Source organism: Streptopelia decaocto (genome assembly GCF_964273445.1).
Source record: "Streptopelia decaocto genome assembly, chromosome: 3".
Classification (NCBI taxonomy): Eukaryota; Metazoa; Chordata; class Aves; order Columbiformes; family Columbidae; genus Streptopelia; species Streptopelia decaocto.
Window position 1 is genome coordinate 43,077,126 of NC_138656.1, and position 72,089 is coordinate 43,149,214.

The window sequence follows — 72,089 nt, forward strand, 5'->3', positions numbered from 1 at the left end:
GGATTTACTGCAGGAATTATAAACAATGTAAGGACTTGGGTGAAGAGGACAGTATAACAAGATTAATTGATAGGGGTGTTACCAGCACATAGAGGTATCTCAAATTGGAAATTAGCCCATTTCTCTTCATGCCTACAGTGCAAGACAAGGACTGTGTTGTAAATGGATGACTGGATTCTTCCATAGGAAAAATTAGGTAGCCCCTGGAGCTAGTAAAACTATGAAATGTGATGGAAAATCAGCATGGGTAATTCACCTGTGGTCAAAGGTGGCAATCTGTTGCTGTGTGCTGAGATGTTGTCAAGGGCTGCTTGGAGGAGGGTGACCTGGGTGCACTGCAAAATGACATGCTGCTGCTCAGCCGCCTCCTTTCGACGGCTGGGGAAGATGTGACAGCAGATCCAGCGGGGTTCAGGTCAGCTATTATCCAGGATGGCAGGGAAGGTCCTGGAACAGGCCAAGGCACCACTACAGCCTCATTGAGATGTCAGTGTCCACTTCTCATCACTGAGCTTTCAAAAAGATGATTTTAAACAGACAAATGGGAAATGGCCACTCAAAAACAAGAGATGATTCTCACTGTTTCTTAAGGGCAGATTAAATAGCCTGTCTGGCATCACGGTGTTAACAGAAGACAGAGAGGGCTGGATTACAATTGAGCAATAAGTACAGCAATTCTTTCCATTCAGATAAAAGCTGCTGCAAGATCAAGCAGGTGTACACTGACCCTGAAAGAATTTGGGTTGAAAAGAAGAAGAAGATATTTAACTTGAAGAAATAAAGTGCTAGAGCAGCCTTTGAACAGGGATGCTGGGTGGAGGTAATGCGACTGTTACAAGATAATACCGGATTAGGTTACAGAAGAGACTGTGTGAACGCAAGGATGGTTCTCAGTTTTGGAAATGATAGTGTAAGATACAAGGTTTCAACTCCTTCAGTGTTATTCAGAGTTCCAGTGGAAAGTGGACTTACTCGTGTGTTTGTGACACTAGCTTTTGCCACTCAGTCCCATGCCACCTGGTTTCCTGGTTATCCCCAGGCTCCAGGACAGATTTTCTCTTTCTTGCCTGATGCTGTTCATTTGGTTTTGATTTTTACTCTTCTCCAGGGCACTACAGCTGTTGAAAGCAGCAACAGGGTGTTGGTCCAGGTGTGTGGATGCCTCAGTGGCACAGAGACCACTTTTAGGCACCTACCAGTTTGTGTGCCCCCGACCCCAGAGTGGTCCAGGTCAGCAGAGACAATTTTGCTTGCTCTTTTCCATAAAATTTGAAGTGGCATCAGATCCAATGGGGGAAGACTCTCATGTTTGGCAGCTGACAGAGCATGAAACTGAAGGAAAGAATATGATGAAGAGAGGCATTACCATCTGCAGTTGAGAAGTCCTTGCAACTGATGGACTTTTTCCCCTGACTTGGACTGAGTCCAGTCCTGCAAACATGTTCATATGTCAGTACATCTGGCTTGGGAGAGATCCTCTGATTTTGAGGGAAATAGACCTACAGAAACCATGAGTATATTTAAAGTGGGGCTTTCAGCCTGTACCCTTCCTCAGCTGAATGCTTGCCCAAGCTTTCTTGTTTTATTAGAACAAAAGAACCAAATCCTATTAAGTGACAACAAATAAAAACCATCGTGTATAAATACCCCAAGAGATAACAACGCATTTCAGCATAACAAAGGAGCTGGTATTTAAAATGTATATTTTTTACACAGGAACATTTCGCAGCTACTAATCTGCAGTGTAAATAGGCATGAAGTCTTTTTTTCCTCAGCAAACATGCTGTTTACCCAAAACCTCCTTCAAAACCAGTCTTGACCAGCCGTTAAACACACTGGATGTATTTAGACTCAACCATTTGACAGCAGCATTTCTCAGAGGACCGATAATGAGTAAGACTTAAGCCTGTTAAAAACACATAGAGTTCTGCCACGGCTTTAATACATAACTACAGCCAATTTGAAGCCTAAGTCTCTACTTGTTCTGAGTTTGTCCCTCTGGATGATAAATATTTATCCAGCACCTCCCAGCCTGTCACAAATATTTTCCTATAATCCATTTAGCTGGGCTTCAGATTAAGCAGTATCATATAGAAGAGCTGTTAGTGCTATTGCTTGTGAGCAGCATTCAAGTTTGGATGCGAAATAGGCCAAATTTGCGTTAAAATTGTTAAGCTCCCATGGGAGTGTGTACTGTAGCTGCTGCATGGGAACAAGAATATGAATTGAATTATAAGGAAGAGAGGAACAGAAATTCATATCCCAGCTCAATGCCTGTTCCTGCTTCCTCACAGTCCTTCAGAGACCAGTTTGTCATTGAGGAGCTGAGTTCGGGCTCTTGGGAATGTGAGAGAAGTTCCAGGTCTTGTACATGCTTCTGACTGTCGAATAAACTGTGTGTCAATACATTCGTTTCTGGTAAAACAGTAGCACAAATAGGAAGGGGAAAGAATCTGGCTGCATTTCTAGAGCATGATAGGGCCATGATCTATCAGCATCAGGATTTATAAAATCAATAAACGAGATAAACATTTCTTTTTGAGAAAGGTGCAATACTACTGGCTGAAAATTGAGCAGCAATTCCTTGTATTATTCAACGCGTGGGTTTTCTACTGATTTTGTATCTCACACCTCATGAGATGTGAGTTTGTTATTAAAATGCCAAATTGACCCCGTGGCCTCAGGAGCTGCCAGCATGGTGACGTTAGGACACCATCATCTTGCTGATGCAACACCTCTAAATAATTTCAAAATAAGCTTGGATTGCATTCAAGGACAGCGGAATCCCCTGAATTACAGGAGGACTGCAAAGTGTAACAGCAATAAAAAGGTAGAAAAGTAGTAGAAGTAAATGGTTATCCTGCTCAGCCTGTCTGGACCATACGCATCCTCTTTTTCTTGGGCTGCAGCAAACTGACCTTCCTGGGGTCTGGCTGGCCTGAGGCTGTGTGCTTTCCATGTATTCCTGCTTCTCTGCTCTGGCTGTCATCTCTAGGAGTTTCCCACAGCCTTAGATTTTACAGCTGAGGAAGAAATTCCTGGGTAACTATTTGCCCAGTGGATCTATTTTTATTCAAGCATTCAGCGTCAGTCTCCTGTCTGTGTACAGATCAATACATTTTTCTGTTTAGTCTCCAAACTCACATTTAAGGGCACTCAGGACCAAAACCATTGGAAAAACTATTGACGTTTTGAGATTAGTTTTTTGTTTCAATGCATAACATGCAAAGAAAAAATGTTAAACCTTATCAGCCTCCTTTGTGAGAAGATGAGATAGCAATACTTGCACCATCAAAATAACCCATAGCTTGCCAGATACGTACAGGGGTTTGGATTGTGTAGATGTGGGTCCTCAGTGCCCAACTCAAGACATGGCCTTACCCACCTCAGAATCCTGGCATTAAGGCTCTTGCCTCATCTGTAAAAGGAAATTGCAGCCTCAGCTGCATTTTACTCAAAGCCAGACCTCACTAGGGCAGTCACAGCACAAGTGTCCCCACTGTGCATCACAGGGGGATGGTACAGCCCTAAAGCAGCTCCAGGGAATGCAACAGATTAATTTTTCAGCTGTACCCCGAAGTTAATAAAAATACATCTCCCTTCTGTCTGCAATGCCCTCCCTGCAAGGTGCTTCACACCCTACCAGGGGTGCATTTATACTCTCAGATGTGTGCTCAGCACCTTGTTGATGCCCGAGGTGCTGCCAGGAGGGCAAGAGGATCAATGAGTTACCCCTATTGCCTAAAATTAGTGTTATGAGATTGCCTGAAGTAAATGTGTACTTCTTGCTTCCAGCAGGTCAGCTCATGTTTCCCTGAGCTCTGACAACCTCTTGCATGCTGAGGGTCAAGAAGACACAAATGGCTCCTCCCCAGCAGAGGCCTCTCATAAGGTGCAGCAGGTTGTGTTTAAAAACAATGTCTTTGTTTCGGGCTCTTAGGACTGTCTGGGGCAGAGAGGACTTGGTGCTGGCACAACCTGTCTACTGTCCCCATGCATCTCCCCCATGTTTAGTAGGGGTAAGGACACATACCTCCTGCGCTGCAACCCTGGCTGCAGCACCAGCTGTGCCCCATGGGGTCTGTGTGAGGGGGGGATGAAGGGAAACCTGGGATCCCAGGGAGACAGAAAGCAGAGTGGTGGGGGCATGGTGGCTAATGCCACCTCCCCTTTCTGCTCCACAGCCACAACCCAGCCCATCTGCAGAGGTACCACCCTGGGCACTGGCAGAGGCTTGGCATGTTGGTTTCAGTGTCTGTGCGGAAAAAAGCACGTTGAAAAACTGAAACAGTAGTGAGTTGAGCTTTTGACAAGATGTTTGTGTTCAGTGCCCAGAGCCAGCCTGCTTTAGCTATGCAAGAGGACACTGAAGGATGCTCATCTTCTCAGGGCAAGCTGATAGCTAATGGATTGTGGTCTGTCACCTAGCACACAAAAAACATAACAAAACCCTACATAAATGCTGCTTTTGGAACAATTCATTAGAATTTGTGCAGCCAGACAAAGGAAACAGGAAATTTTTAACAAAGAAGGTAATTAGCCTCTGGGACAGGGGATGAGAGCTGGAACAGAGTCTTTGTTGGACGTGGAAATCTGATCTGTCCTAATACAGCTACTGCTGACGTGTCTTGGGTCCTTTAAGAGTTCAGGGAAGAGCATCACAAGGGTCATTTCTACCTTTAAAAGACAGAAATGCATCTTTTCTCTCAACACCTTCTGATTTTTACAGATTCACTAGCTCCCACTTCTCTGTGTTTCTTTGCAGTACGCTTCAAAGCCCCCCACAACTCAGTGTGGAAGATTAATAGTTAAGTATCTTAAAAAAGCAACACCCCCTCCTCCTCCTTTGATAATCCTGATTTCAAACTGTTTCACTTCTTTCTTCACCCTGCAGCAGGCACAGGTCCTTCCCCAGGGGCTGCACCAGGCTGCTTGTCCCCATCCCCTTCAAGTCCCACCGTGTCCCCTCCTTTACTGTCCATCCTTGCTACTTAACTTTTGCCTCAAAGCAGCTGCGGTGACTCTTCTGCTCTCCCCTCGCTGCTCCCCTGGGGTGTCCCATCTCCTCAAGGCTGAGGATGTTGCTTGCAAGCCTTCCTGGGGCAGACACTGACTGTACCCCTGCTCTGCATGGGCCTGGACAGCTGGGGGTTGGTTTAGTGGTACCAGGTCAAGCTCCCTGGGAGGTGAGGTATGAAACAAGGTCATCTTCTTTTGTATTGATCTTCTCTTTCCTCTGAACATGCAGCAGGAATTTGAGTTAAATGGAGCGTGGATTTTAATCTTTGCATAATCAATTTCAAACAAGGCCTTATTACCCAATGCAAATAGGATTAATCTGAAAAGGCAGCTAACTAAACATTTGGGGGACTTAATCCTAAAGGTGGTATTGTACTTTAGTACTGGACATCAATATTTTTTGCGCCTCTGTTCAGAAAGCATGCCTCAAATCACAGTTGCCAATCACTAAACAACTTTAACAGATCTTTTGCTCATAATCAGGAAACCAGCCCAGGAATGCAAAATTAGGATTTGCTAATTCTCATTTAAACTGATATTACAGTTTGCTGCTTTCTGTTTATGCAAACACGCTAATTAATTTTTGCCCAGGCATGGCTGAAACAGAAGCTTTACAGTTGTAGAATAATGTGGGATTGCAGGACAGAATAAAATTAGAGTCTAAATAACACCCAGAAGCACAGCAACGATGCACTTAAAAAGCAAAATAAAATAATTTAATTCTTTTAGATGAGCTATTAGTTTTTATGGTTATTAGATTACTAGCAGCATGAACTTTGGCTGATGTACAGAGAGCACAGCTGGGTGAATTGTAGAGTTTTTAAATGCCAGAGGTTGGAGCAGGTTTTAGATATAAACTGGTGCAGCTGGTGGTGGCCGCAGCTGGAGTTAATGTACACTCATGGGCAGGGATGGGGCTTTCTCAGTGACCAGCTGTCTCCTCACCTGTTTCCACCCCCATTCCTCCTGAGGGCAGGTGGTACATGAGTCCCTTCTGTCTTCTTCATCTCACTTTGCCGCCTGCGGAAGAGGCCCAGCAAAGTACTGGTGAGCACTTAGGGATGGTCAATCACATTCTTAAATGGGAAAGATAAATTCAGAAGGTTGAGTGGGTTGACCAGTCCCAAAAATGAGGCATAGAGGAATTGAGTCCCAGTTCTATGTGCTACTCTGGATACTTGCACAAATACATTACATGCTCAAGACTACATGACCTCTGGGATCAGCACAAAATGGGTTTGGAGAGTTTTGAGCCTCTCAGGTGAGTGGGTTTCTCACTTTTTAAGGTAAAGGTTTCACTCTTCTCTTTCCAGACAGCCTGAGCTACATTAGTCCCTGAAGAGTTTGGGCAGTGATGCAGATTTACACTCCTGCTCATGGGTCTGAACACTTAGCGACTTTAATACAGAAAAACTTGTTAGGATAACAAGTGCAACTTGCTTCAGGAAGCAGAGGGACCATCTACACTGGGGAAATGCCAAACTGTTTTCCTGATTCATGGTACGTACAATGCAACTAAAGTATCAGAGAGCCACAGACTACAGACAAATTGTGAAAAAACATAATCCCATTATCTTCCTTTCAGGTGATTTTTGGCAATGATGTCCTTCTTCCTTCCCATGGAAGCATTTTCCTCTTACTCCTAGTAAAAGGCAATAAAGCCTGGTGAAAACTATGTGGTCACTTAGCAATCTGCCAGGATGATTTTGTCCTGACACTGGCTGTCAGCCCGTGCACCTGCTCCCAGCCACACTGTCCCTCCTCATTACCTCAATGCGTCATTTGGCCCCAAGTGCCACACGTGAGATCATCTTGTTGTCAGCTAAGGCAATGGCTCTGACAAACCGGTATCATCACCAGCAAAATAACTGCATCACAGCACTCACCATCGGTGGCAACACAATGGCCTTTGAAGATAATTGGGACAAGAAATCCATGGTAAAAAGCAAGCAGAATGGTAATTTAGGAAGTGATGAGACTAACACTGTAAGCATTAAAAGTGATACACATCAAGTGCCTAATATGCATTAGCGAGCATGTGAATTTGCAGAGCTAATCATAGTGATTTCAAAAATTACTGTTTCTGTTTGAAGTAAGCAACATGAAGATGGACACTTTTTTAGCTATGTAGTAGCTTCTTGATACCTATTATGACAAGGATGGTTACTAGTGGAACTCTCTGCAGAGAACAGGAACCGGTTCATTTGTACTGGTGCACACCTGGAGTAACACTACATCCAGCCATACTAACTGTCTTGCTTCAGTAAAAAGCAGAATCAAGAAGAATGAATAATAATGGAACAGAATTAGGGGAGCAATATTTTTAGCAACTTATGGTTCATTTCAGTACATTTCTGACTAGTATTTACAACGCAAATGGTAATGTGGAGTTGCAAGACATAGCATCAGCAAAGAGGTTCTGTGTATGCTCCTGTCACCCAGAGGGCAGCAATGGCCAAATAGCCACGTGTAAAAGGCCTGCTCTGCTTTTCTTCCCTTTCTCATCCTATGCAGTCACAGTGCTAGTGCTACCACACCTGGTTACTACAAAGCACTTAACTTGAAACTGCTCTGTGGGAAAGCCAGAGGTAATCTGCATTTGATCCTGTGTGGGACAGTCCCTTACAAACCAAAACAGCACGCACAGCAGGGTAGCAGGTCTTCTACACAGCACACCTACAGTGACTTTCCATACCTCCTAGATACAATCATAGATCCAGAGCTGCAAATTGGTGGGAGCTAGGAGAATATTCTGAGCAACTGTTGCTACATTCTTGTTGTCTCCTTACACAAGTTCACCTAGGTCTGCTCTTGGCCATTGCCGAAGGCAAAATACTGGGCTAAACAAACATTAAATGTAACCAAAAACTTCTGCCCTTGTGCAACTACTCTGACAGAAACACCCAACTAGGTAACTTTTGTAGTGCTGGCCTTAAAGCTGCAAACCACCTAGATCTCTGAAGCTACCTACTCACAAAATTACCCATTTCAACCTTCAGCAAGTCTTGTGTTCACCCACACTAGGTGCAACTGGTGAACCTTCAGAAGAAACTCTTAGGGAAGAGGACATGTTGTCAAAGAGACAAACATGACTGTTGCTCAGCTCCAAGATCAAAATTCATGTGGGTTCTTCCATTTTCTTCCCCCCAACACACTCAATGGCCTGCCAATTCTTTCACTTGAAATAAAAATAAAACACATTTATATTTAACAACTGAAAGACTAACAGAAGGTGGCATATGTCAGCTGTAGCGTGGGAACAAAGCTATTAATGGGATGTATGCCTGCATCAGCTGAATCCAGGAGAGTGAGGACAGGACCCAGGCACTTCTCTTCTGCATACAAGTCCTTTACTCACATTTTTAACTGCCGCTTGCAATTTTTGTTTCAGCACCATTGCTTTATGATCCACGCCCTCCATTTGGCTTTACATGCACCAACTTCACAGTTTGTCTCTGTGAAAGATATGCACTTTATACTAAGGATCATGCACGATAAACTTCCTCCTCCTGATCTAGATTCCAGATTTAACTAGTCTGATCTTGTGTGTTAGCTTCACATGAAGATGTAAAAGCTGTAGGAAATGAAAGCAGTTGTTTTCATCTGTGCTACTAATATCCTGCAATGACATTTTTTCAAGCTTCATCAAATGTTGGAGTAGTTAGGTTATAAAGACAAGATAAATGTTATGCCACTCTTTTTTATTTGCTATAATCAGTCAGCATCTGAAACAAAGCCAAACACACTTTGGAATTCTTTTTTTCTGTTGGAATAATCAACACAATACTAAGCTACAATTAATATCAAGGTCAGGTAACACTCTGGCATTAATGGTCCCTTCCTTGAGCTGAGGAAGGCTAACTCAAGGATGCACAATCTTGACAAACGCAGACAGAATTTTTGCACAGTATGTGCATGCACACACACCACTAAAGAAAATACTCCCCACTTCATAGTGCAAGCAGGCAAAAGCCAGACTTTTTATTTAAGTTTAAAATAACAAATACTCACCTACATCACAGTATACTGTTTAGTTTATCACTTCTGCTTTGAAATCTGTGCTTTCTTTTCATGTGTCTACATTTTGCAATTGTGGACACACTGCAAAATTAGCTTTGTATATTATTTAGCATCCGTGCATATCCTTTAGAGCTTAATGTTACACTGAAATTAAAAGTAGTCTTGAACTTTAAGGTACTGAAAACAATAAAATTCCACTAAAAAAAAAAAGTATAAATGTTTCTTGTTGTACAGTACTCTTAATTTTAGGTCAGTGTCATTTAAATGTTACAGTTTTGAATTATTCATTGTATAAAGAGAAGCCCAGGGAAAAAAAAATCTAAAATGCCATTCTTAAGTCTGCTAAATTCTGATGATTTATGATATAGGTACAGTATATAAATATTTGTATGTATATATGTACATATATATGGGTTAACATTCATTATAAGTAGAACCGTATTAACTTAGGCAGTATAAAAATAGCCACTTCTCTGGGAACATGCAAACACAGTATGCTCTCACCTAATCTATAAAACCCAAAACAACCAAAATCTTTCACTCTGTTTTTCTATAAATATAAATTTTAATTGAAGCCTTTCAGCTGATTTAACCATAAAGTAACTTTTTTTCCAGTAAAGATATAAAATCTGTTTGATGCTAGCTATAATTAAGCTCAAACACAGTATATTTTGGGTTATTTACTTTCAAGTATTTTTTCCACGTGCGCTAAATCTAGACACACTGCGTTTTCTTTTACAGTAAAATAGTATTCAGCTCTAAACTCTAAAAGCCAAATGACAGGCAATCTGGCATGCTTGCACTGCAGGGAAAAGGCTCTCCTCTACACTATTCCTATGTGGGAGGTTGTCCTAATATGGCTATTTGTGCTCCAGATCTTTTGTTCACTGCAAAGCATTGTCAAGATTCCCATATCATAGACTCTTACGGCCAGAAGAGAGAGTACTACAAGCACTTAAGTCTCATCTCCTGCCCACCAAAATTCACTCTGAGGTCCCTGCGTTCAGCACAGTGACTGGTAGCTGGACTAAAACACCTCTCCTGTTACAGCCAAAGAGGTTCCAGCTTCAGAAGTTGAGCAAGATCTTGACTTTAGTGACTTTTCCCAAGGGGAAAAAATTCCGGTTCCATCTGAACCAAATGTGACGTTTTTCCTTTTTCCTTGCCACATGAAAAACTGAAAAATTGTTTTGCCCTGAAACATGCCCTTCTCCTCCAAAGTGCTCTGAGTACTAGTTAGAAAAGCAAAAGACAAAGGGGCTGCGCTCAAAGGTGCCACTCTTTCTGTTCCTCCATTCACCTACCAGCTCAGCAGAGAGCACACGCTGGGTTAGACTGTGGAGGAAACAGCACCGAGTCCTTCTGACAAACAGATTTCAACCACCTACTAGGAGAATGCCATAAGAACTCTGCCAATCGTGGCCTATGCTGAATTTCAGTTCTCTTTTTCATTCTGTTCCACACAGCTAAAAATCCACTCCTACCCATTTCAGTGGACCAGAATGCAGCTGTCTCCCTTCCATAAACCCCATCTCAGCCAGCACTTAAAACTGGTCTCGCTACTTCTCAGACTTTACAAAAGTATTTCCTAAACAAAACAAAACACCAAAAAAACAGCATGGAAGACTCAAGGCACACTCTCTTCAGGACAACATTTTCCTTGTGATGGGGAGGATCTCTTAAGGAAGTGGTTAATTTGAATGTAAATGGCGTGGGCAAAAGAGGGACTGGAGCCTTGTTTTTTCATTCCTAGATTTAATATTTACACCTGCAAGTTACTGGGTAACAGAGGGATGATCTAGATACTCCCCACCCCAGCAGATCTATAGATATTGCTCTAGAAATGTTTTCTGGACTCAGATACTCGGTGTGTTTGGATTAAATCTTTGACTACACTTCTGACAATCAAAAGTGCACATCCCAAGATTTGCCATGCCACCCAGTTGAAAGATGGGACATCCAACCAAATGAGTTGGATGTCACTGAAGGCCTACTCTCCTAAAGATGTTGGATGAAGTTGTTTGTGCAAGCCTTTCTCTCTGGCACCTCTGAAAGCAGTACACCTAACTCCTTCTCCCTCAAGCAGAATGGCATAATGTTCCCAGCCACATCCTACATTTTTCCCCTATTCCCAGGGTGGCTCCCACATTTTTCCCAGAAGTCTTTTCTATGTCAGAAGTGATGAATCCTTGTTAAAGTAGCACAGTCTTCCAGCTTTTATATTTTCAGAAAAAAAAAAAAAAGGCATTCTATTTCTTATGGTAAGTAGCATAAATGCACCAAAACAATGGTATGGATACCCCTGTATTAATTGTTTAGAGAGCTGTCATTGGAAGTTGGGGACTGGGAAGTCACAAAAGGCTCATTTGCCTTCTGATCGTCCTTCATAGAGGCTGCTTGGTCTGAGATGGAAGAGAAGGAGAGCTGGTCATGTTCCATTATATGCACTTGGTCCTCTTCCTTGTCCTTCTTCACATAAAACAACTTCCTAAACTTTTTGAGTTCATGAAGTTCACAGAAAGTCTCGAGAACCACCAACATTGCGATAAGGCCCAGCAAGAGATAACCTGGGTACAAAACCAAACAAAACAGTGTTTCAATTATTAGCAAATTAAGTAGGGCTGAAACAGTTTTAACCCTGTAACTTTTCCCACCCTGTCATCTCTGAACAGTATGTTAATTTTCTGCATGACCCAGTTCCAGAGCTCTGTAACCCACTTTGGACTGTCAAATCCTTTTTGTCCTTTTTAATTCTGCAATCAACAAGACCCCGCACAATCAAATAAAGTAATGCTAGTGGCTTTAATTCTGTTACAATTGTACAAGAGAAAAATATGTAAAGGCATTACACGAAACAGAATACTACAATTTGCCACGTGCATGCTCCCCTACTTAAAACCTTTGTAAGTGCTCTTCAAAATATTTTTTCCTTTAATATTCCAACATGTTATAACATAAGTAAAAATATGGCAGCTAGTTATAGTTGTTGTTTGTACCAGTTTAGCAGTACAAATCACTTATAATTCATGAAAACTTTTGAATTACTTTAAAATTATGAAAATATATCCAACACCCTGAAATGAGTGGAAAAACAAAGCAACTAGAAACGTGTACAAAACCAATAAAATGAAAAATGACTGTAAAATTACTGCTGATATTTTAAAAAACATGACAAAGTTGCTCTATCTGGTGACACTTTGCAGATTATTTGGCATGTTTTACCAACATAAGTTATATAAACATGGAAGTGTTACTGAAATGATATTACTGATGACTTCAGTGGTACACTGACCCTGATTTTTAAAGGGAATAGTCAGCGCTCATATACTGAGACTTTTGAAAATGAAGCTTCATATGGTTAACAGCCCACTGTGCTGGGGGTTTTTTTGGTTTGGTTTGTTGTTTGTTTGCTTTTTTTCCCTCTCCAAATATATGCATCTAGAATTTGAGGGAAGGTGTTAAAATGAGCATTTCTTAATCTCCGTGTTTCACTACACCCCGGCCACTGATCATTACAGTTTAATAAGGAGCATGACTATTTGAATATTTCATCATTTCAATGAGGAAATCAAGGAGAAGCTAAGTGTGTAATGATTAGTACAAAATGCTCATCCAAAGGCTGAACATTACATGCGCTGAAAGATCAACACAGATTAAGTATTATAACATACATACGGTCACTATGTTACCTAAAGGCATAAATATTTCACCTACAGTTACAGATTATTCACTGGCAATAATTTATTTTTCCTTCCGGGAGCACCATTAAATCAATACCGCAATACCAGCTACAGATCTAAATCAGCGCTACAGCTAAAGTTCATTATTTTCTTTTAAGCTTTATCTCATGACACCAAATTTGAGCTATGTATCAACACAAGGAAGAAGTGACAAAGCTATGCCAATTGAAAGGCATCTATAAATCTGCACTGAGAATTTTGTAATTATCTCTGAAATTCAGTCCAACTGATCATCATTTGATTTAGAACAAGACTTGTGTTCTCCTAAAAATTCTTGAAAAGCATGTAGCACTCATTACACGTTTTCTTATGTAGAACTCCAAAACTTTTCTAGAAGAAAATTAGGTTCAGCAAAAGAAAACAGTCTATACATCTTGTTTGGCTCTTTGAATTGTTCACATGAAAGAAAAAGAATAATTTAAAAGTTAGGACCTTAAAAAGTGTTGAAATTAAACATTATAAGGTTACAACACTGCCTAAAAGCTACTTTTTCGTTTTAGTATTTCCTGTAATTTATTTCCCAAGTGTTGTAAGGTTTCAAAAAGGATAATCTGAGCCATAATGTTTTCTTCTGATTTTGAGGTTTGAGAATGGCTAGAAGTTCTACAAGGCCTTTACAAGCCATGACTTTTTCCATTCACTTCATCATTTGGCATCCTCCGATGAACTCTGCAGATCAGCAGGGTAATAATTAAAAGCTACTACTGGCAAGATAAACACAATGGGTAGAGGGGGAAATCTCCTGCAATGACAACAGGCCTGGCAGGAGAAACAAATAAAATGTTCTGTTGGCTGCTTTGAGGAATGAAAATTCAAGGCCCAATCGTTCTTCAGGTAAAACACAAATCCAAGTTAATGGACACTTCACCTACATTACAATTGCTGGATCATGCACAGGAGCACAGACAAATGTGTATCAGCCTAAGAAATGGGCCTGACAGGAAAGGTTTGGTTTGGCCATTCAGATCTTTTAACCAGTGCGTCTGATGACCCAGGACTGCACAGACTGAAGCTGTATCAGAAACTGGGATACTTCAAAACACTGTCACTGGCGAATACTGCCCTCAGTATACATTCACCCAGAGTGCCAACACAAAGATAATTTTCTTAGCTCTACTTTGATCGAATCGCTGATCTCTGTGATCAGTGACTGTGCCTCTCTTCTGTGTTAAACATAATAAAACTATTTTAAATTTAACATTCTTGGTCTTGCTTTGCCATCATCTCAATCTACTTGTCTCTCTTTGACAGCTGGTATGCACCAGTGCCAGCTTCAACTACCTTCTGTTACAACTGGGGTCAGAAACTTCGCTGTTCTGCCTCATTTCCCATTGCTCCTCGATTCCTCTCCATACACCTGTCATCTCACCTTAGAAGATGACCTTACGTTACAGGGATCATCCCCTTGGCTCTGTGATGCACTGAAATCTTAGCCTAAGATGCTCTTAAGCATTTTCATAACAGTAATGTGAGCATTTTTTTCTACTGTTAATATGACAGTACATAGCTATGGTTTGGCACAATGGAATTCTGGTTTTAGCTGCTTCTCTCTTAACTAAGTAGACTGATCTTATTTAAAGGTTTTCTCTTTGCACAGCTACCTACAATGCCCAGTTTTCTAGCTGACAGCTCAGAGAACAATCAGCATCCACAGAATGGAGAGGTAAAGTCTGATTTTATTTTTTTTTTTTAATATACAAAATGCCTTTTACTTGGCTGGTTAGTTTGACACTTACATGTAATTCCAATTTTATACAGCTCTCGGAATTTTTGATTGTAGCCTTCTCCTGGCACATAGTCTCCGAGGCCGATGGTGCTCAGGGAAATAAAACAAAAGTAAAAAGATTCCAAAAAATTCCAGTCATCTTCCAGAACAGAAAATATTGCTGCAGGGATTAAGAAGAAGCACGAGACTGTGATGAACCCAAGGAGCATAGCATGGATAATTGCAACAATCTGCTTGGAGAAGCCCCAGCGAATGTGGAAATACAGTACAGGCCTCCTGGTGACATATACAATGATGCGCTGTACCACTGCTGTCAGGAAAAGCAGCGTAAAGGGGATCCCAATGACTGAGTAGATGATGCAGAAGGCCTTTCCTCCATCAGATAAAGGCACTGTGTGTCCATAACCTGGAACAAAGCAGAGGAGACACAAGTTGAGCTAAAGCTGGGAGCTCATGTAGCAATTTGATTTTGGCTATATTGTGTAAGGAAAAAAATCTGCTTCAATATTGCTAATTCTGAATTCTATTCTTGACAAGTGCTGCCTAAAGGCAAACAAAGCCTAAGTACTATCAATAAGCAATATTTCAAAATCATGAACATAATTGTATAAACGCTTACTTCGGAGAAGGAAGTGGGAACTTATGCCAGGAAATCCGTGTTTTATTCTGGGTTTTCCTGCTAACCTTTTTGTTTAATTCTACAGAGTGATATAAGTTCTTTCACTCACCTTGTCAAATGGAATAATCCATACTTCAGAAAAATATTCCTAGATCTACTTCATAGTAAAGCACCAAGCCCTTTTGTGAAAATCATTTAAATTATACAGAAGTATTCTAATCAGCATTCCACACTATATACTTCTGTGCCTCCGGAAGGTGTTTAGTTGATAAAAGAAAACTAAAATCAGAACAAACATTTTCACATCAAATCCTGGGATCTAACCACTGTGGCTGGATTTTTGCCTGGAAATATCAATGCTGATCTGCTCAGAGTGCAGGAATGTATTCACTGTTGTACAGGCTGATCATGGCTAGCAATCTCAATTCCACAAATGTGTGCAGTTCCACTTGTACCCAGCGCAAGCAACTACGCTGCCAAAGCATACTCTGCCAGACAGCCTGGTTGTAAATGTAAATCATAGGCACAGAAAAAGAACAGTAAATCCAGCATAAACCTGGAATGCTTTCTTCTGTTTGCCAACTATAAAAAATGGAGTATTTTGTTTTCATTGCAGTAAGGAAGAGGAAATATCTTGAAATCTCATTTGGGTAGTCTTTACACCAATATCAAACCAAGCAAGAGCAGACACCCTAGTAATTCTGCAGCCCCACATATGCCAGCTCATTCGGGTTACGTTAGTGCTGTGTAACAAGGCACTTTCCAGAGGTACTGCAACTAGCTACCTTGAGGACCCCTGGCAGAAACCAGTGCATACAGCGTCATGCTGCTTCTGATCCCTGAACTGGGCTCACTCTGCACTCGCCCAGTCTGCCCAGTGCAGCACTGGACTGGCCAGACATGCCCCGAGGGGTTCTAGGAATCCCATACCTGCTTCCCCGTGAAACCAGCTGCTCTGCAAGCCCTTTCAGGTTTTATATGAACACAAGGTATTTCCCCTCTACATTAATGAATTTAACAGTAGAAGCACCAGCGGAGTAAGAAAAGGAAATGTTCATTTTATTTAAAATGCATAGAGACACTTCCAGAAAACAAAAGATGGGCGAAATGTCTTATTACAACAAAGTCGTAGAGAAGAAATTCATTAGATGTAGTTTCTCTGTGTTAGCTCACTTGACAGGAAACTTCAGTTGTATCTGAATTTTAATGACATTATGAATAATTTACCCAATCTCAGTCTTTTGAACCTCGGAAAATCATATTAATTAATGCCTTCTTTCCTTGCTCACCTTCTGTTTGCTTTATCTGTTTTGAGATAAGAGAACCAGAACTGCACAGAGCACACCAGACACAGCTGAATCAGACTCATGAAGCTGCAGGGAAGGTTTCCCACTTCGTGTTCTACTCCATCCCTAATCATGCTGGACATTTGATTGGCATTTGTGACTACCACTGAGCTGACACTTTCTTGGCCCTGTCTATCAGAACCCCAGGATCTTGCCCCTCAGAGGTACCGGGGGATTGACCAGTGCAGATACCATCACTTCATATGTGAAACAGTGGCTGTTTTTGCTGCGTGCATCACTTAATATGTTATCCACACTCATTTTCAAGTGCCATCTTATTGCCCAGTTGCCCTGCAGCTCTTCCATCACCCTTACTGACTTAAATAATTTTGTGTCTTTAGTAAGTTTTGTTTCCTCCCCCTTGCAGGTCATTTATCACTATGTTGACCAGCACAAGCCCCAACACAAGCGTCGAAGGAACAACCTTTGTGACACTCCCCTACTTCAAGAACTAACCATTTTCTCCTTCTCTGTTCTCTGTCTTTTCCCTATCTCACATCCAGCCCCAGTTGGTTAGTTTTCCTGAAAGCTTTTCAGGACAACCAATCAACTGTAAATTTGGAAGAAAAGAAAGATGTGTGCTTTGAACAGATCATGTGATATCTAAAACTGATGCATGTGACAAAAACACAAAAAAGGCAACTGCAATGCTCCACCACATCATGGTGTCTTCAATAAAGCACAACTAGAGGCGTGTTATTTAAGATGCAGATCAGACCTCATCTGGACTAATCCACTTCATTCATTTTATGGATGCTGCAATACCATGAGGTTATACGTGACAAGCAGGAATTGAGCTTGCAGGTCTAGAAAGTTCCTTGTAAGCTGCAGGATCCTAAATTTCACACATTTGCACTGTTCAATGAATCCATGCTTTCATTAATTTGAACCCAAACATCTGTATCATGCATATATTAAAACAAACAACAAACAAAAAAACCCCACCAAACACACCACCAAAAACCAGTCAAAAGAACCACCCAACCAACCCCTAACACTTTTGCCAGTTCATTATGCACAGAGCAGGCTGATGATGATTTAATTCTGGCCTCAGTGGGGACCCAGGCAGCAATCAGCTCATTTCTTGGTGAGGAGGGGTTCTGTTCCCTCTCCAATACTTCTCTAATAATTCCTTCTGAAGGACAGACATTATCCTTCCAGGTGCTACAGAGTGTGCACCCAGACTCAGAGGGAAGTGTAGAATGAGAAAGACTTTACTACAGCAAAGTTTGCAACAAGGTTATATTAAACCAGGTGCTCAGACTAGCCTGCCTGGTTAACCCTTTGAACATTTTCCCAATTCACAGAATTAGCTGAGATGCCTGAACCACATGCTACCTCCTAAGGTCTGCTCTGCCCTTCTGCTGAGGTTTAAACGTTGCTCAAGGGACAGCTGAGGGGACTGTGTATCTGCTCCTCAGCTACTAACAATTACAGGAACTATAATACTACAGAGCAGTAGTTTCAGATTGAGGAGAGAATATATGGTCCACTCAACCAGCAGCAGTAAGAAGATGTCATCTTCCAAAAGCAATGGATGAGTGATCAATGTTTGCTTGCTACACAGGATACAGAGTCACTGCCTGGGAATAATTGCATTGAAAAACTTGAGCTAAAACAGTCACAATGAGGCTATGGCAAGTGGGGAGGAAAAAGATCCGTTTTTACAGTATGAAATTACTTATGTGACTTTTCCTAACAATGCCTATAATCTTAGTCATCAGTGTACAAAAGTCATTAAAAAAAAACCAACACAGCCATACATTTAAAGAGAGGCAATTACAGATCCGAGGCAGGAGATAACTCTGAGTCTGCTTTCAGACACTTGCGTTCTATTGCCTTCCATCTCTGCTGCTGCACCTGTTTGTAGCTTCCTTTGTACTGTACTTCTTCAGGGAAATTCCCTTCTATAACCCCTCCATAAAGTACCTACCACATGCTAGTTCTACATAAATAATAGATAACAAAACATATGCCAAGTTGCCTTCTTCAGTGGAAACCAGCATGTTCAGAAGCATTTCAATTGCTATCCTAAGATATTCTTTTTGTTATGAGAAAAAGATGCTCACAAATATGAGACTACTTACAAAGACATTTCTGTATTCTATCAAGGAGACTTGCTATGGGTGACTAGAATGAAATTGTCCATGTACCATGTCTGATAACTGTGTTACTGATTATGAAGACGGCCAAGATTTACTGAATGCTGTATTTTCATATGTATAAAGTAAATATCCGATAACAATCACCTGTTTAAAAGCACTGACCTTCGAAAACCCAAGCCCTCAGATAACCTGCCCAAACTCAGAAGCAAAGTGACACCAGAGATAAAAGGATATTACATACAATCCCTTCTATTGTCTATTAGGCACTTAGAGGTATAATTCCTTCAAAAAAGCTCACAGAAAAAAATGTGTACAAGATCAGCAGGATTTGCCAAATTAAATAAGATCAATGCTGCATCTAGCTTGGTGTCTTGAGACAGATCATATTTGATTGATTATACAAAAAGCAAAACCCCACAAGATGCAGACAGTTGGCTTTCAGTTCTATTCACATGGGACTTTTTTCCTTCAAAGTCATTTATTGTCTTATGACTTGGAGCAGGACTTCTACTGCTATAAGATTATATAAATATTCAAGATGTCTTTATCTGTTCTGATGTAATTTTGAATGTCATCATAGTCTACAAAAATGCTTATGAAAAAAATCATTTAAAATGCTTAAATCTTTTACATTGATCTTAGTACTGTGAGTGAGGTCAATTATGTGTTCAATAAAATACTCTTCCATTTGCTGTCTTTCAAGTTAAGTCTTTTGCTCTTATATCTTTCTAAAAAGTCTTGGTCATGACTTTTCTATACTTTTCAGTGGTTTGTAACCCTCTTGTAAGTTCTTCTTTTAGTTATTTTCTCTTCTGTCTTACCTGTGTCGAATTGTTCCTGTTAGATCACTTTGTAGAGAAATATGCAGCATTGATCATCATATTACAGGTAAGATTAATTTTCTACCTCCACTTTTAAATACCATTAGACTTGGTTTACCAGACTCTCTAGGTAGCTTACAAGAATGTCCAACTCATAACAGCCCACGTCAAACCCAGTATTGTGTAGAAGCATGTCACACTGCTCTTCCACCCTGTGTTAGCTTGGCATCTGTTGGGACTGGGTGTTTTCTACTTTCATCCTTCTCAGATATTGCTTGGACCAATCTAAGCAGTTTTGTCTCTTCATAGTTCAGTCCCCCCTGTAGCTCACTAATTGGTCTTCTATCTGTTAAGAAACAGTCATCACCTTACAGGTCTTTCCAGACCCTGAATTGAGCATCTAGTGCCAGAGCGCAGAGGTGTCGCAATTCTGTGTTGTGATACCCCAGCCTGGACTTCCACACAGAAGTTGCCAGAGGTTGCCCTGAAGAGCTCATGTTGAAATGTCATAAATGGATCTGACATCAGATGAGGCAACCAACAGGCAGAGGTGCCACAGCCCTTGGGAAAGCTTCCCCCAAAAAGCCTCTCCCAGGCTATGGTGATGAAACCTGGAAGGTGTGCATGGTGGCTGCAACACTGGCTCTTTCTCTTGCCCCTTCCTCTTGCCCCTCTGGTACATCCCCAGGCATCAGTTGTCCACAATTGCTCTCATGAGCTGCTCTCATGAATAGGGACCACTGTCCACAGCATTAAAGTTCACTCCCCTCCCTTCATGACTTAAACAGTCAGTGGTTTTGTGTCATTTGTTGTCTTCTGCCAGGTGCTCTTCTTCCTCTTTCCTACCACTGGCTTTGTCAAGCCACTGCTAGCTCAGGTCCCCTTAGCCCCAGGTGACCTGTTACAACACCACTGAGCTTCTCAGGGCTGGGAGTGGGTTATCTTCAGCACAGTGTCCTCCCCGACACGCCCATTCCAATCGCAGAGTCCTAACACCCAACCCCAACACGGTGGCACAACATGACAGGCAAGCTCATCCCTTTCCTAATTTAAGTCAGGTCCCTGAAGATAAGTCAGCCCTTTATGTCTGCTCATCATCTCAAAATGCCCCAATAGATGAAGTGAATCATGTGCTATGTATTAAAGTTATGCAAAAATCTTTCATTCCTTCCAAGCATAACATGACTCACCGGAATATGATGATGAAGGTCAATGATAATATTTACATAATTTCTACACTTTTACTTTTATAAACCTTTGACATTTTCCACTGTGTTTAACAGTGAAATACATCCTTTTTCATAACTGGTCTATTATCTTCCATGGTAAAAAGGAAACGTCAGGTGACGATAGACCCATGAGGTAAGAGAGATCATAAGTGTCAAGCATTTTTTCTATTGCAAGAAAAAGCACAGCAGGAACCAAAGTGACCAGAAGCATGCCCTACAGAGTTCAAACCAACATCACGATTGAAGTAGCTGATTAGGAAGTTTATGTAAAGTACAGCAGCTGACTGGGTCATAAATTTGCAGTCAATTGTCACCTACCATCCAGAATGAAAGAAATTAGAAAAAGACGTGCTGTATTACACAGCATATCTACACGCACCAAGGTATCTGCTAAGAACCAAATTCTTTCAGAAAATGTATTTTGCTTTTTCTACTTCTACCAGGTGTGCACTGGGAAGGACCAGCTTTAAGGATGGCTGATAGGCAGGTAGTTAACCTGCCTTTTAGTACACCATTGCACATAAGCCTTTCTTCCCTGCAATACAGATAGAAAAAATAATTTAAAGGACTGTAAACAGACATGAAAACTGGCCCATAGCTAAAAATACGCAAAACAGTAGCATTGTGCTGCTGTGAAAAGATTTTTCAGAACTCTTAGAGGTTTGGGACAGAGCAATATCACTAAAACAAGACATTAAAACAGAGTTATATGTTAAAAAGAGGTAAAAATTAAAAGTTCCCAACAGTTTTGTTATACAAACTTGAGAACTTTGATTTCTAGCCAGGTTGAGATAAGCTACCCTACGTGGCAGAAAGAAGGATGAAAAATGCCACTATGATGGGCACTTTTAAGCAGAAGAAATCCATTTGGATATTATGTTTTGTTGCCTCCTCAGCTGAACTAATGGAACTGGTTTTGGGTGCATTGGAGGAGGGAGGAAGAGAAGGTGCTGTAAAATGAGTTGATGAAATTATCTGGATTAAAAAAAAAAAAAAAAGGAAAGTGGGGAAGATATTAGTTTGAAACCCAGTTCATTTCACTAATCAAAGCTTACAGTGAAGTCCTCAGGAGTTGCACTGGCATAATTAGGGAGGTGATGAAGGGTGTGGCAAAAACCTCTTAAACCAGTTTTGCCACCAAAGAAAACACTCATTAGGTTCCTCCTCACACAAGACCAGCAAGGGTGATTTAAACTTCTAGTTGAGGAGATATGGTGCTATTCCAGCTTCCTTCAATAATAATATATCCCTCAAACCTTACTAGAATGGAAGTGGTACATTCAGATTTAAACAATTAAATTAACCATGAGCATTTGATCTTCTCCAAAATGACAAGTCCACCACACTGATTTGCATGTATTTACTAACAGTACACTGTTTCAGTTGCTTCTGAGACTGTCCTTTGCTGCCACCAGTTATCGAAGCCGAAGACTGCGAACTGTCTGGGTTTGGAGTTGCCTCAGAAAGAATCAGTTCATATAAGAGGCTCACAATGTAACCTGCTGCACCAAGAAAGGCTGAAATGGTTTTGAACATAGTTTTATAATAAGGTTGTATGAGTAGTCTGGTTGGCTGTCAGCAAAATCCAAACCCAAGAAACCAAGCCAATGGCATGGATATATTGGCTTCTGTGTTCAAATGCCGTTTCAAAACAATTTCTGCCAGAACAGCTGTATGTCAGAACATTTATATCTTGCAAAGCATACAAAGTCTGCCACATCTGTTCCCGCACAGGAGGCAACATTTCAGCTGCCCAAAGAAATCACGCTGGAAGCTGCATCCAGAGATGCTGGAAAAAGGGGACGCTGAGAAATGGAACTGGGGAAAATGTTTGAATGAGGACAAGGAATACTTCCACACTGTTTATCTGAATACATTGAGATAAACAGCTTGCTTTATGGTCTTATATTTGGTATTGTTTAAAACTGTCCAAGGATTTGTGTCAGTGCTGGCAAAACACTGATGTTCAGTTCCTGTTCTGACGAATATGATCTGGGTCAGCCTAAATAACCAGCGTGACAGGGGATATAGCTACATATTCACATGTAACACATCCACGTTCAGAAAGTGTGGCAAAGGCTAATAGTAAATAAATAAACATACCCAAGATCTTATGCAAGGAGCAGAAAGGGTAATGATTTCAGTTTCCTACTAAGCATGTTCTTAGCTCTCTGAAAAGGTATCCCCTTTCCTGCAGTAAGCCCAATCCGAACTCCATGTGTTCTCTGGGAGTCCCACATGAAGGGACTGCAAAAGCTCTGACTGACCAGCGCACCTACACACAGGGTGGCCCTTATGGTGGAAAATTATTTCTATATAGATAAAATAAATAACTACCCATATAGAAATACACTTAAAAAAATCAGTAATAACATTTTAAAATAAATTTAATAAGCATTAAGAATTAATTAATTAATATTTAAAGCTAAACTAAAACTGGTATGAAATTATTTCATATATCCCACAATAAATGTCACTACCATTGATATGCTTTTCAGTTATTGTATATTTATTGTATTACCAAAACAGAATAAAAATATTTTCTTGCCCTCAAAACATAAAAATATGAGGCAACCAGTGGACACAAAAAGAACGAGATGGTACTGGGCACTGTGCAACACAACAGCATCTATATGCCATCATCACTACTTGACCTACCTGTTCAGGTATTTACATACACTCATGAGCTTCCCCTGACCCTTCTCTCCTCCAGGCTGAACAGTCCCAGTCTCTCCCATCACTCACAGGACAGATGCTCCAGTCCCTTCAACATCTTTGTGGCCCTTCACTGTACTCGCTCCAGTAGTTCCATATCTTTTTTTGTACAGGGAAGCCCAGAACTGGACCCGGCACTCCAGATGTGGCCTCACCAGTACTGAGTAGGAGGGAAGGATCAGCTCCCTCAACCTGCTGGCAACGCTCCTAATGCAGCCCAAGATACCATTAGCCCTCTTTGCCACTGGGGTGTGTTGCTGGTGTGCCTTTCAGTTTTCCTTGCATAAATTATGGTGAAAGTACTTTACGTCTTTCCAGATGAGCTTAACCATCAAGATCAGAATAAATACATACATTATGTACATACCTATTATCTTCACTATAGGAAAACTACAGTAGTTTGTTTGTAACAAGAACTCTTGTATCTTTTTTTGCTATTTTAAGTGCACTTAAAATTTTCTAGAGCAACACATGCTGTCCCCTTCTGCAGCTTAGCAGTCCTGGGAACTCTCATGTTCCAAAAACTTCTATAATTCCAAAATTACGGCACAGAAATCCTTACATTATTCATGTTCACCATTAACCCATTTCTATGATCTCCAAGGAATATTCATTTTATTTCCAGCTAGGAAATGCATTAAGACAGTTGTTGCCTTTGTTCCAACCTAGCTGCCGATGCTGGAGAATTGTCTGTATGTGGAGAAGTTTCTGTACCCTGTACAATACTAAGGTTGCTGTGCACCTTTATATCTAAACGTGAGATATAGGAGGTGGGAATATTGACATTGTGGCCTGGGCATTTCTTTCCAATTCAATTTTTTTCTGTACCAATTATGCAGCATGAGGAACTGTTGTCACTTTGAATATTCAGGATAAACGACAATAAAGCACAAATAACCTTTTATTTCTTTCTTCAAATTCTGACATACCTTCATATGAATTATAAATATATTCTCTCATGTAGAGATGAAAATATAGACATGGCTTTTCACACTAGGAAAAAAACATGTTCTTGAAGACTGATAAAAATAGCTTTGCTCTGCTCCACCTGTGAGTTAGCTGCCCTTGTGAGCCACAAACAGTAATATCAAAATGCATGTTAAGAACATTTTCCAATCAAGTTTGAGTGACAAAACATAAAGCAGTACAAGTATCCTGTTGTCATTTCAATCAGTAAGAGAAAAGCTGTAGTCAGTGCAGGTGGATCCACGGAAATTATATATTTATAGATGGTAATTTTCCATTTTTAAAGTTGTGATCATTTTTTTATACTGTTCACGTCTCAGAGACAGAAGGAGAAATTACAAGATGTCATGATGAAGAAAATGGTTTTGTGTTGTTGGGCTTGTCAGCAAAACTTGTTCTTTAAAACATGAAAGTAGTTTGGTTGCAACAGGAGCTGAGATCTTACTCTAAAAGTCTCATCTGAATGTAATGAAAAAAAGCAACATTTGATCATATTACTTAAAAGATGAAGTATCTGCTAATTCCTACCCATGACCAATTATTTTGGCTACTAGAATGTAAGTATAGCAACAGGGGAAAAAAACCCAACCAAAACCAACAAAACACACACACACGCATACAAAAAGTCACCTTGTTTACATTAGTATTATTACAGCACAGTAAATGTAGGTCTGTCGAGTGGAATATGTGGTAATATGGACCTAAATTCATCATTATATTTAGGGAAGCCAGGGTTTACTTCAGATTTGTTCTACTCTGTTCACAAAGACTAGATGTGCAGTAACAGCTGAGGTGTGCTTCACTGCTCTCCAAGAGTGTGTGCTTCAGGTTGTTCAATCAAAAAGAAATCTACTCTGCACACTCCAAAATTGCTCTACAAGTATGAACCAGAAGTGTGAAGTGGGCTTTCGCATTTCTGATGGGCTCCAGATGTTTTGTAGGAAAGACTTTCACCTATAGTTTCTGAATTGCCATCATCAATCAATAATACGAACACCACCATGCAAGACAATTCACACCAGACAAAAAGACTACAACCTGCTGGGCATACTGAATGGCTAGCAAGCAGTAACATGTTGACCACTTAGACAACTGATGGTTTAGCCAGTATTTACCCATAGTTCCTATTTAGTGAAGTGAAAAACATTACAACCATATAGCAGTGATGGTAATGATGAAGTCATTCCCATAGCAGCAGTTAAGATCCATATGGGGGAGTTGTATAGAAGTGCTCAGTGAAGATACCACACAACAGAGGGATATGTTGTGCTAGATCAGCACAGCAGTAGTGGAATCCACTGCACAGGGACCAAGTGCAGACAAAAGAGTAGGTACAGAAATTAGTATGTCCCTTCCACATCCGAGATGATTATTAGCTAGTGTTTGGTGCAATATTACCTCTTTTCAATAAAAGTATCGGAGAGAAACACAACTCAAAAGATAATTACTTTAAGTGGAAAATGATAGCATTCTTTCCTGCCAAGGCCTGACACTGGATCTTGCTAATCCCACCTGGCTACATTATGTATGAGCAAAGTAGACACCATCAACCCAAGGGAACTGTTAGGCCCCTCCTGCACAGTCTGCAAAAGCACCCAATGCTTGACACCAACAAGGGACCTACCATGTGCGAGACAAGGGTGTCAGTACTCCAGGTGAGGCACATATTATCCTCCATGTGTGCACAGATCCACATTGTGCTCAAGGCAGGAGCAAAGACTAAAATACGCAAGTGCATTCAGCACACCGAGACCTGCTAAACATCTGTGGCAAAGCATTCAGGCTTTATTTCTATCACAGATGATAGCCAAGAGATACATATGCATTTCTGAGTTTGCTGTTTGGGGTTTTTGTTGTTGTTTTTAAAGTTAACAGTATTTTTAAAACAAACAAAACAAAAGAAAAACACGAACAAACAAAAACCCAACCAACGCAAAACAAAAAAAACCCCGCACAATCTTAAATCTATATTAGACTTTGGTTTCTTACAGTATTATCCTGGATTTAAGACCCTATAAGGGTTAAACTGCAATCAAACCGGGATTCATTTGGTGCTGGGATTTCCCTCCCCATCCCCAGACTTCTCAATAACAGCACATCTCTGGAAATACCTACCCAAAATGCAAACATCACATCTTAACACCTGCTTCTACTGAAGATTTAGCAAAGTAAAGAAACATGTACCTTGTTTCAACAGTTATTTTCACTGTAATCTCAGATTCATTTTCCAATGGAGAAAAAAATATATTGAAAATTATAAAAGCCTGCTAAATAAAATCCAACCAACAGGCCAAAAGCAAGGTGAGACTTTCTGAGGGCTGCTCTGAGAATTCCATCAGGAAAATTCCAATTATTCTTCTATGGGTTTACCTGCCCATGAGGCAACAGATGGTCAAAAATCTGTATCAAAGTAGGGGTCCCACCAACAGACTGCTTTATTATGAATCTTTCCTGATAGAACAAACTCTAAGTCTCAAACTTAAATTTGATAAAAGATAAATATGAATGAGCTTTATTAGGAAAGCTTTACTTGTAGTCCTCTGAAATGTTAGAAAACAAGACTAGGTTTTGTGCTGGTCTTGAGGGTTTTTGCACCATGATGTTTAGCAATTCATGTGCAGCAGCATTTCCACAATAACAGATTTTTGAAGCCACTGATCACCAAGATCAACGTGCAGTCAGTGAAACAGGTCATTAACAACCTTCTTAAGAACTTCGACATCAACTTCAAGGTATTGAAAGAGGTGGGGTACCAGCCTTTCTACAGTTCTTCCTGGGATTCACAGCCTTAAATATTCAATGTAGGAAAAATCTTAACATGGAAAATGATTTGGCAGAGAGATTAGGAAAGAAAATTCACATTATTAACTAGATTTAGTCCATAGTTTGTCCATGATAGTGATCTTCTCATTTTTCTTGTTAATTTGGTAAAGAGCAAGATGAGACTTTCAGCTTGACTGCAGCATAGAGATGATACATCTTACATAACAGTAATGCTTTCAGATTTCATCTTTAGATATGGCAGCCTGCACCTATGGAAAAGTTCATTTAGCAGGTAAGATGCATTTAGCATCTAATTAGCAGTGAAGCTGAAGAGACTGGTAGAGGTGGAGCTTCTTCCTTCCAGAAAATGTCTGGAACCACAGCTTCATTTCATGCCACAACTTTTTATCTCCCCACATCTTCACATTTTCCTGTAACGGGTTTTAAAGTTCTATGAATTACTTCAGCCTCTCACCACTTGAAGGACCTTGTTTATCCACAGTGCACCACAGGGATGTGCCAGCTGCCACTGCTGAGCCCAGCACCTGTGCAGTATGGTACTCAGCTTGAAGTCTGGTGCAGTTTACTAGGAAGAGGTTTCTAAAAATTGATAATTTGCATCTGTTACCATCTCAAATGCAGCTTGGGATGTGTCAAAAGCTTTGAATGTGTTGCAGTGGCACTTACTGCAGTGCTTTAATCATGTGTTCAATTAGTAAAGAATACCTATCTAGTCTAATTTATCATTTCTTGCACTGAAATGAGTTACAGTTGTTCTTCCTACCATCTGGGAATAAAAAGAAACAACCAGCTGCAAATTAGTATGCTTCCCACCTCCGCTTCTGAAACAAAAATTGCTTTATTGCACCATCAGAAAGAACGGAGCACGAAAACAGTGAATGAAACTGGTATTGTGGGCAGTAAGGAATTATCACACAACATTAAAAAACTAGGCCATTTCATGCTGTGGAGTTAAAATCAAATCTGTAAGCAACCTCTTCATTAAAATGCAACCTCACATGGAAGTATTTGTTATCTACAAGATACAGCAGGGGAATAGGAATTTATACTTCTAATCATGTTACCGATTTAGCATGTGGAACTTGGGGAAATTACTAGCATCAGCTCCCTTGGCTGGCTGAGGAAGACACACAGTCCTTACCTGTCTTTGATTTACATATGAGATACTGAAGTATCTTACAATCAGATATCATAATGCATTCTAGGCAAGAAATTCTATTTCTGTCTTTTGTTTTGACAACTGTTTCTCAGAAACAAGAATTCAACAGCACATGAAGCAAAATAGAAGCAAATAAATTTAACACAAATAATAAAAATTGCTAAAGCAACTAATAAAAACACACAGAACTGAAGTGCATCGGTCTCCACTTTTCCTTCTGGAATATTTATTTCTAACTTAATCATAATTAAGAGGCCATATTTACACAAAGGCCAAAGTGAGACACTTTTTAGATAAAATGGCTTATTCTAAAGTCTAAATCAGTGTCCTACATATGATGCTTGATGGTAGTCTGCCATCTGAATATACTCACAGTTTTATGCTCAAAATAGAACATTAATTTGCAAGGCCCAATGGGGAAATAATTCAGCTGTTGTGAAAACTAGCTTACTGAACCTCAAGTGAATTTTACAGATAAGCTAGTCCTATTGAATCATTTGTATGTTTAGGACATCCCGCATAGCAAACACTAATTGTGGGGACCATAAATGGTATTAGTTACACTGGAATCTGGATACTCAGGATAATCACAACTGCATGTTCTATTAGTAAAGGAAAGGAAGAGCATTGTAGTTGCACATACTATTTCTGTTCACAAGAGAATCATGTAGATGTTTTTCACTATCTAGAAGGGGTTATTAAGAAATACTGATGTAGCATTTAGAAAGGCAAACTACAGATAAAAGATGTTTAGCCAGAAATGTAAGGATACAGACAGAGCAACTTAAATGCTGTGTCATATTCAAACCCTATATTGCCTGGTTAGATCAATGGCAATTTATTTTAAAGCTGTGAACATCTCTTCAGTTTGTTAGAGAAATGTCTCTTGGTGGGATATTAGATGTTTCCAGAATTCTTACAACTATAGGATGATTTTCCTAGTGAAAAATATATCATTCTAACTTCAAGGACAGAACAAGATAGCCCTGCATATAATGAGAGTGGGCAACACTTAATCAGTAGGATGATTCACCAAAAATGTCCAAGTGCCCAATCACAATTCTGGACCCATCATGTCAGTCAAAGACCGTCAATACTGACCAACGTATTTGAGTTCCATTTCCTTAAATCCCATTATGTTAAGGTAGCACACATATCAGAAACACTTAGCAATCATCCAGGCTGAAGACTGAATCATACAAAGGTTTCCCTTGCTCAGCACCTTCCTGTCAGTGTTTGCATTTTCAGACCGTGACAAACATGAAAAAAGCTGGACTGATTCAACCTGTGACTAAGGAAAGCGAGATGCTGTCAGTGGCATCTCTCAGACCTCAATATAAAAGGAGATGGAATGTAAAATGGTTGGTAATTCCAAAATAAAGGCCTAGCACTGAAGAGCCTGGACCACCAACGTGTAAATTGATAGTTAACACATCTTTTCAAGGGAGGAATTTATTTTTAAGTATCTGACCCTATGCACACATTCGATTTCTTCTAATTGTCAATTATCATAATTTGTAAACTAGTTACAGAAACTAAACACAACAGTATGACTGTGTCACTTCCTTACTGGTTTCAAAGATTATGCAATTTATCACCTAACACTACTTACCCAGTGGCTAAAAATAAAGTTCCCCTTGACACGTGTACCTCAGGTATACCGGAAAGAACTATCTTAGTGGTGGCATCTGTATTAACAAAGGGTAGTCCTGTTAAGTTCTTTCAGCTGTCCTAGCTGTCATTTTAATGTTGCTTGAAGTAATCCTCCTCTACAAGGGGCAGCTAGCAACTGTCAGATACATTATCATTACAGGAAACATGTTCTTAGGTTGCCAGCTCCCAGCTCCTTTCTTGCATCTGTTGTTGATTTGGCCATGCATTTTTGATTCTTTCAGTGCTTTCACCAAGTTGTTAGGTAAATGCCTAATCTAATCCCAGAGTTACTGCTGAGAAAGAAGATCCTTTTCTCTTTGTGGGTCTACCCCCTCTTGCATTGGTTTTAGTTTACCTGACTGCAATAACTCAGAGCAAATCAATCCAGCAGAAAGTGAAAACTTTTCTTCTAGTCTGAAAAACTGAATTGGCTTACTGTTGTGTGCAGCAGGCAACAGCCCCAGCTCAGGGAATAAGGTTGGACCACAAGGTTGGAATCAGGAGTCCAAGACATCTTCCTTCCACTGACGGAGCTGTTAGGTAGGCTCAGCCTGTGTAGTTTTTCATCAACCTGAGCAAACATTTTACTAGACATAGGGAAAGCCAATCAGCATGCTACAGCAGTGCAAACACTGCCTTCTTCCCACAAAGACTACCCACGCATTTGGTAGATTATGTGTGCTGCACTAACTCAAGTTTAGTTTGTTTTCTGCATAAAGTACACAACCAAGCAATTTCTTAGAAGGGAGCGGCAATACTTCTGGAGCCTCCTCTGAAGGAAAGATACAGAAACATGTATTGCACACTTCAATATGGCCTCTGTAAATCCCTATTCAAGTAGCTGCAATTTCCTCTAATACTATTGAGCAGAAAAGCTATTACTAAAGGAAAAAAGAAAAGAATATGCAATGCAAGAAAGTGAAAGCATGCTGAAGTGCATCCACAGGATGGGAAATCAGCTTACTGTACAGGAACACAGCCTAGCAGCAGGAGCAGAGAACTGCAAAACATAATTCACAGGCTCCTATTCTCAGCCATACTAATGGCTCCTACATGACCTTTCACAACTGTTTTTGTCTTAGTTCATCCTTTTACAAAATACATACGGAAGTATCATTCTAATCTCGCAAAATGCAGAACACAATAAAAGGGCTCTAATCAGTAAAGAAGTACATGCTTCAGGATCTACTGATAAAAGGTGGTTCAGAAATGTGAAAGATAATCACCATCTCCCTCATGGCATTTAAGGACAAGGTATAATGCAAGGCTAAAACCTGGATCTCAAACTTTTGCTTTAGGTGTGGAGAGAGTTTCTGTCTTTTGCTTTGGTTGAGATTCATAGCTAATAATAACTTCTAGTGTAAATGACATTTTCCTCAAAGCAGCACATGAAACTTCGTCAGGTGGCAATTACCCCCAGAAAGCATGACCTGAACATTCAGCTGGCTTCACTTAGTACAAATAGCTGCACTAAAAGATATGACTGGAGATAAATCTTTAATTTATCTTTGTACTATAGATAGGATGTAAAAGCATAATAACTCCAATAATGAACCACGGCAGGAGTTTGCCCGTAGATATACTCTTTTCTCATCAGCACAGATTGTTGATTCATGCAGCGCAACATCATGTAGCGTTCACAGTTCTTCACTTGCCCAACTGGAGATGCAGCAGTGATCCAGAAGCCAGGTTGGCAGCCTGGACTTCTCAACAGACATGCAAATGCACATAGGTAAATTATTTAATCTCTTACCCTCACACAAGAGCACTTCATACCATTCAAACGATTTAAAACATTTTGCATTCATTTCTGTGTATCACTTACAGTTTACAGTAGCTAGGCCTTCCTTTCAAATAGTAACACAATGACACATTTTTGAGCCCTAGGCATTTCTGCTATACTGCTGAGCCAGCATTCCAACACTAAATAAATATATAGCCATGAAAATAAGTAACAAGACATGCTGTGAAGTGTTTAAAATTTAATTGCCCATTAGTAAATCATACAGCCTAGAGCTTCCAAAACTCTAGAAGAAATGGAAGTTCGCCGTTTCGCTCTAGGGTTTTCTCATTTCCTTTAGGCTGTAGGCTTCAAAGGAAAAGGTCTATGCCATTCTTGCACAGCACATAGTTGGGTAAATAGCTAATAAAATAATATACAGAGTAGAGATTTCATGGCCTTCTCACATTAATCTTACACAAAACAAGTGATTTTTGGGGCTCTTTTTCCCCTTTTATGAAGTAAGATTTATAGGACTGTACAATGAATTCTCCAAGAGTTAAACATCCAAGCTACTTAATTTTTGAGATCTCTGAGCACAAGGTTTTTTTTCCCACTATAGCTGTCTTTAAAATCATGCGCAGCAGGGGTATATACACAGGAGTGCTTACATTTATACAGTCCTAAAATTACATTCAGCCCTTTGAAGGCAACTGCAAGGCTGATGTGGCCACCAATTAAAATGAGTTTGACACCCCTGGTGTATAGTATGATCTCAGCCTATGGGTGAGGAGGTGAAATTGGAATCTTTTGCCTTTTGCTTTGCCTTTGCATTTGGTGTCTCTGGAATAACAAACCCATTTCAAACTTCTAAACAAAGGAGGATACCTACTCTAGCCTGCCTCTGGACTTTGGCACTAGTTATCGCCTGTTTCAATGTCTAAGACTGCCAATCACAATTTAAAAGCTCATTCAAGCAAAATATGTGTTCGGAGTGTGCCATGAAGGTTTAAAAGGACAGAGAAAGTAAAAGATCAAGTGTCACATAAGAGACCGTTCAGTTCAGGCTTTAAGGTAAAGACATGCCAGTGCTGCCATCATGGATGATAGCAAAATTAGCCAATGAGATGTTACTACTGCAACTTGTAACCAATAGCGAAAAGACACATGAGCTGGTAGAGACTATATAAAAAGGTGTTTGTGGCAATAAATGGAGACTGCTGTTTGTACTTAAGAACTTGGTCCATGTCGTTTGTCCGTCTCAACCACGACAGTAAATAATAGTACAATGTACGTCTTAACCCTATCATTTCAATATCTAATCCTGGTTGATTCCCCACACCCTTAAACCAACTCATATTTCTACTCTTAGAAGCCATTTGTGAAGCAGCTACTGTTAAAGAATTTAAGGTTATTTAGCTGATTCAATTTTAACAGTCTTTAAATAATTGAAAGCTAAAGGAGGTACTCAGACACTACATGCAGGATGAAATTCAGAGGTACATTTTAGCCTTCCCATTTCAGCTTCTGGAGTTATTTTTAACATCTTCAGAAAATACATTCAGTGTGTGGAACACGAAATGCATAAGGAGCAAAAGACATGACAAAACCCCATACTCATGGTACCATACCATGGTAACAGTTCTCTCAAAAGCTGCATTTGCAAAGGTATTAAATTATGCTTGAAAACATTCTGCATAGAAATTCTGGTTACTCCAGAAGTTTTCACTTTGCAGTAGAGGTCAGTAAAAAGACGCAGAAAGCTTTTACTCCCTGTTAGCATTACAACAGTCTGGACTCACCATTTTCAGGAGAAACATGGAAAACTTCTGTTAAAGTTTCTGCTGGTAAATGGTATACCCATTTGTCAGAGGGCACAGCCCCACTTTCTCACACACAAGCAGAGCAATGCTCAGCAAACTACTGGGTTGGCTTGTTCCACTGGCAAAACCTGTTTCCCAGCCCATCTGCCTCTCTCAGCTGCCTAAGCAATCTCCTTGCTTCAGCATCTCCATTCCCCCAGTTCCTCAAAGATACTGTGATAGCTTAAACAGCTTCAGAAGGTATGGCACTGAATCAGTTTAGAGTACAGACTAGGGTAATGCCCAGGAAGCATCAGTTAGTAAATGTTTGGGATCTGGTGACAGCTGGTGTACCACTTCTATGCATATGTGCTTTTCCTGCAAGGAAGTTTCATACTCTGTTTATAAGAGTTGAATGTCTATATTTTTCTTTCCAGGGGAGAGAAAATCTGTATGCTCTTGCAAAAGTCACTCTGACACTTTTCTAAAGCACAACCTCTTGAAAAGCTTTGCTTCATTCATTCCTTTCAGTCCTGGTCTTAACCACATCACTGTTTTGTACGCATAAGAAGCACAATCTGTTTATGGTTTCAGCTAGGTTCTTCACTTAAAAAAGCAACTGGACACATTTCTCTTAAGGTCTCCTGAGTCATCAGCAGTAACTACTCTAGGACTTCAGTTGGATTTTGTACAAATACCATAACCTTCAAGCAGCTGAGGTCAGATCCAGAAAGACAGCAGAAATTTAGGTAGCTAATTCCCAAGAAACTTTTTATTGCTATTTTTTAATCCTGAAGGCATCAAAACTCTTGTAGGTATACTCATTTTTCTCAAATTGCTAGAATTCCACTTCTGCACATGCCAAGAAATATCCTGGTCTTCATATGGTTTAGCAGTTTGTTACCTACTTTAAAATTAACTTGGAGCTGTGGCTAAAGTAGACACTTCTCCATAGATTATTATATTCTTCTATCCAAAAAAACATAGACTGTTAAAACAATGACGCAGTGGGCCAAAGTGAAATAAAGAACAAAAGACAGCTAAACAAACAAACAGGAGAAACTACACATTTGAAAGTGAAACGACTTCTAAATTACATTTACTTAAAGGAGAAAATCCTACTCAGCAACGGTCAGTAACTGCAGGATTTGATTGATAAGTTTTAGAAGTTTTGCTCTGAGAGTGTACATAACTTTGAGCTTAGGATTTGATTTGGAGATGTCAGTAGAATGGTAATAAAAATTCCAGCTTTACAAAAGGCTTTTGAGAGATTACTCTCTTCCTTTCAATACAAATGTAAATATCACAAAACAAAATAAAGCCTGAGTAGTAATTAGAAATAATAACAGAGTAACAGGAGGACATGTAATCTGTGTACGACAAACAGCAAATAATTTTAACATTGCTAAATTAGGAAAAAAAAAGGGAAACAGCAAAGCTAACATTTACAACTATTAGTCAGTTAATAAGCCTAGGGCAGAATACTATTAACCAAGCCCTGAGCCCAGTTACACTCTGTCTATCATACTAAGTTAAATGGACTGGTTTTGCAATTTTTTGTTTTGTCTGTGTATATTTCAGCAGAGAAAGAACGACCCTATAACTGACACAGAAGGACTACAGAGGCAGCAGTTGCAGTCCCTCAGCTCTGGAGAGCTGCTGGGCTGGCTCTTCATCACGGGGAATTTAGCAAAGCAGGTAAACCAGGAGGACACAGCAGTTAGGAGAACGCATGCAAGAGACACTCCATCTGTCAGCAGCCAGCACTGCTCCAAACAATAATTCAGTCATGCTACTCCATGGCTTCTCTGATTTCTGCCAGGACATGGTTTTTACTACTCATTGGCCTGTTAACCATAAACATTGGATTAGAGCTACTCATGCCACCTTTGTTTCAGCAAGCACAAGCAGGAGTTTGGCACAGCTGATTGCTGTGCTCACATAAGAAACCAGGAACTGCCACCCTGCCTGGAACACAGGACAGGACAGAACCAGGTTTCCTCTCTGCTACCACCTGCTTCAGCAGAGAAAACAAGAACTTTGTCCCTTTGTCCTGGACATGCAAGAGATAATGTGCCCAGTCTGTCAGCTGTGACTTTCATCTCTGGTAACTAAAGAGTGGTTTCTGTCTTGAAGCACAGAGCCTAATACATTTCCCCAAAAGTTTATTAGCATTAATTTTGGACAAATATGGGTATTTTTTGCAACATTCATACAAAAGATTTGTGGTTTGTGTTTTTGGCAGGTTTGTTTTTTAGGTTTTGGGTTGTTTTTGGTTGGTTGGTTTGTTTGGGTGGGGGGGAGGGGAGTGTTTTGTTTGGTTTGGTTTTTTGTTGTTGTTTTGTTTGGGTTTTTTTCACTTAAGGCCCTTCTTTTTTGGTCTTAAATTTCATGGTAGTCTTTGTGCCTCCTCCTCCTCAACACAGCTAGAAAACCTTAGTTCAAATCTTTATCTTGAGAATGGCATTAAACAGAACTCAACTGAAACCTCCCACATCCCAGGAGACACATTTTAACCCTGGGGCCAGATGAGAATATGACAGCAGCAAGTCTGGAGCTGTTCTAAAGTATATAAAATACAGGAACTTTCCCTGAGAAGAAAGCAGACACACAGGCAGACAGAATGACTCTTTCACTTAGTGTTTATACAACTTAATCAGAGAAGTGGGACGCCTGGTTCCAGGACAGTCTATTGATCTATCCTGAAGGGGACAGCAGCTATGACTAACCTGTCCCAAAACACCCTGTAGCATTCAACTACTCTCCTTGGGCACAGGTTCAAATTCCTCCAAGCAAAGCAGGGGAAAAAAAATGTGGGTTTTCATGTGCTAAGTCAGTGCCCAAACAGTTGATCTATTGAGTGTAATCCTTCTCCTCTGGCATCTTTCTCAACCTACCTCTTTTCTTAGAAGCACTCCAGTATAAGAGCCACTCTGTTCTAGAGCCCCACACAATCTCACTCTGTCTCCTAGATCATCCCCAGCAAATTACCTTTTCCAGCGGATGTGGTTGCTAAGTAACAATCAACTCTGGAAAGAGAAACAAAGTTCCTTCCCAAAGTTCTGCATCCCCACCCTGATGAATAGGTGCGATTTGTCACACGTATTTAAATGATCCGTGAGTGTTGTAGTACAATGAAGCTTAGTTTTCTGCTGGAGTCAGAGGTGGCTACTAGTGAGACTGATCCAAATTTAAACCATCACAAAGTTTGTTCATTTTCATTCAAGGGGCAACAGAGAATCTTACGACAGATCTCTAGACATACATTAGGTATGAATTATGAAATATATTTATTTGGTGTCTATTAATGAGCTAATACAGACATCCCCATGGACACAAGCTGCATATTCTCCTGCCAGCAAAATAAAATATGCGTTTTACATTAAATTCAAGTATGGGACAAAAAAATCTGCTTTTCTTTAAGCCTTTGTGAACTATCCTCTTTCTAATAAAGTTAAATTCACATTCTTCCATAAGATGTACAAGACCCAAGTAGCCTCTTCCACCCCAAGGCTCTATTGTAAGAACATATGAATCTCAGACTGGAGCATAACAAAGACATCATGATGCTTTCACAGCATTCCCTTATCTTCCACAGGTTTGTTAAGATCTGTACTCCACATTAAATATGCACTGGATGTGGGGCCTTTTCCTGTGAGGAAGAAGAAAAGCTAGAAAGACCACTTCTTGACAGAAGAGCTTGGAGAAAATGATGGAGACTGACATGTTTCTCTCTCCATGGCCTTCATATGGACTGCACCTTCTTTTGCAGTACATTCACCAACTCCAACACAATCTCCCAGCCTGTTAACCTTCATGAAGGCAGAGTTTAGCTTCTCTTGCAAATTATCAGTAGCAATGCTTATAAGAATTACACCTAACAGAGAACATCCTTATGAATAAAATTATATACACATTTATATTAATTCCTCATTGGGCTTGCCAGTAAGATCCATATAACCTACATAACTTGAATGCAAAACTTCCCCTGAAAGCCATATTGTTTCTTTACTAGTCCTTCAACAAAGCAGTTTCAAGGTAACACCCACTGTCAGCTTTTAGCTACAATGGCTGCATAGATGTTCCTTATTCTCTTCAGAATACAGCAAGGAGAAACACTAATTCAGTACATCATGGATCTTGAGTGTCACTCCTTGCAACACAGCATCACAACACAACCTTGCAACCTCAGCATCAACACTTAAACAGGTACAGGCTAAGTTCTGGAAAAGATGCTGACACTCACTAACCAGCTTGCAGATAACCACACTATGGGTTTCAGAAACAGTTGAACACTATCAGCCCTCTCCACCCTTCTCTTACTGTCTTGACTCCTGTGACTCAGTTAAGAGTCCAGCCTGACCTCAACCAAAAAATTAAAAATGTACATTGCCATCATAAAAGATGCAACTTCTCCTCACTCTTCCTCTGCAAATCCCAAGATCAGGACAAGGCTATGCTAGCTTCCTTGTAACGTGTATCTTGTTAACTCTGTCATGACTGAGAAGGATCCAAAGCAGCTGTTTCTCAGCATCCCTCTGGTATCCAAATGTTAAAAGAAACCTACAGTCATGTTTGTGATGGAGGCAAAAAATACAGCTGAAGAGTCAGAATAAGACTTATGATCCTTTTGCATAAAAGGCCATGGGATATCCTTACACTGAGAAGACCCATTCCAAAAATAAACTTAAAAATACAGGCCCCAAGTTCCTAAATTGGCATCTCCTTTCCTTCAAACAACAGAAGCCACTTTAACCTTTGTATCTTGCAACACAACCAATATAAGTTTCTCTTTTTTTACTTCATTCTGCTTACAACTCATGTAGTGCAGTATTCCCATATTGCACCAATATGGGATAAGATCTTATAGCCTAACAGCATGCCAAGAACAGTGAAACACACTACCTGAGAGAGCAACCACAAAAAATTATTTCATTTTTTAATTGTCAGAAATAAACCACATACAGATGGCCCCACAACAAAGCCAACCAGAAACAACTGCTTCAGCAAGATCATTCACAACATCTAGCACTGAGATAAGCAATGACCACAGTGTGTAAGGTCATAATTACAGAGTTACCAATACAGATGCTATTTAAATGCACACAAATGTATATTCTTAGTGTTTATGTTGTCAATGATTAATGACCAAATGCTTCCCCTTATACCCTGCTCATATGGCAATCTGCATGACTGCTTAAATTGCACAGGGAGGAATAAAGTTGTTAGAAAAGAAACCTGCAGCCAGTCACTGCCATAATCTGCTGAAGCCTCATCCCCAGTCCATGTCACTGCCCTTGTTTGCCCGTCCTTGAAGCAGCCTGTAACAGTCCTGTGACAGTCTATGTATGTAGCAATATAAATTGCCTTCAAAAAAAATTTGCCTGTGTTTATTCTGCAAACTCCATTTAAGAATATTTCCAAATTCTTAACTGGCTTTATCATTTTCTTCAAAGACTTTCTCTAGTTGGTAAGATGCCAAAGAATATAATAAGGATTGGAGGGAACAAGAAGTGAAGTTAGGGATGCTAAAATTAAATACTTTTCCTATGTGCTTTATATAGAAAACAAAACAACTGTGAAATAAGCCTTGTCCTCTGCACACGGGGTAGGTGTGCATTTATTTACATGATGAATGACAAATTAGTCAGCTGAACATAAGGTACACCCAAGAACTCCCTGCAATTTCATTTCACTTCTCCTAGCACAGAAACAACCCTCAACTGCTACCAACAGTACCAGGGTTCTCTTTTTTGCTTTTGTCCTTGCCTTACTTAGCAAAGAGAAGGAGTTTCAGGTGTACAGTTTGTAACAATGCAGCATTTTCCGAATGTTCAAACACTTCCAAACAGCTGTTTGAGATGACCGGGCATAGGTTCAGCTTCTTGCTTGTCTTTCATTTCCATGATCATTTCAAAAGACTTGAAAGACTTCTTGCACAGTTGCAGAGTAAATTAGGGGGAACATCATGTACCTCACCAGAAATCCATGTGCTCTGAGAAGTTCTTCTTGAGCAAGTGTTGGACATAGTATACTAGTCTGGATTTATACTTGTCTACTTGTACAAGTTTTTATTTATATTAAAAAGGAAACAAGTAAAACTAAAAGGCACTGCACAAACCAAGAAACAGATGGATTTTGTTAAAAGGAGCCCAACCCAAAGGCCTATTGGACATAGAAGGACATACCACCATCTGATGCCTGGTCTATTACATCCGTGATGACTAGATAAACTTCAGTTTCTGAAATCCACAGAAATAATGATAACACATGTTTCAGACTTCTGTGCTTTTTAAGTATATGCCATTTAAGTGGAGTTTTCTAAAATGTTTTCAATTTGGACAATAGTACCTTGTGTTTTCAGTACTTTCCTTGTAGGGCCTCTATGATCAAATCAGCTAAACATGCAGGGCCAGGTTACGCCCTGCCCTTCAGCATATGTGCAGTGGGGAAGAGTTATCTCTGCCGGAACTGTAACACCAAACCCAAACATCCTGTACCTATGTCTGAGCAGGCAGTGTTAAAGTGTTACCGACACAGTTCCATCCCCACTTCCCAATGGTGAACCTTTTTTTTTTATTGATTCATATCTGAAATCAATATTGCCAGATGCAAAAATAATAAACTGCAGGGATTGTGGATTAGAATTTTGTTGGGCCAATAAAATTAAGTTACATACATGACACTGGATAAAAAATAAAGAGAAAAGCAAGAGCTTTTTTAACATCCTCTTTTTTTAAAAAATGTGAGTTATTATTCTCTAGAAAAAATAACTTTAATACAAAAATAGCTCCTGAACAAAATAATATACATTTTACGGTACCACAAAACGTGATTGATTAGGAATGGAAACAGGCATCGTAAGACTAGTTCAGCACCTTAAGTCTAAAGTGCTTTATTGTTTTACTGAAACAAAAAGAAAAAAAGAAAAAAGAAAAAAATCTAAGTGCTGAAGTACTATCACAATTCCATGCTTTTCTCACCTTTCTCACCAATATTATTACTATACATTGATGAAAGTTTGGAAATTTATTCACTGAAAGTGCTTAACTGTCACAAGCATGCCACTTTCTTCTTACAACTCTAGTTATTAAGATGAGGGGGAGAGGTGATACGAGGACATCCATAACCCTATTTTACTTTTTAAAAACACCATCCTCCTTTTAACAAGCACACAACCTGATCTGTATACTCAATGACAACTATTTTTAGGACAAGCATTGTCTGTTTGAAATCAGTCAGGAAGCACCAAAATAAGATCAAGTAAATTATTAAGTGTCATTATTGATATCAGCTGATTATATTTCCCTTAATAGAAAGAATGCTCTTTTAGGGAAGGAAAAAAAAAAAAAGGCACAAAGCATTGCATCTTTTATAGTAGTCTCAATGCACTGCCAAGACTCAAAGCCCTCTAGTTGGACTAATTTTAGGGTGATTCTTTTTAAAGCTTTTCTTATTCGGGAAACCTTTTGTTATTCATTTCAGTGGGGCGCATTCAGATCACCACATCCCAGCTTCTCAGCACAAATGCCTGCACCCATCCTTTACCAGAAGGCTGCCCACCACAATCTTATGTGAAAAGCAAGTGCTGTAAAAATAAGTCCTTATAAAAACTACGGCCAAAGGAATGCTTCCTCGAGCTTTTCAAAATACCAGTTAAAATTGCTATTCGGAAGCAAGTAAGCGTTATTCTTTTAGTCTTTCACGTGCAAACGTTAAACCGAAATTGACGGTAAAATATGAAACTGAAATTTAACTTCGCTATTATACCCAGATTAGCAGTGCGTTCCCTCCACCCCCATTCGGCCTGAAAGAAACGCAAAGGAGACCAAAAAAAAAAAAGCTTAAGACAACCCCTAAAAGCATTTAAAAGTTCGTAGAAAGAGATGGATTTTCAAACGCACCAACATTTTCAAATTACTCCGGAGCACAACCGCCGCCGCCCCCCCCCTCACGCCCAGGGCCGAGGGGCTGGTGCGGGGCCGGCCGGCCCCGCACCAGCCCCTCGGCCCTGGGCGTGAGGGGGGGGGGCGGCAGGCCCCGTCCCCCAAGTCTGGCCGCCCCCACATCAACCCCTCAACCACCCGGGCCTCCCCGGAAGGCCTCCTGGCCCGCGGTTCCCTTACCCGTGGTGGAGAGGACGGTGCTGGCGAAGAAAAGAGAGGAGGTGAAGTCCCAGTTCCAGTTTCCCGAGGCGTTGCTGAGCACCGAGACGCCGTAGTTGCTGGCCTCCAGCACCCGCATCAAGAACTGCTCCAGCTGCTGCTCCGACAGGCAGGCGTGCTCCTCCAGGAAGCGCTGCTTCAGCTTGCCCAGCTCCTGGCGCAGCAGGTCCTCGTAGGGCAGCTCCACCGAGGAGAACACCACGGCGCCGAACACCAGGTAGAGCAGGTAACCCAGCACCAGCAGGGCGAAGCACCAAGCCGAGCGGTGCTGCTCCACCAGCCGCACGCAGGAGCTGCCCGCCAGCGACTGCAGCATCTTTCCCGAGCCGGGGCCGGCTGAGCCCCGGGCCGGGCCGCCGAGGGGGAGCGGGGTTTGGGCAGGGAGGGATGCGACCGCCGCCTGCCCTCTCTGTGGCCGCTGGCTTTGAAGGCGCGGAGCGGCGGTGATGTGGCGCTCACGTGGCCGAGCGGCGCAGGTACCGCGGCTGAGGGACGGGCCTGACGCCGCCAGCCGCCCGGCCCCGCCGCCGCCTCCTCACGCCTCCGCCGCCTCCTCACGCCTCCGCCGCCGGCTCAAGCGCCGGCTTCTCCCTTTCTCTTTCTGTTCCTTGTCACCCAGTAACGCGCGCCAGAACAAGGGGCCCCAGCGGACGTTCGGTGCTGCCCGCCGAGAGCCCCCCCCTTCTCTGTGGCGGGGCGGCGTGCGGCCGGACGCCTCGCAGAGATGTCTTCCCCCTTCTCACACACAAGTGTCTGCAGATTCCCTCGCCTCGCTGGCCCCCCCCGGCCCCAGTGAGAAACCCCCAAAACAGCCATTCCTACTACTGTTTTGGTTTTCTTTGTGTTTTATCTTTTGTGTGTGGTGGTTTTGGTTTTTTGGTTGGGGTGGCAGGAGTTTGTTGTTTTTTGGGGTTTTTTTGTTGTTTTTTTTTCTTTCGTATTTCAAAAGTAACTGGACAAAGCAGACGAAGGTAACGCCGGAAACGGAGCAGTGTGAAGCAGGAGTCTGAATTTTGGTTCAGTAACGTGACGTGTTCAAGGGAGAACCCTGATGGGCTGGCCTTAGCGTCCCCCCTCAGGTCCCCTGGGACATAACTTCAAAACGGTGCTAGCGAGTGTGCAGTTTGAACCAGGTGACCTCCAGGAGCCACATCTAAGCTAAATGAGTCTTTACTTCTGTGTTGCGCTCCTGACAATACTCGCTTTTTAATGTCACGAAGTACCTGGCTAGTGCCCAGAGTGGCGTCCACAATGAAGCCAGCACTCTGTGTGGTCCAAATCTGCAATCTTCTCAAGTTTCACTTAAAACACGTCTTTCTTTGTCCATCTCTAACTCTGGTCAGCAGTCACACAGTTAACCTGCCAGGAGGTTCCCCACCACATGAAAAGGAGCAGTGAACACTGTAGATTCTCAAAGTGTTCCTTAAGGTGACTAAAGGCAGCTTCTGTAAAATGAGAGAGGAGATTCCCTAGTCGCATCCAGAAGGGCTCTGCCACTTCCCTCTCATGTCTCATCTGATGGCAACTTGTACAGTCACAGAAATAGAGTAGTAGCTTGTAAAAGTAGCTTGTAAAATCATCAGTCTTTGAAGAAACTTACTGGGGCTGAGCCAGTGAGTTCAGAGTATATTGAATCTGGCAATATATCTTAATCCATGGGGTGCCCCTCTAAGCTGTAAGGACTAAAATGGGAAAAGAATAGAAAAACAAAAGGCACAAAACAATTTTTCATTCTAGAAATGTAAAATGATGTGTCAACAATTCTTTTTATATAAAAGCTACACTGGGCTGTGGGATGAATCCGGCCTGGCAGAACACAGAACCAGTTCCCCTCTGCCAGTTACAGCTGAGTTGTGCCAGGGGCTTAACTCCCCACTCTCTCTTGTTGGATGATCAAAATCTACATGTGTTCCTGCATGTGGAAAGCAGCTGCTTGAATGCATGGTGAAGTGTCACACTTGGGGGATGTGATAGGTACGTACCTGATGGGCCTAGCAAGCAGACTCTTGATGCTATGCCTACAAATGTATGTTTGTTGTGTGTGCCTGTGCAGCTTTTGCATGCACATCTGACCGTACAACTGGGGAAGGGGCACCATGGGCACTTGGGCATTTTGGTCAGATGATAAACTTTACCTCCATGGCTGGAGTCCTAAACTGTTGCACGGTAAATGGTTCTAAAGTGCCTTCTTCATATGTATAAATTGTAGCACTGGGCAGAGGTGCAGCACAGTTAAATTAGGGGAGGGGTTTGGAATGAGCAACTGAAGAAAATCTATGCTATATATCCAGAAGTTAATTGACAGAAGGACAGACAAAGGCAGAGATGTCATGTCCTTACACCACCACTTCAGCACCTTCCATCAGCATAAGCGTATCTTTAAAATGTATGTTTTTGCTGTAAACCAGTGATGTGTAGGAAAAAAGACGATTCAGTCAATAGCAATGACAATTAATAATGGCTACTGTCTGAAATAACATAATGCAGACAAGCTTTTGAAGGGAATATTCCAAACAAATGTTTTATTGCATTGCACTAAGACAGCATGCATTTAAGCATTGTTACAGAAAAAGAGGTTGAGGAACCTCATTGACCAATTTAGTATGCTTGGCTAACTCCATCCAATTACTTAATCACTCATCCCCTCAAATTCCAAATGACTGAGTATCTCCATCTATAATAAAAAAGCCATTTAAAACAATATATGTGACATACTGGGCTCCATTTTGATCAAGTGTACTTGGTTTGCCAGGTCCAATAGGTTTTGTAATACAATTTAATTTATGGCAACATCTAGTAGGTACAGTTGCATTCGTGATAACAAATGGGCATATCTTCACTAGAAAACAGTATTTTCCCAACCTTCAAGCCAAATATTTATTTAAAGGTTTGAAAATGTTTGCTTAAGAACACACCTCTCTTTCAGTGGTGATAGGAAACTGTGGCTGGGTAGCTGAACAGTTTTATTTACTGGCCTCCTTCAGTTTTCCATTTTTAAGAACCACTCATTCTCCATTTTTAGAAGTCTCTCACACTTGGAGGTTTGCTGGGTTAGAGAGAAAAGGAGGACTCTGCTGAACAGAACCCACACCACTCTTATAACTTGTTTTTTCCCCACAGGTTTCCAGAGGCATCGGCTGGGGGGAACAACAGCAGAGCAGCACAGCTGTGTCACCGAAGTGTTCACGTTCTTGTTTCCAAAGCAAATGTCTGGACAGTTTGAGTTTTAGCTACCACCGTTTATGTTCGTGTTTTAACTCAAAGCCCTTAGCATACCTGATAATTTAATTACAGAATTCATTGAGATAGATGTGTAGACAGGTGTCATAATGTTCAGTTTTCTGACTTCAAGTGATCATATTTACCATGACAATATTACATGTTAATGCAATTGTGTCATTCCAGTTTCCTTCTAGAATATGCTGTGTCCATTTTCACATTGTTTTGCTAGTCAAGTATCAAGCCACTCACGGACTGTTTGTACTCAATTAAGTGTTATATACTGTATAACAGAAAGCCACAACATGCTTCCACAAGGAGTGACTGAAATTCTGAAGCAGGCTGTAACAAGAACAGTCTTTTTCCAGCAGAAGTTTCACTCTGCTGTGATCATCCCTCTTAATAAAACATGAATCCAGTAAATAAAGCGTACCACATTATCACATCACTCATTCAGCAGCTACACTCCGTGGTGACCGGGCTCCTTGCTGCCAAAGAATTCCAGCTGCTAGTGGGGAGAAGAAACCCACTCCTGGTAGATACTGGTGCTCCCTGTTGCACCAAACTCCCCTCTGAGGTACAAAAAATGCAAGTACAAGCTGGCTACCTACAAGGATAGAAGAAAAGACCAACACTCTAATTCACACATAGAACTGAGGTAGAGATTGGTTTTGTGTCCTGGGGTGCCAGAAAACCATAGAGAAAGTTAGTAGTCTCTCTAACTCTGCTGCGTGGGGAGACAAGACAAATCCCCCATCACATCCCTGGTTAGCAGCTTCTCTAGTGTTGTCCAGAGGCTGAGAAAATCCTGTCTCAGACATAAGAAATGCAAGGCCCTCTCAAAGCTGTGTGAATCACATTTTCTATTAGGAGAGGTCAAACAAATAAAAAGGTTTTGTGTTAATGGCAGCCTATTTTTATCTGAGCTTTTTGGTTAACTACAAAAATCTTTTATTACTCACGCATTTCCAGTGAAATGCTGAAGTGTTCCAAACCCTGGAAGACAAGGCTGGAGGGGGATAACAACCTGGCAGCAGACAGTGACCAGAGAGAGGGACAACTGTGCTCTAGTCTTTAGTGCAGTTAATGTAAATTATATTAGATGAAAATACTAGTTTAGTGAAAAGCAAGAATAGTTCCCAATAATGCTCTAGTTCCCGGAGACTGGCATGTGCTGAATGGCATACGGCAAAGAGGAGATTTGATGCTCTGCTGCTCTGGTCACTGAGCTCTATGCCCTGAGGGGAGTGAGTCTGGGGGAAGGGAAGCACCCACATTTGGTGCTGTTACTAATATAAAGTCTATAAAATATTTTCATCACCAAAAAGAAATAACTGAAAGTAACTCAAGTACACAGAGTTTCAAGTTGATTGAAAAGTATTTTTTATTCAAAATAGCTAGTCTTATGGCAAAATCACACACACACAAAAAATCATCAGTCTTAGAAGAAAATGTCCTTCCTCTCAAAAAAAGTATAAATAATTACCCTGAAGAACCTTAAGTCCTGGAAAGCAGTATAAATAAAATCAGTAACTAGGCAATACTCGTCCTGCCAAACCTGTTCTACTCTGGTGTACCTATAGCATAACCTTGCCATACACTGAGCAGAGGAGTTGGTGGTGGTGAGGAATAGTGGGACGAACAGTGTGGGAGCCTGTAAACAGTTATGTGCAGAGAACTTGAAGTACTATCAAAGCTGTGTCACCCTGACAGCTGAATACTGAATAGCAATAGGGAACTAATTTGTCCTTCGGGGTTTTTATTCAAATTTGGTGTGAGTATAAATTCAGTGGTTATAGCAAGTCTAAAGCCTGATTGATCTGTCCTAAATTATGTGTATGTGAAGAAAGATTCTCTAAATTCACTTTCATTAAGGATTCTGCCACATTTATGTGTTCCCATGAATTTTTTTTAATGAAACAGAGAAGTAAAATCCTGCATAACTTGCTGTATCTGTTAAATGAAGCCTGGAACGTAATACATTTCCTGTTGTAGAAGAAAATATATCTGAACAATTGTCTCTGAACACACAATTTATGGGCTTTTGCAAAAGTTAATATAAGGTTGTCTAGTGGCTCTGACTGAATGTCATGTCCCTGTGGGCAGGCAGGAGGTGCAGTTAAAAGAATCACATCCTCAGGAGGCACCAACACAAACATAGTTTGTGAGAAGCAGTCAGATGGGTCACCATGTGTTCTGGTTTGCATGGGTAAGGTATTCTATTTTGGCTAAAGAGAATCATCTAGATTTGGGTCAAATAACATGAATCCTATAAAAATTTAATCAACACAGCCTGACTTTATAGGAAAAATTAATCTGGGATTCATTCCCGTCTTCATGTGGCAGGAGGATGGAGATGTGATAGGAGAGTACAGACATATTTAGGTCTTTAAAATTTATCACCAAGTGAGCTGGTGACAGTAGAAATATTGCTGTGGAAGAAAAAGAGTCAGCAAAGTCTGTGTCCATGCCGTTTCCAATATCCTGCCTGGCTGCATTCTACTTGAGAGGGAGGGGAGATTTAGTGGCTTCCTCAAAAAATCATTTTATGCCGTTAGCTTAATGGTGCAACACTGTCCACAAAGAGCACTGATCTGTGAGAGCAAAGGAATGAATGTACCTGGTTTGGGGGCTATATTTAGGAGAAGGTTTACGTCATGGAGTAGTAGTAGTTAGAATTAAGAAAGTTTATATGCATGGTCAGGCACAATTTATTTCTCGAGTGAGTCATGCCTTGTTCAGCGTAAATGTAATGTTCCTTAGAGCTGCAATAAGTATTCATATTCGGCCAATGATCTTGTTGTCCAAATGGAATAACTGAGAGATAACAATTTTAAGAAGATAAGCATTTTATGTCATGGAAAAAGTAATTTCATGTGTTCTTGCTATCAGGTTTACCCAATGGCATTATCCAAAGAGGAAATTGGTCACTCTAAGAGGTGTAGGTCCACTGGGGATGAAGGTTGCGTAAATGTACATAAATACATACATTGATGTATATACATATATGTTTGTATATAATTATATAGTGTGCTTCCTCAAACTCTTCACTGTTATATTCTAAGTTCTGCCATATCGTGGTAGAAACATAATTACCCATGATTTGTAGGATTGTGTTAGCGCTGAAGGAATGTAATAGCTCAGAGAATTCAGGATGTCAACATGACCTTATTACAGCATTACATTAAATAAAATTCAATATTTTAAATAAAGTGACCTTGCCCTATGAAGTCCTGTGGCAGTCAGCCAACAGAATCAGTCTTTTAAACCTCTTGGTCGAGGTGCTGAAAAGAGGAAAACCAGGCACTTAATGGTTTGTACTGAAAATAAGGGTTCACAAAATATTTTATTTCCCTTCCTCCTAGAATTTTTAGTACTTCTTCCTCCTTATCGGCAGCCTGGTGTTACAGATGGTTATGGAGGGAAATAAAAGAATGCAGTAGCTGAGGTGGACTTGAACAGCTGTGTGTGTCCAAGCCTCCCTCCTGATCTTACTACCTCCAGGACTGATCTTGGTTTTGTCTCAGAGACGTTGTGCTGGTTCTTGGGCACCCAGGAGGTGATGGCACCAGCAAAGCCCACCACCTTCCTCTGGGTCACTTTCAAAACACCCAGCCCCAGAGAAGGTTATGCACTAAATGACTTAATTGTGATTATGTTTTTCAGTAGATAGACTGTATTTCCATGATTTCTGTTTTTTGTTTAATTGAACCCCAGTCCCAGTCTCTTAGTTTAGTGCTGCCATTGGGGAACATTGGTAGATCCTTTTGCCTGTTTTAATTCCGCCTGCATTGCCTTAGAGTTTGTGTACTTGTATAATCAATTTTTTATGCAACATGCTGAGTTGGACTTGTGTAAACAGGGGGATGGGTTGAAATAAACCTGTACCCAGCAGTGGTGACATTTTTACTGACAAGTAACACAACCTCTCGCCCATTCGTGGAAAGGTCACATTAACTTGCCAAAACACCTTTCAGCTTCAGCTCCATTTGAGTCTGTTTTCCTGGGCCCCAGCATGTGTACACAACACAGCGCTCCTTGGCGAGGCCTCCCTGACCTGAATAATTAGTTCAGACTGAACAGTGTGCACACTTGTACTTCTTCATCCACTCAAGTCGGTCGGAGTGCTGGAGCCTGGTCCTGACACTGGCTGCTCTTTGACTCTGCATTGGGCAATTGGGCCCACGTGGCTGGAGCTGTTGTCGTTTGTAATGGTGAACTTCTGGCTGCCTGCAACCATCCTGGCCTATATGAGACCTTGCAGTAGCTACACATTGCCTCCAGGGCAAGTTACTTTGCTGAAGTAGGGAAGTCTGATGCTGGATGTGACTGCCTGTGTGTTGATCACACAGGGGCCACAAGGCAGATTCTTAGGATGACTTCCAGATGCTGCCTAGACGCAGCCCAAGAAGTAAGGGGCTCTGGAAGAAGAAAGGTTGCAGCTCTGGGAAAGGATCTCTCCTGTTGAAGCCATAGCAGATAGCTAGGATATACAGCAACTTGGCTTTTTAGAGCTCTAGACTCCCAGAGAATTTAAATTCTAAAGACAGTTCCATCTTACAGATCATTGCCAGTCTCTAATATATAAACCATACTCTAACCCAGATCCTCAGCTATACCTGAAAACAACCCTTGTGTTTGATTTTAGATACTTCCTTTGCTGGATGGATCCTATAACCTGAAGGACATTAATGCTTATCTGTAAGCTGGCACAAGGTCCAGTGCCTTCCTACAGCTGTCCTAGTGGGATGGAGAACCCAGGCAACCCTCTTCCCTAGGCGCACGCTTTACAGCCAGCACATGGTGGGGCTGAGCGTTGAAGCAGGCACTCTTCCCGTGTCATTCCTGCAGAGCAGATCCATCTTTTCCATTGTTCAGTCCTGATAGCTCTGGGGTCTGATACCTCTGCACTGTGTGTGCAGAACAAACCAACACATGGTACCAGAAACCCTCGGCCATGGTGTTTATTCCTCATCGCTAAAGGCTCACATTACTACAGTGGAGTAAAGCACGAGTTACTATTCACAGATGAGGAAATACAAACAAAGCCTTCTAATCTGTGATACTCTTACCTAGCCATGCTGTTTGGACACGTTCATTTTCTAGGCAACCCTTCTGCCTCAGCAGAGTTAAATTTTAATAAATGCAATTCATTGCCTTGCTGAACCAACGCCTGGAACAGCCCATGGGTACTATTGCCACATGCACCTGCTATAAAGAATACCAAAGCCTACTTCAGTGACCTGGATCTTTTGAAAATTTAGTCCTTTATTTTTATCCACTTAGAAGGAACACAAGCTGCGGTGTCCTACTTTTTCTCAACTGTGTCATCTGACTCATCAATCAAAATTGAATTTGAGTCCTATTTTCACCTACTGATTCTCAGTCAACCTAACAAACCTATCAGAAGTACAAAAGGACAATTTTGTCACTCAACCCAAGATAACTTTGCAAATCTTGAGTTTTGAGATATTTTAAGGGTTAAGATAATTACAATTTCAGCAAGGCCAGATTCTACACTTTTCTCTGAAAATAGACACTTGGATAGAAAGAACACCACAGGACAAGAGAAAAAGTTCTGTGGGATAAGAAAACTTTAATTTGAAGAGATTTTGTGCTATTGGGTTGATTAATTTTTAATAGAATACAATAGCATTATCATTCTATCCACTTGTCAGAGTGCACTGTACACTTCTGTAACATTTACCAGATATCCATGAGGGCATGTGTGCTGAGAAAGAAATATAAAAACTGTCTGGCCTACAGCTGGTTCAAGAAATAGCTTAAAATGTAGGTCTGTCTAGAAAAACCTCAGTTAAAAACCTGACAGGTTTTTTCTCCTGTACTTTCACAAATGCATGAAGTGATTAAAAAACAAGAACAACCACACCACCACCGTCAAAATCTGTTTTTCTTGCTGTTATGGCAAAACAAGTATCAGTGACCTGATCCTATTCCATCTGGCTCATGAGACATAAATGGGAAGCAAATACAACATATGCTAGAAGATCATTCCGGCCTCTTGAAAACTCTTTCCTAGAATCCAGCCTGCCGTCCTTCAAACAAGTCTTTAACCATGCCAGGAATAAAGAATAAAAGACTGAAAAACTGAATTTCCAGGGCAAAAGAAATTTCTCACAGTGCCACTGTTTCTCTTCTGATCTCTCACACCTGATTTTAAGACAGATCTACAAAATGCTTTGAGAAGGTGAGGCCAGGAACTAACGTTTACAATCCTTTTGAACATTGCCAGCTTTGGATTTTGATTTTGTGCTGCATTATAATTTTCTCTACCTCTCCCACTTCTTCATTTAAACTAATGATACCTCTACCTGTTCTTGCTCCTACCTAAAGTCCTCTTCTCTTACACATGCCAAAAAGTGAATCTAGGACTATATTTTCATAAACAGGAAAAGGAAATTAACACTATGCATATTTCTGAAGCTGTCTTTTCATTAACTAAGTCCTAAGCATTACCTCAGTGCAAATAACTAATGATAAAATCTTAAACCAGGCTACAGAATTAACTATAACTGAATTGCTGTTAAATTAATTTTGAGACAGTACATGTACAACTTAGGAACAAACTTCCTGACAGGCTTTATGCTTTAGATAGACCTCTGTTTTCTCTTCAAGTCAACATCAGATCCCACATCAACACAAAACAATCAAAATATTAATATTAAATTTGTAATTAATAGTACTCAGATATATCAAGGTAAAATTGTTAACATCTATACTGACTCCAAGTATGCTTTTGGGGTCGTGCATGCGCATGGAGCAATTTGGAAAGAAAGAGGACTCTTGAACTCTCAAGCTAAACATATCAAACATGCAGAAGAAATACTGAAACTACTGGAAGCAGTACAACTCCCTGAGAAAGTGGCGATTATGCCTATTAAGGCACAACAGAAAGTAACTCGGAATTGGAAAAAGGGAACGAGCTGGCAGACAGAGAGGCAAAACAAGCAGCTAAGCAATAGGTAAAAATAGAAAGTGCCCTAGTCTCCGATGGGCAGGTCTCTTTGGAAGGTAAGCCAGGGTATACTAAGGAAGACCAGAAACTTATTATATATTTAGAGGGACCATATAATAAAGAAGGCTCACACCCCGCAGGGAAAACTTATTGTTCCCTCCAGAAAGAGGTGAGTGTGGTGTGGCCTCACCTGGAGTACTGTGTGCAGTTCTGGGTGCCACAGTATAAAAAAGATCTAAAGCTGTGAGAGTGTCCAGAAGAGGCTATGAAGCTGGTGAAGAGTTTGGAGAGGAGGCCGTATGAGGAGGAGCTAAAGTCACTTGGTTTGTTCAGCTTGGAGAAGAGGAGATTGAAAGGAGACCTCGCCGCAGTCTACAGCTTCCTCACAAGGGGAGGAGGAAGGGTAGGTGCCGAACTCTTCTCTTTAGTGACCAATGACAGAACCCGAGGGAATAGCAGGAAGATGTGCCTGGGGAGGTTTAGGCTAGACATTCGCTAAAGGTTCTTCACCCAGAGGGTGGTGGAACACTGTAGCACGCTCCTCAGGGAGGTAGTCATGGCTCCAAGCCTCACAGTATTCAAGAAGAGGCTGGACAATGTCCTCAGACACATGGTGTAAACTGTGGGGTTGTTGTGTGCAGGGACAAGAGTTGGAGTTGATGATCCTTGTGGGTCCCTTCCAACTCAGGACATTCTATGATTCTAGGATTCTAGGATATTGCCACAGCGACAATTACTCTTATTTGTGTTCACTAAGTAATGTGGAAATGTGCTGGCATGCTGCCTCCTCCTGTATGGTGACACATGGTCCATGTGTGACTATTTCCCCAGGCAAACGGGACGACAGACCCAAAGGAGCCTTACACAGAAGGACCTGTACCAGCCCGGTACCTTGGGGAAGACAAGTGGCTTCTGTGTAGTTTCCTAAACACCAATTCAGAAAGTTGAAGGTAGGCACTTTGAAATTTTTAGCCTCAGGCTTCTGTCTGCCTAGACACTCCCATTCATATTATGTGATAGACAGACATTATTTCGGGGGAACAAAATGTGCTATTACCACAGGATCGTATAAATCCTGTCTGTCTTCTGGGAATTTCAGCTTGAAAGAAAAGCTGGATGTAACTATCCTAAAGTGTTAAATATTTATGAAAAATATATATCACGGCATCCTACATACAATAGTTCAATATACTTTTGAGACTTTACTCCCAAAATACTTCTGTATTATCTTAAGTTGTTGACAAATGGCACAGTGTTTTGCAGCAGGAAAAGATCTCCCCTTCAGCCCTCAAATCAACCTCCTAGGATGTATTTCTTCTGCTTGATGTTAACACAGAAAACCGAATTTTCACCTCAGCATTTTTTACTGAAATGGTTTTGGTTATGAAAGTAGAATAATCAAGAAAACTATTTTAAATATAGCTTCACTAAAGTACAGAGGAAATTACATTGTCTGCTGTGTATGAAAATCTGTCTATAATTAGATTTAAATGTCACTCCTTTCAGTGCATTTTAGCATTTCTGCAGACTGTAGTCGTTATGACATATATAGTTTCAGAATATAGCCTTCATTTTATGAAAATTACGACCCCACGGCATGCATTCAGGACAGTATGTCTTTGTATTAGCTGTGAAAGATAATCTAATAGTTGATACAGTTTTTGACTAGTTTCCTCTCATTCCAGTAGCATAATTTGTTATCATTTGCTTTACTCTGCATCCTGTAAGTTTGGGAGGAAAATGATTCATCTATAGCTAAGGACAGTACAGAATTTTGATATAAATATCTGTATTTCATGTTTTACAAGTGATGCTTGTATATGTGAAATACTATTTATTCCATTTAAACAGTAGTGGAATTTCAGCAATTGTAATATTTTCTTTCATTCTGTGGTCTTACTATACAAATAAATAAAAAAAAGTTATTGAAAATGAAGATATTTATATGGCTGTCATTTTGCAGAAAAGATGCTAATTGACCAGAATTTGTTGGGTTTTTTCATTATGTGAAATACCACAATAATGCCATCACTTAAAAGATTAAGTTTTCCACTTGCCCACTTGCGATGGCTGTTTCCAAATTAAGGCTTGTCTCTTTGCAAAATAAACTGAAAAGTAAAAAGCTATTCCTAAAGAAAAGACATCATATTGATATTTCATCTAATTATCAAAACATTGCTGTGCTTTAATGCCTTCTGGGTAGTAGTGTGTCAAAAGGTTGGATAGCTGGAGAGAGGGGCCTGGCCCCTGGCCACCTCAGCTCCCTGCCGCATGTCCTGGTGATGTGTGCTCCCGTAGTGGGAAGCCTCTGAGATCCTTCCACCCTCGTCTTCCATCCCACTTCTAACATTTGACCAGCTTGGATATGGCCTTCAAATCAGTCTCTGAGCAGTGACAGGGAGTGGAGGGAATGGGCAGTAGTGATGCACAAAGTCAGGCCTTTAGCCAGCATTGATCAGAGTAAACAAGACCAACGCAGATGGCTTATCCCACCTGCATTTTAGGTGTAGGTGCCTCTGAGAAGGGCAGAGCTGCATCCCCCTGCCATTCTCAGACATTCAGCCACTGCTGGATTTGTGTTTAAACCTTTTGAAATATAATACAGTGGAAATATTTTCCCTTCAAGACATCTGGTTTTCAGAAGCAATAGTTCCCCTTGTTAGCCAGGAATGAACTGTAAAAATCACACCTCAGTCCAAATGAATTCTGACTGTACTTGAAACTTTAACCTAATTAAACTGTTAACTTCAAACTCTGGCATAAAAAGAAGAAAAGAACATTGTCATTTTGACATGAGGCAGGTGAGGCAGCTTCTCCCATTTTAGCACATTTTGTACCATACAATGGTGAGTTCAGATATTTCAAATCTAATTAGGACATATACAATGGACTTTCACTAAATTGTCATGTAAGTAGAGCCTTCATTTCCAGCACAAGCAGCTCAGGTGACCTGGTCTGCCTGGCCCTTCTGACTTCCAGACAATGTGATTGAATGAAACACAATTTCTTTTATCCAGAACTCCTGGCTCCGAAGATCTGTCACTGCCAACAGCCATGGGAGCAAATCTTATGTCAGCCTGAAAAATAAATATTGAAGAATAAATTGAACTATAATAGTGTGTCTGTCTGGTTATTTAAAAATATATGAACAAAGAAAATGCAAAGGACAGGAAGCAGCCAAGAGAGGTTTACAGAGATTATTCAAAGGTGAAGAAATTGAAAAGAAACTTCTTCTTCCAGAAACATCCTGGCTCAACACCCACTGAAACTAAAGAAGTGGTTCCATCCCTTGCCTTTGAAAGTCTCATCTGTGTGTCTTCTCAGACACATCATTTGTCTCTTCTCAACCACAACTAGATAGTACCTAATTCCCTTTTTTGCCTATATGCTCATGCTAAGGCCCATTAATATTGCCCAAATAATGTAAAGGGAAGGGTCTTGGGCATGTAATGATCTAGCCTTCTGACCATAAACTTTGAAGGAATGGAGCACAACAACTCTATCAACAAATAGAGTGAGCTAAGATTGTCCCAAGAGGCCTTATTAAAGTTATGAGAGAATTATAGGCACATTCAAAAGCTTCTACTGAAAATTACTATTGAAACCTCTGAACTGTTATGAATATCCTTTGGCGATACTCTTGAGACTTCTTGTAACATTCTACAGAAGATGCAATTCTCCTTTAAACTCCACAGGGTGCTTCAAAAACCTGCAAGGGTTATAATTTTCTAATATATATTATTGTATTGAACAGTTATATTAAAATGCTCTTTCAAAGATAAAAGTAATGCAGAAAAAAAAACAGAATGCAAACTCTTCATTATAAAGAAAAAGTAGAAAGGAGATAGCTGAAAAATTTTAGTATGCATGTATCTGTAAATATGACTATTGTGAAACTCAAGGATTAATAAACAAATTAATGACATTAATGAAACACTCACAGCAATCTGCAAATAATTACACATTAAAGGCTTCTAAAAGTGGCTTGGTGAAGTTCTAAAAATTATCACTAACCCTGGATATCTCGATTACCACCCAAAGCTATGGAGGCCAAAATTTTACTTACAAATACTGCTGTCATCTGTTTGTCTCAGCAGCTCAGAAGGCAGAAATATTCTTTACAACTAGAACTAAAGTTCCTTGTATGTCACCTGGATTTGTCATAGTGGACAACATCACAAGGATCTATTTGGGATTCCTCCTGACTTGTGGTTTCTGCTGAACATGTATATAGGTGTCAAGCTTGGGTGGAGAAGCAATGCAATGATTTCCAAAGGGCTTTGTGCCTGTGCTGATAAGACCTGCAAGTGCACTACAAGGACATGTGCAACCAGCCGACCTCTTCCTGCTCTGCAGCACCAAGTTTGATGAGAGAAAACACTATAAACATCTCTTGCATTATAGTCACTCATGAAAGTGAAGGAGGAAAGGAGTGAAGGAGGAGCGAAGCTAATAAATGATGTTTCCTACATTTAGTGATAAACATTATGAAAAACCCCACAGTCCTCTGTAACTGATGCTTTCTGCTTGCCTGTCATCTGTGTTTATGCAGTACCTATCAGTCTTTGCAACCCTCAGTTCTTGAACTCCTTCTCAAAGTATCTAACATGGGCTTTATTACCAAACACAGAGACCCTTCTCTTTCTTTAGCCTTTCAAGAAATAGTGGGGGAGGAGGACTGGAAATCTTCTGAAGACTGGAGGAAACAGATGCTGAACTGGGCAGGATGGGTCTGCTATGAAGTTGTGGGTACAGGGAAGAGCTCCGATAGGTGAAATGGGGACACGTTTGCAAACTCAGCCCACCCCTGTCAAACAGAACTTCTGGAGGAGAGCCCATTTCAAGCCAGATCTTCAAAGAGGAGAAGGTCAGGTTTGAGTGGATCAGACACCTTAAAGAGCCCAGGCAGACAACAGAAAACTCACTTTTACAGATATCTCCTGGCATATCAGTCATTTAGACATGAAAGTGACTATATGAGCCGTATTCATGGTTCAGCATAGAGCTAAGCTTATTTTCTGGTGAGAGGGCAGCTTGCCTGTAATTAGATAACCCTCTTCCTTTCCCAAAGCACTCACTTTTCTATTTTTTTGCTTGATAAGAAAAGTTCAAGGGTTGTACTTCAGTAGTGACTCACAGGGAGGAACCTAGGGAGCTTGGTGGTAGCTTGAGTGAGTTCTTAAGAAGCACGATAGTATAAGTTATGAAAAAAATGCTTGCTGTCCACACAAGCTGGTAAGAACTAGCTGTGATGAATGGATAAATCTCACTTACGTTTCGTATCCTGGTGTTTCGCTACCTGGAAGAAGTCAGTGTGTTTGGGCTTTGAAACTGTATCTGATCTTGTATGTACTTAAGGAAAAGAGAAAGAACTGATATTACAGTTATTTATATAACATTAGCCTGTGATTATTTCTTGCATGGAGAAAAATGTCCCTTTTTTCATGGGAGTGCCTGTGAATATGAATGGCTCTGGGGAATAATAACACCCACTGAAAAGTTGGTATTTGGAATTTGTCTAATCCCTGACACTTCTGTTGGATAAACATATTCTGAGAGCTAGACTCACAGGAATAAACCTTACTGGGTGCCATATCAGAGCGGGTCTGTTTTCTCTGGAAACTAACTTTGAAATGCTAATAACTTTTTGAAAGTTATTTATGAATTATTCCGTGCAGCTGCTCCATTTCTCATCACTGGGATTGCCCCCATTGGGCAGGGAGAACCTGTGGGCTCCCACTTGTGACCAGTTGCTCTTCAGAGCCGGTCAGGGCATTCAGTATAGGAAAGGCTTCTCTGATACCAGCACCCTGACTCAGTGGTTGTCAGAAGCTCCTGGCTGCCAGTGAGAAATTTAGGTAATTATTTTCTTCCTCAATAGATTTTCATGAAGAAGCAGAAATAAATGAAGTATATTAGCTTGTTTTACAATAAGTCCATCTTGCTTTTACTGAACTAATTACCCTTCAGTCATATAACTGGTTATGCTTTTCTAAGGCATTGTGAAATCTGTTGAATCTGGAGCCAGAGTAATTATGACACCTCAGATTAATTTGTGTTTAAAAGCAGTGACTGTTCTTACAGCTCATATTTCATCAAAGAAAATCAGAGCATTTTATATACACCAGTACCTCTCAGGACAGTTGAAGAATAAATTACTAATAAGAAATATTCTTACATTTTAATATTACACACTGGCTTTTCTTCTCAAAATGTTTTCTGTATATACAAATACCTAAAAGCTCCATTCTGTGCTGCACTACACACAGTGTATGAACAACTCAATAAGGTTTAGGGTAGGAAGTGAAACTAGTTGCCAGTAAAAATAACAGAAAACATTCTGAGATGCAAAAAGTAAATACCCAAGTAAGAATTTGGCAAGGATGTGAAAGCTAAAATCTCTGCACTCTTTGAAATGAAGTAATGCCATTTTCAATGACCGCAGTGTCAAGGGCGTTCACCTACAACTGTTTAAACACAACTCCTGTTAACACAGGGTCAGAGAGATGAGTCATGCAAAGTGAAGCAACAGTGAATCACTGAACCCACCTATAACAGGTGCCCTCTAGAGTAGTTAGGCATTAGTGATGTGTGACTGCTGTGCTTGAGGTGGTACCATGTTATGAGTCACAGCACGTGCTCCCATTCTGGCTCACACAAAGGATGCGCAAACATGTGTAGAGGAAGGGGAAGGTTTGGGTATGGACAGCCAGCCACACTGCTCCATCCCCTCTCAGGCTCAGTGCAGCAGATAAGGGTTTCAGGTGCAGGCAGGCAGCTGGTGAGGGTTTGTGCCACACAGGAAGCCATCTGGACACCCTGCAAATGCCAGAAGGGCCAGTGCTGGGGCAGGGGGAATTATTTGGTGCCTGTGTGAGGGCACATGCCAAAGAACCCACTGATTATTGGCAGGGTGATTAAACCAAGGCACAAGGAAGCTGAGTATTTTTGGTAAATCGGGCAACTAGCTGATAAGAGAGAGAGAGAGAGAGAATATTTTATAGGCAGAGAACTGAGACAGTGATGAGGTGTATAAATTAAACACAGACGTGTGAGACAGCTAAGAAATTAACTAACATCTCCTCATTCCCTGCCTAGGTTCTTAAAGCAGACAGTGTGATATGCTCCGCTCTGTCCCTACAACCTCTGTGAGAGGCTGTCCCTGCTGACCAGCGTGCGCTGCACTGCATGCTAAAAAATACTGTGCGTGATTAAAGGCTCAGAGCCAATGGGGTTGTAGCAGCCTTAATTAAAAATGCAATTAAAACCCCAGAACAATTTATTGTTAGCCAAAGGAGCTAGGAAAAGCCAGAAGGTTGGTTTGGGCTTTTTTTACCTAAAATATCGGAATGGGAATGTAGCTAGAGAGATAACGAGGCAATTAGAAACGAGAAACGAATGAAATTAATGATGACTCAAAATGGCTGGGAGAGGCTTTTTTTTTTTGTTTTTTTACATCTGTCTATAGTGTTTTAAAAATAAAAGAAGTTTGAATATTCAGGAAGTCAGAATGATGCTATAAAATTAATTGTTGATTAAGAACATAGAAAGAGCAATTAGAAAATGTAAAATCTATGATTTAATGGATCCAGAAATACATATCTCAGAGGAGCTAGAGGAACTGGGGAATCTGATTGGATTTGGTGGCGTGCTGTAGGCTGTTTGCAGCATCTGGCTTTATGTACCTAGTGGCAGTGCTAAGTTACTAGACTCATCCCTCTGTAGTCATGGTGAAGGAATCACCTCCAGAAGATAATAGTACAAATGAGGATCCAGGAGTCTCTGAGGGGGCCCAACCCATTCACCTGGGCATCTGAACTAGTGCCTCCATGCAGGTGATATGAAAGTCCCCCTTCGTTTCGCACAGCAACACTCCATGGAGGGACCAGGGGAAATAGTGTTTTCCATCAGAGATGGATGTGATGAAACCTGCTGCTGATGATGCTCCACTCAGGTTATTACCCTGTTCTTTTTACCAGGATGTTAGAAGCTTATTGATATTGAGTTCACACTGACTTTGTATTCCTTTAACTCTATCAGCTTTGAATGGAAAAAAATGAAGGAAACTCTGAGACAGAAATGAGGCATCTTCAAAGGGCAAAGCTGCCACTTCAGCTGCTTGTATCAGCACTAAGCTCAGAGGGGTAAACTTCAAAGGGACTGAAGCCTCTTTTCTTCAGCAGTTGGATGAAGCCAGCCTAACACATATCAGCACAGATATGGTTTTCCTGACTCCAGAGCTAAGAAAACATCTTTCATGCATCCAAAGACTGGGAAGTCAAAAGTGATTCCCCCTTGATTTCATCCTTGTGCCTAAATCCTTTAATCAGACACGGTCCCTGGCAAGAATCTGTTTTGTTAACAGGAACCAGCAGAGAACTGTAGAGTTGGTATACCTCAAAAAGATCCTAAAATAGGATCAATCTGCTAAAATAGCCAGTGGGGAGACAAAATATCCAGAAATCAGTGGTTCATCCTTCCATTGCATACTAGCCTTGCCTCTTCCCTCACTGCTGAATATTTATGCATCCTTGATCATTTGCATCTGCTGCTGCCTAGGCTCTGAAAGCAGTGCAAGGTAGTCTGGAGGGAGCATTCCAGTCTTTGCATAAAGGAAGCCCTGGTGTACTGGTGTGAAAAGAGAGAAAACAGCTCTGACAAGCAGACCGCGTATTAAATATTAAAATGCTACTTACCCCAGCTTATTGGGGTCTTGTATCCAGCATCAGTACACCATGTGCTATCAACAGGTGGCGCCAGGGTGTTTAATAAAGCAAAGGGAAAAACTATTTTGTCTACAGTTTGGTTATTTGGTTGCGTTTGGTTTTGTTTTGTTTTCTTCCCTATAGACTGGTAATTAAAAAAAAACATTAAAAAAACCAAACAAAACAACAAAACCACCACACACAACCAAAAACCACCAACACACACAGAAGAAAGTGTTTTCTTTGCTCCCTTGCCCCTCCTTAAACAGCCCAGCTGGGACAGAGCTGGCTGGGTGCTGCTGTTCGCCCCACCGTGTCCAGCCTTCCAGCTCTGCAGGAACATCCCAGAAGAGGGCAGGGTGTGGGCAGCATGCAGGCAGCATGTTCCCCTTAAGATTTTAAACTGGAGTAGGGGTAGAGGCCTTAAGCTCCCAGTTCAGTCTGGAAACAGGCATACAGCCACATCACCTTTCATCTCGGTGACCAGCAAAAGCCATCAGTGGGTAAGATCGGACAACAGAAGACCCGAAGCCACTGAATGGGCAAATAATCTTTATTCACTTCTGCTTCCAGGGCCTGTTCCCACAGGCCTCCACCCTACCCATTAAATCAGCTGGAATCAGGCTAGGAACATCAAATCCCAGTGGCCACCTCTGGCTGATTCTTGTTAATGCATGCACGCAGAAGGCGGCAAGAGAAGCTTGAGCGGCAGTTTTAAGAGCTTTAGCCTCTCTGGAAAATTATGCGGCAGCCATCAGTGTCAGATTTTTTCCTTAGCCCTTTTGCAGCCTTGAACTCCCATGTACTTTCCATTTGTTATTTTACAGGCAGCATTTTAGCATTTGGTCAGAAGGGAAGACCTACTGTAGGTAAATGAAAGATAGCTGATCAAAATATTGTAATTTAATTCTGCAATGAACACCAGTTGGTCATCTATGCCTTTCTTGTTCAGAAACCCTGAGGATAAATTTGCATGAAACTGTAAATGCACACTGAGAAAACAAGGCAGTGCACCATCTGGGAGAAACAAGGGCCACAGCAGAAAGACAAACTGGAATCCATTGGTCAGTTTGTACAAGGTTTAACCAATCCATTGGTTATTACAAGGTTTAATACCTTGTACTTCTTTAGGCAGACCCAAACAGTGTCCCATTAGCTTCTCTGACCTGGTCTCAGTGTGATCCCTGTGACTTTACTGGCTTTCCCTATTGTGTCAGCAGAAGATGTGGGAAAAGAGGCACAGTTTCTTCTTCCACAAGATGCGAAATGCATCACACTCTGCCCTAATGAGGATGTTGTTCCCTGATGTAATCTCTCTCTGTGTTCTCAGGGATCAGACCCACTTTTTAATGATCATCTGCAACAACCTCCAAGACTGAGAGACCTTCCCCACTCAACTTACCCCACTAACTTGTCACTGTCAGAGAGAGATTTATGAAGCACCAGAGGTAACCAGCATTTCTCAGTACATTCTCCTGTGATTTTCTGACAAGAGATGTTAGAGTGGATACCCAATTGTGTTGTTACACAACAGGTCAGATACAACCCCAAGACTTCTGCCATCTATGAGCAAAAGTCCTCAGCACTGAACTCATGTAGGAGTTTATCACCACCAGCACTCATTCTTCCTTCAGGTGTAGGTGATGTTGAAAGCATACAAAAATAAAATTCCACATTAAATTCTTGCTACTAATCCATGCCTTATTTTAACCCTGCTTAATAAACCCTTACTGCATACCACAATCCTTTGTTGTTTTACCAGTAGTGCCTACTATAAAGGAACCAGATATACTTGTACACTCAGGTTCCTTTACCCTAATCCAGTGACAAAAAATAAATGAGAAAATGTTAAGAAGGGCTTCTCATGGATTTGCATTGCCTGATTATCACAAAATCATTGCTTCAGTGCACTAAAAAATCCACTCCTTAATCAGTATAATTAAAACCTTATATACTTCTTCCTGTTTCGCCTGCAGAGTGGTCATTTGTTAAACTGCCAGATAAGGCTGCTGCATCAGCTTTGTATTTCAACCTGATTTCATGGTATGATAAGGCTTGCTAGATCGCCCTCTGTGCTTGCTTGCATGTAGGTGTGTCCGTCCTTTTTTAATAACTATTGTACTAAACAGGCAATTTCAACCAAATCTTTGCAGGTCTCAAAAGTATTCTGGTCCTTTAAGATTTACAGCAACAGAAAAATATGTGGAGAAGAATGTTCTGAATGTTTTCTGAATGAATTGTAAGCACCATCCACTTCATTAGATGTAAAGGAGTCCACAGAGTAGCCCAATTAAGTTCTGGTTTACCACAGATAACAGAATCATCCCACATGGACAGAATCATTGCAAAATAAGAAAAACAGGGACCTCTTGAGGGCTTCTAGACCAACCAAATGGATAAATGATACTGTGTCATACCTTAAAAACGTTTGTCTAACCTGTTAAAGATTTCCAGTGCTGAAGTCTCTCAGGGCAATTGCATGAGCACACATCTTCATTCCCTACCATCGTGTACGACAGCTGAAACATTGTAAAACATTAGCAAACCTCTATAAAATATGGTTCAAAGCCTGCCGCTCTTGGCTGGATTTGCATTTCAATTTACAGCAGCGTAGGAAAGGAAAGGAAGGTAAAACAATGCTATGGCATTGATTTCTCTCAGGGACATGATAGTTGCATAAAGGGCTCTGCTAATTATAGCCACCAGCTATCAATAGACTCAACAAAAGCCACAGCAGCAATTTGATGCCTACCATAGCTCTTTAAGCTGAAAGCATTTGTCATGTGTAAGAATTGATTTTCAAAGGTAATGCCACAGCAGCCCCTGCAATAAAACACAGGTAGACTTGACTCTGAAAGGTCCTTTGGATGGTGAGTCACTGCCAGAGCCCTTTCCTCTAGCATACATTGTTTTTAATTGATGGGACTTCTCAGAAGGTGGATCCATAATACATTACTTGCTCAACTTCAGAACTTTAATCCCAAGGGAGCTACCAGAAGACTTCTCTTAAATTTATGTTGGAAATTATGTGGACCTTCCTTAAGGGCAGAAAGTGCAGTATTTAGGCAGAAATATACCAATCAGTAAAAGACTAAGAATGTAACTGATTCTCAAAACACCAGTACCTGTTTTGATAGATAAAGGCAATGGATCAGGCTAGGTAAAAATTACTGTCCTCAAGCAGAATTTTTACTGCCTAAATCTGAGGTTATATTTGGAGGGATATGTGATAATTTTATACATACTTAAAAGCAGTGCCTCAAGGCTGGGAAGACTGTGAAATGCAGTCCTCTCTCATTTCCCTGGCTTGAGGGAGTCCTAATTGCTCACTCTTTTACTTCCTTCTGAGCTGACACCAGACTTCTGCCCACAGTCCATCTGGGTCCCTAGGCTTGTGTGTATGTACACTGCAAGGTTTGGGGAAAGAAGTAGATGAAGCAATATCCATGAAAAACAGTCTAAGGAATTTTCCTGAGCCAGATCTTAGCTCTGTGCCTCTCCCAACCTTTCCACGGGAGTGAAAAGTTCCATATTAATTTCTCTCTGGTGAAAACCCTTGGTTCTCTTTCCAACATCTTATAAAACTCGAAACTTCTGCTACTACAACTTGGCAAAGTCCCTCTATGCCGGGGTGTTGTGTTGGTTTCTATCAGATTTGGAGCTGCCATCAGCCTGACAATGCAAGAGGGTAATTCCTCAAATGAGTGAAATACTGTATAGAACGAGAGAGCCATGGCATTCGTGCTCTGCTCTCCCTAAGCCTGCCTTCTTGCCAAAAAAATGACAAAATATTTAAGTATAACATAACTTTTAAATTGTTCGTTGCATTTGGATTTGAAACTCTAAGCAATAATTATGCTAATGAGAAATAAAGTATTTTCTTGGCAGCAGAACACTTTCTTTGTTGGCATTGTTATTGACTTGTTTATTTGTTGCTTTCTTGTCATCATCTCTGGCTTCTATTTGTATGCAGTAAGTGCCATTTACAGCTGTCCTTGAGAAAACTACTGCAGCTTCCAAAGATTGCTTTCTCATTTCTTTTTTTCTTGTTTCAAAAGTAACGTTTTTTTGTTTTTTCAGGCCTTCAACAACTGCACACCACATAGCTATTCCCTGAGAAGGGTAATGACTTTGTCAGCTGCGCGGTACAGCAATGCACCAGGGGAATCAATGTGGGGACTTGCCATTACAACAGATACGAGAGAAACGAAGTGCCCGTCCAGAGAGGCCTCAGTATTGGGTTGAATGATCACATTCCCATTTCGGTTCTTAATTGTTCATTGAGCAGGGAGAAATGGAGTAGATCCAAGGGGGATCTGCAAAGGAAGAAAGTAAATTCTCAGCCAGAGCTTGCTACAGAGAAATACTCTTCTTCAGCTTATACATTTCGAGCATAAGCAGCCATTGTCATAGGAAGGTTACTTGAAAAATGGATGGACCAGACCCAGTGACCTCCTCTGAAGATGGGTCTTTGCTGAGCTAGGTGCAGGGAAAGCTGGCTTGGGGTGGGAAGGCAGGGGAGGAGAGGCCGGGCAGCTGCACAATGCCTCCCTGCAACACGGCCTGCAGCGGCCACCACTGCAAACACTGGCAGCAGAAAGGCTGCAGCCCCTGCAGCTTCTGCCCTGCTAGGTTCTGGGCTGTGTAGAGATGATTTCTGCCTGTAGAGGAGTCCCACCTACTCATGGAGGATCTTTAGCCTCTCAGCGTGAGGAAGGGAAGCAGAAGTTCAGCTCCAGGGCAATGGATGCCTCAGTTCACTTGAGTGATGGGTCAGAGAACTGACCTGCTCATTAGTGTGGTCTGCATGAGCCAGAAAACTCCTTCTGTGGGAGCAGGGTCACGAGCTCGGTGGAGGAGCAGTGGTGTACAGTGACTGTGACATGGACCAGATCTTTACATTGACCCTTTAAAATGGATGTGACACTGCCTTCCCCATCACATCTGTGGATAAATCACAGTGGGTTTTTGGCATTTCATATTAAGATACAACTGACTCTGTCCTGTGACACTTGTTTCAAATAATATAAATAGAAAGTGAAACATTTTGCTTTTTTAAAATTTATGTGAGTTCCTAAGATTTTGATCATATTTTAATGGAAGGTCTAATGAGTGGGTAATTGAATTAAAGGTTATATACTGCAAATGCAGTTCATTAAAGCTTGAATTTTAAACTACTAATGCATGTGTAGCTGTGAGAAATGAGAAACAGAGACGTAGAATGTCTCCTGGATCTATTGTCTCTGCGCTGCATCTCTAGCATGCAATAAATGACATTAATTTCTTCTTTTTGTCTTTGGGCAGATCACCCGAAAAATCTATTATTTACCAGATAAGTGAATCGATAGATGTTATTTTTCTCCTTGAGCTAGATCTGCCTTGAGCACAACAAGGAAAACCTGTTTTTTGATGCATGGAAGTTCACGAACATTAACACACAAAAGGGTCACTATACAAAAGCTGTATTTTCTGGCAATTTGTGTTCCACATCACCATTTCTACACCTTTGTGTATACTTGGTGAATAGTCGTGGTGTTTTTTAATAAAGAGGATATCTGAATTCTAAAGTTACAGAATCATCTGCAATTACAAGAGCCACAGAGTGACCAAAATAAACCTTGTTGCTTGCTTTAGGTTATGTCAGAAGCGGCTTTCTCAGGGCCTGGCACTCAGCAGGCGTTTCTGAGAGCTGGCCTGCTGCATGATGAGCAGCTGCTGACAACAATCCTGCTACCCCAGCACGTCTGTTGCTCTATTGCCAAAGCCCCACCACCTCCGGCTCTGCTCTTCATCAGAGGATCAGACTACCCAGGGCACACTGCTGCAGGGAAAACAATGTCTCAGTACAGACACATAAAATAAAAACAACCAGGAATCACGTAAGAACATAAACTTCGTGTTGACAAACATCAATGCAAGCACAACCTGCTGGAGATTAAGGCTGTACTCCCTGACAGATACATTTCTTACTTCTACACTTTGGCTTTGATTCTTTCCTCCATTATTGCTTTACTCAGTAGTTACAGCATGCAACAAACCCGTGATGTTCCAAACATGAGAAACAAAACAAAACAGAGATCAAAGGAGCAGGTCGCCAGCTCCATAATGCAGCACATACAAGACAGAAGATACTTCCGTGAGGCTTGGGGTTGGCCACTGATGTATCCCAATTTGCTGCTTGATACCCAGGTGAGTAGAAAGGAAAGGAGTTAAGAAATTGATGCCACATCAGTATCTGTTTCCTGCTAACACCCAGCCCAGGTAATCACTTATATCCATGCCCAGTGTCTGTAAAACTCGTTTGTCCTGAGCTGCACTGTAAATCCATTTTGCACTCATAAGGGACAAGCAGATGAAAGCTCAAGACCAACACATTTCTACCTGCCTTCATGTGTCATTCATCAGTAGCCTCACACTTTAGAAAATTCAGGATTTTTGTTTTCAGCTACCTGCAAGAGGCAGCTTTTGTGTTCAGCTGGGGGTTACTCAAGAGATTAGCCTCGTGGAGAACTAATGCCCCCTGCGCCAGCCTTCTGAAACCTAGGGGTGACGGAAAAGCCCACTGCCAATGATATATCAGGATTTAGATTTCCTCCAAGGTGTGCCTTGAAATATATCCCAATCCCAGAACAAGAAGGTTCCTACCTTCCTACCTGAGGACTTAACACTGCTTTTAGGAAAGCAAATAAGAAGCCAGTGATATGCGACTCTACCCCAAAGTCTGAGTTCATTTTCAGTTTGTTGCTGGATGAACATTTGGATGATTGTTTTTGCTGCACTACGGATTTTTCGTTCAGTTTCAGGAGTTTGAGAATCAATTTTCCATAACTAAGTAGCATAACATCTGTTATAGATCTAGGAAAGAATTATACCAGGTTCCTTGAGAGTATTAATAGCTGGTTTGTAATTAGTTTAAAAGAAGGATTAGGTGGCGACAGGTGGCAGTCACTGGACAAATAACCTTCATACTGTGGAAAATACTAGGCAGTTTAAAAGATGCTGGCTGTAGCAAGATTTTTCCAAGTGCTGCTGACTAGCTAGTAGATAATTCACACTCGGTTGAATGAAGCTGCACTTAATTTGTGCAAGACAATTAAGGGGAAATAAGTCACGGCAGTATGACCCATTGTTTTGTTTTGTTTTTTTAAACCAGAAGTGCCAAGTCCACCAAGTGTTGTCTCTAGAGTGGAGAAACTGCCTGAAAGATGTCTGCCTGCTCCAGGTGGCCAGGACTAAGCACCTCTCAGGGCATTCACATGTGGGCCACCCTGCTCCTTGCTGCCTGGTTGCTGCTTGTGCATGGGAGGCCCACGACGAGCAAGGACAAAGCCAGCAGAACATCATTCTTGGGGTGCCCAACTGCTTTTTCATGTCCTACTCTTCCATATGTAAAGCTGCAAGATCTGAAGTATTCATTAGTCATCAGAGTTTATACACAGCACCCCCTCCATTTTTGCTTATTTTGGCTATCTTCACCTCTTGTTTTTATTTATGTAGCTGATTGTTCAGTTTCTTGTGTGTTTTTCATTTGTTTGTTTTTCTTTTAAAGATACCACATACCCATCCAGGAACTTCCATCCATCCCCCTCAAGCAGCCCTGACAACACTCATATTCTAAGTCTAAAAGTCTTCTGAAACTCTGGGACTCATCACAAAACATAAATCTCTGGTTTATAAAGGTTATTACATTTCTGCACCTCATAAAATGCTCATTGAAAGCTGCCTCATAATTAGAGCTGAATAGAGAAAAATTTATTTCACAGAAGATTTAGATGTTTCAAAATCTGCTTTTCTTCCAGTTCCAAACAGTCCCCCAGTATTTCCAAAGATTCTACAAACTGGAAAGGAACAGACTACACTGGGGTGGACCGGGATCCTGGGAGGCCAAAGAGCAACTACCCTGTGAGATCCCGGAGCAACCAAAACTCCTGGCTCCCCGACAGCCACCTGGGAAACAAAAACACAGTTTGTGTCTATGGGAGGTGGGAGACAACTCCTGTCAGATGGAAAAGTGGCTTCTGAACAGAAGTTCAGACACTGATCAGTATTTGCACAGAATTTTATACATAATATTGATCAAAGAGGTGTTGTGGCTGCTAAGGTTATTTTGAATATAAAGTACCTTGCAGTGCCATGGTTACATGTGAAATGTAAAATAACCCCACTTTAATTGAAATCTATAAACAATATTTCAGCAGATTTGCAGCTTCATGCCTGCAGAGCCCCTTTGTTGTTAGCACAGTACAATCTCATTCTTAATTTTGCTTATAAATTGATTTTAAAGTGCGTATACATATATACAGTAAGTTATGCCTCCCTCTTTTTTACATACTGTAATGGATGTGAACATTAAAAGATAAGTGTGCACAGAACACATACTGTAACATGGAGAAGAATATAATGAAAGGACAGAACACTCTTCCCCGTGATTTAGCTAAAACCAGGTTGGATTTTGATATTCATCTAGTTCAAATGAAGCATATCTAAACCATTAATTCTACTATCCATGGTTCATTTACTAATATGATTTTATGTAATCTTGACAGCTTTATATTACATTCAGGTACTTACAAATGCCTTCCAAAGCATCTTAGCTCTTGATGTATGATGACCCAATCCATTCCTTGGCAGCTGGATTTAAGCATGTCAGAAAAAAACAGACCACCACGGAATTTCCATTGTTGAACTTTGCCAATTAAAGGTCCGTCTCTCTTAATTTTTCTCCTTCTGCAGAAATCAGAATTGAAGCATATTTTATTGGGCACCTTCTCAGGCATTTCTGTGCCAAATGTGAGTTTCCTAGATACACAAAAGCACCCAATCTTTTACCAGAATATTCATTTTCATGTAGTGGTTGATCAAAAGTGACATTATGTGAAAAGGTATTACATATTTATTGCTTTGTCCTTCTGCTCTGAGTACCCCGTACATGCTTTCTGCATTCATAGTAGGTCTCATAAAGATGTCCATTGGTTTTATAAGTAGCACAATAACCTCCAAAGGTTTGTAGGTATGATTGGACAAGTGTGCTAGGATTGCACTTGGCAATTATTTTGAGCTGGATTTCAGTCTTGCTGAAATGAGTACAAACTAATTAGACTTGGACTCTTCAGCTGAAAACAAAAGACAGCTGAGAACAGAGATAATAGAGGTTTATAATGATAACTGAAGTAAACAGGGAACAATTACTCAATTTTCCACCCACTACAAGAATTAGAAGGCACCCCAATTAACAGGCAGCAGGTTTAAAACAAAGACAAATAAATACCTTTTCTCATATCACCTAATTAAACTGTGAAACTGACTGCTCATGGAAGTTACAGATGCCAAATATACAAATGGATTAAAAGAGCAATCAAACAAATCCATGTAACCCTGAATGTGTTCCAGTACTGAGGGAACGTGACTGGATGCAACCTCTGGCTCAGGAAACCCCTAAAAAATCAGTAGCCAGGAAGGTACCACTTTGCATTTGGCTTGCCTTTTATGCTCTTCCATAAGGACCTGTTACTGGCCACAGCTGGTGGCAGGATGCTTTGGGCTCATCCAGTATAGTTGCTTTCATATTTTAATGATGGTCTTCACTATGCTGCCATAGGATGATTTCAGGCATTGATATAATGAGTGATACAGTAACAGAAGAGCTGTGAGAGGTGCTGAGATCCCTGAGATACTGAGGAGCAACCATATGGGTCCACCATGTCCACAGCAGTGCAACTACCCTGAGCTGAGTGCCAGGGTGCCCAATCCATGGCCCTGGGACAGTCCATCTGGGAAACTGGCCTACTTCTGCCCGGCAAAGCCACTGCACTAGGACATGCGTTCAAGCAGCCACTGCAACAGGAAGGTCACCGCAACAGCATCTTCCTGACATGAGTAGCATGGGTTGTGAGGCTTCATCCAGCACTGTCACATGGAGAAGCACATCCCCTCTCAGCTTCCTCAGGACTTTCATTATAATAAAAGACTGTAAAGACAAACTATAGAATTGATCTCTTGGTGGAGAATAACACCACTCAGACACTGGGGGCACTATCTCAGTCCTTACTTGTGCAGTTTTCTGCTTCTGCAACTTTTGGCATATTTTAAACTGGAAAAGGCACATATGCAAAGTCACAGCATTCAGCACATGTAACACATTTACTTTTCTTCTCAAATAACACCAACTGGGAAGAAAGAGGGACTGTTTAGGACTGTTTAGACCAGGGGTGTCAAACTCATTTTTACCAAGGGACACATCAGCCTCACGGTTGCCTTCAAAGGGTCAAATGTAATTTTAGGACCATATAAATGTAGGAGCAGTTACTAGTTCAGACAGTGTTACTGCTTTGTACCTTCTCTTGCCTGAGACTTTTTCCCTCCCAATAGTTGAACCCACAGGGCACAGCCCTCCGTTCAGCAGAAATAAAGTTGCGAGAGAATCAGGAAGATGAGCTGACATTAAAATATAATTTGTTTCATTAAGGGAACAAAAGAATCTCTCTGGACAAAATAAAAGCCTATTTCAGATATAATACTTTAAGGAAAAATATGAATACTTCTGAGCCATGGAAATCACTGAGGAGCTGAAATGGTGCAAACTTCAAATATGGGACACATCACCTCACTGAAGTGACAGCAAGTGTCCTTTCAGGTGCTGACAAATCAGAGAAGAGAAAAGGCTGAAAGATGCAAAACTGAATCAATATAGTTTCCTCCTGAATGATAACTGGTTTCAATCTAGTATTCTCTTTAAAATTAACAACAAAAAAACCAACCAAACAACAACAAAGAAACCAATCAAACAACAACAAGGGTAAAAATGGCAACAGAAAAAGAAAAACTCAAAGAAATAATATAGTTGCTTTCCATCACAGTTCTTTCAAAGCTCATTTTAGATCATAATTTGCCTGGAATTGCTTCTTGAACAGTCCCTTGGTTTTCTGTCTGCTGTTCCAGGTTGAATGAAAGACATGGTTGCTGCTGGTAAAATAAGCTTCCTCTTTTGTAAATGTGCCAATTGCACTCTCTGCCATCAGCAGACAAGCCAAATGGTTCTTCTGGGGAAATATGAATTTCCAAGCAACTCAGCTGTTCAAAGGCTCAGCATAATAATACCAAGGCCAAAAAAAAGAATCCCTCCTGTAACATCCACAAAGACAAAACAAAAATATCACAATTGTATCATCATCCACCTAATATAAATCTATGTGAGGAAAGTGTGCAAGGGGATTTCAGGAAACTGCAAAACCACTAATGCCAAGGCTTATCTGTACAGAAAAGGTCTACCTTTCAATCCAGTGTAATTCTATCAATAAATATATTGCAGGTGATGCAACCTTCTTGAGTGGCAATTCAGGTTATCCCCCACCTCCCCCAAAACCACAGACATCAGAGAGCCAGGCTGTGCTAACTCTGCCCACCTTCTGCCATTTGCTTACTGGGAGAAGCTCCAGCTGGCCCAAGCCAGGTAGGAACAGAATCATTTCATAGGAGTGAACACGGCAGGTGAGGTTGCAGGACTGCTCTCCAGACCAGGCTGCGGAGACTTGGCATGATCCCAACCTCAGCTGCATGTGTGGCTTCTCTGCCAGAGAGCATCACCCACACAGCAGGGCTGG

At 40.9% G+C, this 72,089-nt stretch overlaps 1 protein-coding gene across 1 annotated transcript; it reads right to left on the bottom strand.

Annotated features, from left to right (window-relative positions):
- Positions 1 to 8,703: 8,703 nt before the first annotated feature.
- On the bottom strand, positions 8,704 to 42,137 carry KCNK1 (potassium two pore domain channel subfamily K member 1). Its single transcript, XM_082050009.1, has 3 exons — positions 41,551 to 42,137; positions 14,516 to 14,911; positions 8,704 to 11,606 (listed from the first exon to the last, which is right to left on the bottom strand). Exons 1-3 carry the CDS (start codon positions 41,903 to 41,905, stop codon positions 11,347 to 11,349), a joined length of 1,011 nt encoding a protein of 336 aa, XP_081906135.1. The 5' UTR covers positions 41,906 to 42,137; the 3' UTR covers positions 8,704 to 11,346.
- Between the last annotated feature and the right edge of the window lie 29,952 nt (positions 42,138 to 72,089).

Coding starts and splice junctions, on each gene's coding strand:
- KCNK1 (XM_082050009.1), bottom strand. CDS start 41,905: ATGCTGCAGTCGCTGGCGGGCAGCTCCTGCGTGCGGCTGGTGGAGCAG. Junction 14,912..41,550: donor CACCGTCCTCTCCACCACGG/GTAAGGGAACCG, acceptor GCTTTGTTCCAG/GTTATGGACACACAGTGCCT. Junction 11,607..14,515: donor GTATAAAATTGGAATTACAT/GTAAGTGTCAAA, acceptor TTTTGTACCCAG/GTTATCTCTTGCTGGGCCTT.